The 72,089-nt window shown below is 41.2% G+C and overlaps 1 protein-coding gene across 1 annotated transcript; it reads right to left on the bottom strand.

Moving 5' to 3' along the window:
* Positions 1-32,024: 32,024 nt before the first annotated feature.
* cygb2 (cytoglobin 2) lies at positions 32,025-56,146 on the bottom strand. Its single transcript, XM_056459027.1, has 3 exons — positions 55,677-56,146; positions 42,668-42,899; positions 32,025-33,626 (listed from the first exon to the last, which is right to left on the bottom strand). The coding sequence occupies exons 1-3, from the start codon at positions 55,955-55,957 to the stop codon at positions 33,462-33,464; spliced, it is 678 nt and encodes a 225-aa protein (XP_056315002.1). The 5' UTR covers positions 55,958-56,146; the 3' UTR covers positions 32,025-33,461.
* Positions 56,147-72,089: the final 15,943 nt, after the last annotated feature.

The raw sequence follows: 72,089 nt of genomic DNA, 5'->3' as shown, positions 1-72,089 counted from the left end.
GATCTCCGGGGAGAGCTAGAAAAGGTGAGGTTGGTGGTAGTGAAAAATCAGCCATTCTAGTCGCCAAAATGTACTGTCAAATGATTGCAGAGGCACCAGAGATTTAAAGAACATCAGACTGTTTACTGTCACACTTGTACTTTCTTAACTTCCCTTCTCTAGGCAGGGCTAGATCACAGCACACACTCAAACCTGAGTGTCGATTGATGAACAGTCTATGTGAACAGAACAATGGATTATTTTTTAGTGCAGCATACACAACACATACAGTGAACAAGGATATGACTTCATGTACTTGCAACTATTCTGAACTTTAGATTGTCATGTGCACACATTCTTTTATGCAGAATCCATCAAAATGCACCTCTTTTTGACGTTTCCCTGATCCTTTTAAAAAGGATGAAGCAAAAAAGTGTGACAAAACTGGACAGCCATGAGGGTTCAAACAAAATCACATAAGTGCAAATAAAACATGCTTACTAAGTGCAAGTGAGAAATATTCATGTTAACCCACTGGGTACATGGCTAGCAGCTCATGTATCTTCATGTGGTGGCAAGGAGTGTGAGTATAAACGGGATCTGCGGGACAGCAAAACAAAGGAGTTCAAATAATTTTGACAGAAAATGGTGATGCCCAAGATATCAGGTGTCAAGTGCTGACACATCAGTTGAACCAAAGGGCAGAAATAGTGGACCAGAGAAGAGACGGGAACGTATGATCCCTAACAAGGTCTCAAGCGTTAAAGCATTCATTCATTTTCTTTTCGGCTAAGTCCCTTTATTAATCTATATATGAATAAAATTCACCTATAGCGCATGTCTTTGGACTTGTGGGGGAAACCGGAGCACCCAGAGGAAACCCACGTGAACATAGGGAGAACTCCACAAGGAAATGCCAACTGACCCAAGCGGGGCTCGAACCAGTGACCTTCTTGCTGTAAGGCGATCATGCTACCCACTGTGCCAAGGCACTGTTACACCCCAGTGTTAAAGCAGATGATGTGAAATCATTTTTGAAAATTACCCCTGTCGTCGAGAAAGAGTCATCAAGGAAGGCCTAAGAAACAGGAAAATTTCACTCTTAACAGAAATTTTGAGTATTTACTCTCAAGTTCACTTTTTTCATGATCAATTTGTTATAAGTTCTCTTTTTATGCTATCAGTTAAGAAAAAGCACACTACACAAAAACCCATAGAACTGGATGATGATGGCCAAATGGATGGTATACCCGAACAAAGCATTTCTAATAATGATGCAGATGAAGTGCAGTTAATCAAAGACCTTCAAAGAACAAAAAAAAGAAAATTAAGTTTTTCCTTCAACAGAACAGGTGAGTCACGCTTTTTTATGTTATTAAGACAAACATCCAATGGTTTTAGAGAACACCTATTATGCAAAATTCACATTTATATATATTTGGACATTAATATGTGTTGACAGTATGTGCACACAACGACACAATAATGATTAAAATCCACCTGCGTTTTTAACGATCTCACAAATATTAAGCAGTGTCTCAAATAAGCCACTTGCAGAAACAGAATGATGTGTGTTGTCACATTGTACAACCCTGCCTCCACAAACACTGCCAAAAAACAAAGACTGCATTATTAGGACAGACTTGCCCAGAGAAAGTTGTACACAGCCCACCATTGCTACACTGATGAAAATGTCTCTTAAAGGGCACCTAGGTTATCCCTTTTTCATATTTAATATAAGTCTTTCATGTCCCCAAAATGTGTCTGTAAAGTTTCAGCTCAAAACACTCATCAGATTATTTATTATAGCGTATGTGACAGGATACAGGTTAATATCCACTGCTGTATGAATATCTGTTATGTTAATGTACAAAATAAACCTGATTTAACTTCCACAAACCAGGATTGAAGCGTCTTCCTTTATAATTGTTCTGACACACGGCTGTGCTGATGAAGTACAGCTGAAGTAAATTGCTGTAATTCATTACACACATGCTCTGTTTTAAAACATTTTAAACTTATAAAACTCACTCTTGATCACGTTTGATGATGATTGATGATCCTAGTGAACTGAACAGACCTTCTATTCCCGGTTGCTTTGTGCTCATCCTGTCTTGTTGATATGATTATATGCATTACTACGGAGACATGTTAATGCGTGCAGCTGTCAATCCATATTGGTGGGCGGGGGGACCGCACTCCTACGTCAAGTTGCTGTCGATCTGAAAACCGCTCCAATTGGTCCACCATTTTTATGTTGTTAAATTTGAAAACAAAAAGGACTGGGTGTGTTTCTATCATTTACATTTACATTTAGTCATTTAGCAGACGCTTTTATCCAAAGCGACTTACAAATGAGGACAAGGAAGCAATTTACACATCTATAAGAGCAACAGTGAATAAGTGCTATAGACAAGTTTCAGGTATGTAAAGTCTAAGAAGCAAAGCATTTGTTAAAAATTTTTTTTTTTTTTTTTTTTTTTTTTTGGAGAGAGAGAGAGGGCACCATTAGTGGTATAGCCAGAGAGGCAGTTGAAGATTAGGAAGGAAAGTGGAGACTAAACAGTTGCGTTTTTAGTCGTTTCTTGAAGACAGCAAGTGACTCTGCTGTTCTGATGTAGTTAGGGAGTTCATTCCACCAACTGGGCAGATTGAATGTGAGAGTTCGGGAAAGTGATTTCTTCCCTCTTTGGGATGGAACAACGAGGCGACGTTCATTCACAGAACGCAAGTTTCTGGAGGGCACATATATCTGCAGAAGTGAGAGCAGATATGAAGGAGCCAAGCTAGAGGTCACTTTGTAAGCAAACATCAGAGCTTTGAATTTGATGCGGGCAGCAACTGGCAGCCAGTGCAAACGGGTGAGTAGCGGAGTGACATGTGCTCTTTTGGGTTCATCATAGACCACTCGTGCTGCTGCGTTCTGAAGCAGCTGAAGAGGTTTGATAGAACTAGCTGGTAGCCCGGCTAGCAGAGAGTTGCAATAGTCCAGTTTGGAGAGAACAAGAGCTTGAACAATGAGTTGAGCTGTATGTTCAGATAGGAAGGGTCGGACCTTTCTGATGTTGTAGAGTGCGAATCTGCAAGATCGAGCAGTTCTAGAAATGTGGTCAGAGAAGTTCAGTTGGTCATCAATTGTTACTCCAAGGCTTTTTACCATTTTGGATGCAGTGATGGTTGCTCCGTCCATCTGGATTGAAAAGTTATGGTGAAGAGTCGGGTTGGCAGAAACTTCAAGCATTTCCGTTTTCGTGAGGTTAAGCTGGAGATGATGATCTTTCATCCAGTGTGAAATGTCTGACAGGCAGGCTGAAATGCGAGCTGGAACAGAGGGATCGTCAGGGTGAAAAGAGAGGTATAGCTGGGTGTCATCAGCATAGCAGTGGTAGGAAAAACCATGTTTCTGGATGACTGTTCCTAAAGATGCCGTGTAGATAGAGAAGAGAAGTGGCCCAAGAACAGAGCCCTGAGGTACCCCAGTGTTTAGATCACCCCAATATGACAGTTTATACACTATACTTACACACATTTCTGTCCAAACAGCTTGAAAAGTAGATTTTTCACCACAGCTGCCCTTTAAATTATTCTCTTTGAGGGGAATGCTCCCTGATTTCTCAATTTACATGGACTGTTAAACTCATATCAAGGTATCAGAAGGTGACATGTCAAAACACTATCCTCTTTTGAAAAATTGGTGGTGTGAACTAGCTCTTTTGCATTAAAGCCACACAATCAAAACAGCTCATTTTAATTCTAAACTAAAATCTGGCATTTTAATAAGGTCTGTGCTGGTACTTTACAGACATATTTTGGGGAGACCAGAGATTATGTAATATGAAAAGAAGCATAATAGATGTCCTTTAAAACTTTGAGAAATTGTTTTTTGCTATATTTACATAAACTGTATGCTCACCTTTACCTGTTTATTATGACTTTTCACTCTATTTTCTTTGTATTTATTTATTAGACAAGAAAATGTGCAATATTCAAGGCTGTTGAATGAGGTGAGAGTTTGCCTGATCAAAACACTTTCACCCCAACTAATAACAACTACCTGTCTCTGCAACTGAAAACCTGACAGTTAAAGGGATCTTTGGATCCTGATCAATGGCTCAATGACAATGTAATGTTGGTTTTACAAGGATTTTACTTCTGTATGTAAATGTATTTTTCTTTTTAATAATGAAATGAAAATAACATTTTATTTTTTGTTCTAACGAAACAATCAATGTATACTGATTGTTCTTTAGTAACCATTGACTTTGGTTCTTCTTGCTTAGGTTGTTCAGTTTTTCAGTGTTTCCTTGGGCAATTTTGGAGTAAAAGAGTCTAGACAACATGGATATATGATAGATCAAATTATATTTTTTCTCTCTTTTTCCTCATCTTTTTGGATATACAAATCTTTTAATAGCTAGATCTTGACATTTTCATGGGTGCAATTTCAGGATTTCGAATGGGCTTTACTGCCAGTGTGTAGGTTCAGTCACTGGTTCTCAGTTGCTTTCAACATTCCAGAGTGCAAAGTCTTTGTAATTGATTAACTTAAAAGCCACATGTAGCTCTCCTGCTGTCTCAATTCAAGGTAAACAAGGTAAATTTTCTTTTGCGTCAAAACCAGCTAAATCCTCTGATGCTTTTTTTTTGCAAAAACCTCTAAATTTGGGACAAGACACTGTAATTAGCTGAAAAATCACTAAAAATGCAATTAGAAATAATTTTACCAATCATAAAATACATACACAAACCACCTAAAATTAAAAATAGATAAATCTGTCAAGTAAGTGGTGGTTCATTCTGCTGTGATAAACCAGGGAAACAGCAGAAGGAAAATGAATTAATGAAATCTGTGCATTAAGTGCATTAATCAATAACTTTAAAATTGACATTAATTAAAACTTAACAATCCGTTGTCATTTGTGATTTTTATTTTAGATTTAATGTAAGTAGAACAATTTAAACATTGTAAACTAAGCTTGTTAGATTCAAATAATGTAGTGTCAAACATTATGAAACATCAATATCTGTGCATTGTCCATTAATATATAAGGCTTATCAGACCTATAGGTAATATGAAGTAATATAAATAAGGTATAGTAGTATACATTATATTTATCAAATAAAACACAAGGTAGGCCTACTGGGCAAAAAGGGGACGTCTCTCAGACAATTTTCATTCATTCATTCTCACCATAGCCAAGGTCTTGGCCTCTTGTTTATCCTTATTAGGCATGGGTTGGTATAAGATTCTGACGGTATGATAACCTTGCATAAAAATATCATGGTTACAAGGCATCACGGTATTGTGATCACTGCTCTAAAAAATATTCGTTAATTCTTTTTTACAACCCGCAAAGTACTGCTTAAGTACAGTGAAATAACGGTTTACTTGTCTCTACGAATAGTATAAGTATAATGAACGTATGTGTAGGTATACAGGAACAAACTGTAATGCTTGGGTAATAAGGGGGTAACAACCAGATATGTATTTTAAATCTGCATTTCAATATAAAAATATATTTCCATACATTGTGACATACACCTTTTGGTGCTTTCTTTGGTTACTCTACTATGTACATTTACATTTAGTCATTTAGCAGACGCTTTTATCCAAAGTGACTTACAAATGAGGACAAGGAAGCAATTTACACAACTATAAGAGCAGCAGTGAACAAGCGCTATAGACAAGTTTCAGGCGTGTAAAAGTCTAAGAAGCAAAACATTAGTAGAAATTTTTTTTTTTTTTTTTTTTTTTTAAGAGAGAGAGAGAGAGAGAGAGAGAAAGAGGGCTCAGTTAGTGGTATAGCCAGAGAGGCAATTGCAGATTAGGAGGAAAAGTGGAGACTAAACAGTTGCGTTTTTAGTCGTTTCTTGAAGACAGCAAGTGACTCGGCTGTTCTGATGTAGTTAGGGAGTTCATTCCACCAACTGGGCAGATTGAATGTGAGAGTTCGGGAAAGTGATTTCTTCCCTCTTTGGGATGGAACAACGAGGCGACGTTCATTCACAGAACGCAAGTTTCTGGAGGGCACATATATCTGCAGAAGTGAGAGCAGATACGAAGGAGCACAGCTAGAGGTCACTTTGTAAGCAAACATCAGAGCTTTGAATTTGATGCGGGCAGCAACTTGAAGCCAGTGCAAACGGGTGAGTAGCGGAGTGACATGTGCTCTTTTGGGTTCATCAAAGACCACTCGTGCTGCTGCGTTCTGAAGCAGCTGAAGAGGTTTGATAGAACTAGCTGGTAGCCCGGCTAGCAGAGAGTTGCAATAGTCCAGTTTGGAGAGGACAAGAGCTTGAACAATGAGTTGAGCTGTATGTTCAGATAGGAAGGGTCGGACCTTTCTGATGTTGTAGAGTGCGAATCTGCAAGATCGGGCAGTTCTAGAAATGTGGTCAGAGAAGTTCAGTTGGTCATCAATCGTAACTCCAAGGCTTTTTACCATTTTGGATGCAGTGATGGTTGCTCCATCCATCTGGATTGAAAAGTTATGGTGAAGAGTCGGGTTGGCAGAAACTTCAAGCATTTCCGTTTTCATGAGGTTAAGCTGGAGATGATGATCTTTCATCCAGAGTGAAATGTCTGACAGGCAGGCTGAAATGCGAGCTGGAACCGAGGGATCATCAGGGTGGAAAGAGAGGTATAGCTGGGTGTCATCAGCATAGCAGTGGTAGGAAAAAACATGTTTCTGGATGACTGTTCCTAAAGATGCCGTGTAGATAGAGACTATGTACTATGTAACCATAGCTTTCTGCCACAAGTAGATGTCATCAGGTGGTTCCCAACCTTCCCTGAGTGTTTTGACCCTTACCACAACACTCTCCAGCTGGTGGGCCTCTTCACAACCCTCCTCCCATGGCACAGTCAGCTCTATTAAAATGATTTTACGGTCTTTATCTGACCACAAGACAATATCTGGATGAAGAGCTGTGTGAACCACTTCTGGGAACTGCAGTTTTCTTCCAACATCAACTCTCAATTCCCAAGTGCCTGTGGGTTGCAGCAAGCTTGACTTAGCTACTGCCCTAGTTGCGACAGGCTTTGCCCCCTCCTTGATAAATCTGATGGTTTCCTTATCTGTACTGCCATGCTTCTTCTTGCGCCTCTCCTGCTCAATTGAATCAGCAAGAGTCAAGAGCACCTTGTCGTGACGCCACCTATATCGACCCTGGGTTAAAGATGTTTTACACCCTGACAATATGTGTGCCAATGTTCCCTTTTTGCCACATAGCTTGCAGTATGGGTCGTCTCTCAACCCCCACATGTGCAACTGAGATGGTGACGGAAGGGTGTCATACACAGAGCGCAGCAAGAAGGAGATGTGGTATGGCTCCAGTCTTCATAACTCTGCCCATGTAATCTTCCGCTTGGGCAGATCCCAATTTGTCCATGCTCCCTGAGATGCTTGTTCCACCGCTTTAGACATACGTCTTTGTTCCTCTTGAGCTCTAATTTCTGCCTGCACCATACCTCGTCTGATTGCCAGACTCGCAATTCCAAACTGCTGGAAATGTATGGACCCCAAGCCTTGACGTCCCGTGCTGGTATTACCAACAATGTCACGCAACTTCAAAGAGCTTTCTGCCTGTACGATGGCTGTGTTGGCTGCCCACTTTCACCCTGATCTTGTTGTCATGACAGTTTGATTTATCAGGTGATCTTTGGAATTTCTCAGGCTTAGTGTGACTCTACATTTCGCTACCTTAAACTCCTCCACGACAGATGAAAGAGGTAGCTGCAACTGCCCTGATCGAATGTAGAGGCCAACTGAAGAGAAGCTTGGAGGAATCCCTAACCACCTCCGGAGGTGCTTGTTAATATTCCTCTCAATGCCTTCCACTGCAGTTAGAGGGAACTCATAGACTGTGAGTAGCCAAATTAGCCTGGGGAGAAGGCCATACTGGTACAGCCAAGATTTGAACTTTCCAGGGAGTCTGGATCCATCGATCTTCTTCAACCAATCCTCTGTTTGCGTCACCACCTTTACCACATTGGCAGTATCTTTCAGTGATGCTTTAAACCACTTGCCCAAACACTTTTTAGGGCTCTCTTTAATGGATGGAATTACCTGTTCTTGATTACATCACTTACCTTATGAATGTTTACTCGTCGATCTCACCACGGCCAGCAATGTCTCAACTAGACTGCAGCTCTGCACAAGACGTTTGGCCATAGGAGAAATTGTCGTGCCCAACTGAGCCTGGTTTCTCTCTAGATTTTTTTATAATTTTTACAATGAAAAAGGAGCCTCAGGATGAGTCTCTCCAGGTGGAAATAGAGAATAAATAGAATAATTAGCGTAGCTGATGTTCATAGTGTATATATAAACAAGATGCAAAAACCTGCGTGGAGCACATTCATGCATCATACCGTTATGTGATGCACTGTGTGCATGCTTTACTAAAAAGATCATCTTTATTCTAGTTTTGATCTGCGAGAGTGTGTCCGAGATCGAGTTGTGAGATCTGCTTTGTAAAGGATTTAGACCCAATAAGTAATAATTCTGTTTTGCCTAAGTTTAAGAGAAGGAAATTGTTGGTTATCCAGTCTTTAGCATCTTTAATACACTCAGTTAGCTTAGACAGCTTAGTTAATGTTTCATCAGGTTTAGTTGAAATATATAATTGAGTATCATCTGCATAACAGTGAAAGCTGATCCCATGTCTTCTAATAATGTCTCCCAGGGGTAGCATGTATAATGTAAACAACAAAGGGCCTAAAACTGATCCTTGAGGCACCCCATACTTTACTGGCCTAACTTGTGAAAGCTGTCCATTAATATGCACAAACTGGTAACGGTCAGTTAAGTATGACTTAAACCATTCTAGAGCCTGTCCCTGGACACCTTTAGAATTTAAGCAATCTATGAAGATATTGTGGTCGATGGTGTCAAATGCAGCACTAAGATCGAGTAAAACTAATAGCGAGATGCACCCTTGGTCAGCAGCTAAGAATAAATCGTTGGTTATTTTCACTAATCCGTTTCTGTACTGTGATGAGGCCTGAAACCTGATTGAAACACTTCAAAAACATTGTTCATCTGCAGAAAGAAGCATAATTGGGCAGAAACAACTTTTTTGTAATATTTTAGACATAAATGGAAGATTTTGAAATAGGCCTATAATTAGTTGCTGGGGTCCAGTTGTGGTTTCTTAATAATAGGTTTAATAACAGCTAACTTGTAAGGATTTGGAACATGGCCTAAAGATAAAGAAGAGTTGATAACATTAAGAAGAGGTTCTCCTAGAACAGGTTGCAATTCTTTCAGTAATTTTGTTGGAATTGGGTCTAACGTACACGTAGCTGGTTTAGAACTATTTATAATTTTATCTAGCTCTTCCTGTTCTATGATTTTAAAGCACTGTAAGTTATTTTGATTCAGTGGAATGTTTCCTGGATCTGAAGTATAAGGCAGTGCAGAAAGTTTAACATCTTTTATTTTCTGTCTAAAGCCTTCTATTTTATCACTGAAAAAATTCATAAAGTCAACACTACTAATATGCGGTGTGACATTGTGTTACAAAGATGACAGATTATTTGTAAATTTAGCAATGGTGTTAAATAAAAATCTAGGATTCTGATTATTTTCTATCAGTTTTCGGAGGTGCTCAGCTCTGGCAGATTTTAGAGCCCTCCTATGGCTGGACATACTGTCTTTTTATGCAATTCTAAAGACCTCTAAATGAGTTTTTTCCATTTACATTCTAGGGCACAGGTTGCTGTTTCGAAAGCTTGAGTATGACTATTTTACCATGGTGTCATTTTATTCTCTCTTGCCTTTTTTAATTTGATGGGTGCCACGGTATTTAGTGTGCTAGTAAAAATAGCATCCATACTGCTGGTTACTACATCAAGGTCATTTGCATTTGCGGGTGCTTTTTCGAAAAAGAGAAAGATCAGGTAAGTTATTTGTGAATTCATCTTTAGTGGACGGGATGATAGTTCTACTAGGGCGATATATCGTTGAGGATCTGCTAATTTCAGGTAAACAGCTTATATAGTAAGAGGTAGTGGTCTGTTATATCGTCACTTTGTGGTATAATGTCTACATCAACGACCTAAATTTCATAAGACAAAACTAGATCAAATGTATGCTTTAAGCGATGGGTTGGACCAACAACGTTTTGCTTTATCCCAAGTGAATGTAGTAAATCTATAAACGCGAGCCCTAGTGTATCATTAGCGTCATCTATGTGGATGTTAAAGTCTCCGACAATTAGTATTTTATCAGTTTTAACTACTAAGTCAGAAATAAAAGCAGAAAACTCTTTTAGAAAATGTACATAGGGTCCTGGGGGTCTATATATGGTGATTAAAGCGAGCGATAAAAGGTTTTTTCATAATATCCAGAAGCATAACATTAAGTGCCATTACTTCAAAAAAGTTAAACATAAGTTTTCTCACAGAAGTTAACCCCCGCTTTTGGGCAGCTCTCTTCCGACCTCTTTATGCAGCCCAAAGGACCGAGCCATCCTGGGAGACGCCTGCAAATACCCAGAGTTGGACCATGGGCCATATGGCCATTCAACGCCGGTGCAGACCTGGACAGTCTCGTCCAGCCTGGCACCTCTTTGTGCTGAAAAAGGAATCATTTGTCCCGATGGGCTATCAACCAAGGCTGAGCCTGGACCCGGGCGTCCCACGCGACACTTTTAACACAGGAGACAGGGATCATTTGTCCCAATTGGGACTTAGCCAAGGCTGAACCTGAACCCGGCCGTCCCACGCGACACTTTTACCACAGGAGATTTTTTACCACACAGATAGAGGAATAATAAAGACACTGAACACAGTATGACATTTATTGTTAAATTGTATAATATTTATTCAGGAAGATTCAGAGTCTTCTGTTGCTTCAAGGGGGCGTTTCCCCTTTGAAGGCTGCCATGGCAGCGTCCTCCTGTTAGTTCCCTCCTGGAAAAGAGATACAGAAAGGCCAGTTAGCTAACACCACACGTCCCTCTGTTGAGGTCCATGCCAAAAAGGAACTGGTTTACCAGGGGTGACCCGGGACTCTCTGTCCTCTTGCGCCCCTTCCTTGAGTGGTGTTCTCTGGCCGCTGGCTCCTCCTCCTCCACCAAGGCCCTCTCGAAGAGTCTGCGGCGCTCACGTGCTTGGAGAGGGCCAAGGTGAAGTGCGTAAAACTTATCTGAGGTTGAAGTGTCATGGCACATGAATTGCGCCACCTTCCTGCGATCCTCGGAAGAATGTGAATTCTTTGCCTGCATCAGAGACAGACAGACAGAGACATTTTGGGGTCAAAGCCGCTGGCAGTCATGGGGGTCACTGCATAGATACTCACGTGCGTCGCGATGGCAGTTTGGACGTCAGTGAAGGTGGGCTTGCCGGGAAGCCCCATGCTGGTCCACGCAGATTGAAAATATTTGTTCAGGGTTCGACAGGGACTGGGTCTGGAAGTAAAAAAAGGGGAGGCTAGCCCGCAGCTGCAAGAACCTCCGGAACCAGCTGTATTCTTCCTTGTTGAGAGACAACTGGGTCGACCGAAGGCTCTGTTTGTCTTACGCGTGGTGATCTGGACAAGCAGAGAGAAGATGAGTGAGTGCCTACCACTGGTGGCCCCCACCCACAAAGTTACACTCACGTTAATGTCATAGGCAGACTCGTTCAGGCTTCTGGAGACCTCCTCGACCTCCTGGATGGTCAGGTTCTGGAAGACCCCACAGCGATGGCCTGTGATGGAGGTCAGGTAGCCGGTCAGAAAACCATAGAAGCGCCACTGCTGTCTGGTGTCTGGGCTGGACTCGAGGCCATCTGATGGAAGGCAGTAAGGGATTAGACTTTTCCAACAAACCTTGTTACACCACAAATGGTTTAACTTAGCGATAGCCGCTGGTGCCCCAAGGCAAAAAGATAATCTCTGCTCCGGGGCGCCAGCAGCTCTCGGTCAAACGAGCCACATCAGCATACCCCCCTTAACCCCCGTCCTCTGTTCGGGGGTTAAGGGGGGTACGCTGACGAGGCTCGTTTGACCGAGAGCTGCTGGTGCCCCGGAGCAGAAGAAGGAAGAACGGAAAGATCAGCGTTTCCAAAAGTGGTGGTGGAAACGCCGACCGGCGGACCGAACACTCACCTAAAAGGGCAGGGATTTTTCTTCCAGCGGTCTGGTGACAGCGTAGCAGGGTGGCTTTGGAGATCAGTCAGCCTTCTTTCGCCTGCCTGGTCCTTACCTCGAGTACCATGACGCGGCAGCGTATGCTGCGAATGAGAGCTCGAACCTCCCTGTGAACCAGCACCAGGGTGGTGCTGGAGAGGAGGCAGGAGGCCGGCGGGGTTTCAGAGATAATCTAGGAACTGCGCAACGTTCTTCAGGTAGTGCTGCCTCGTGGGTTTGGCCATGCCCGTTTGGCCCAGCAGAGAAAACCAAGCTCGGATGCGTGCCGGCTGGTTAAGGAAGGACAAGGTTTCTGGGAGTGTGTGGCCTTTCGCCATGTAGCCTAGAAAGGCCTTGACCCTCGCCAGTTTGGAGGCGACGTTGTTCCGCAGACGGCCGGTGGGCTCGCTTCCCAATTGGAAACCCTCGAACGCTTCCAAAAGCAGGTCTGCAGAACGGGGACGAAAGTCAAAAATCAGCCTTAATGACATACCCCCAGCAGCCCAACAGAAAAGTGCCATAACCATACTCAACTCAGGGCACGGGCGTGGACCGGTTCGGGGGATGGTGCTGGCGGTGCAGGAGACGACCTTGCCCGCCTGCTCTTCCTCCCCTCTTCCCCCCTCCTCAACTCTCGATAGCGGCGGGTGAATTCCAGCTGGGTGGACCTCACCTTGTCCACCTGCTTGCAGAGGTCTGAGAGCTGGGCCTGTATGCGCTCCGTAGCGAGCCTGCAGTGGGGGTAGGCGCACGGACGCGCGGCTTCCGGGCCATCTGGTTCCCGTTCCTCTTCTGAGGACGACGCTAGTCGACATACCATGGGTACCGTCGGTTGAGTGGACTGCAACCACCGCAACTCTCGAGTCACTTTCCGACGCTTCGCTCGCCCCATGGCCTCTTTCCTGGCCAAGACGAAGAGCTCGGCGTGCTGCTTCAGGTGTCTGTCTTGGCAGGCTGGCGTAGTTCGACAGCCGGTCACAGGGCACACCTTCTTAGCGCCAGCAAAAGCTTCTTCTTGTCCGCGTTTGACACCTTGTGGACCACGGACAGGTACGGCGAGAGCCGGCGGTAGACGTTGAAGCAGAGTGCACATTCGGCCATGACCGTTTAAAACCAAGGCTGGAGGGAAAGAGACCCACACGCCGCGTAGAGCAGTTTAAAAGATGGCGGACGAGGCATCCACTCCCGCGTCATTGACGCTGGTGACCCCTCCCTCTTTAAGGGGATAACTGATACCTTCGAGATCACTTTGGTCCAACGCACGTATATTTAGAAGCAATTGTTACGACTTTTGGTGGATTTTTCTCCAAGGAACAATGCACCGTTTTAGCTTTACTGTGCCAGCAGCGGGGACTTTTTTGCGCTGCTCTTTATTTCCCTTTTCCCACACAAAGGGATGGCATGAACCCCGTCAAACATGCATCATTTTGGGCAGCTTGAACTGTGTCAGCTGCGGGGGCTTTTTGCAAAGCATTTTATTTCCCTTTTCACACACAAATTGATGGCATGAGTCCCGTCGAACATGCACCGTTTTGGGCAGCTTGAACTGCGCCAGCCGCGGGTGCTTTTTGCATGGCTTTTCCCATTTTCAAAGCAGTTCCGTAGAACCCCATTGAACACGCACTTTTTCGGGGCTCACCGCATCATAAACTGCAACCATCAAAAGGGGGGAGCCAGACCGTAACTCCGGACACCATTGACCCCGGCACAGGGGGTCAGGCGGGCAGGCTGGCTGGCAGAGCGGCGGACATGCTCTAGGTCAAAACCAGACGGGCCATTTGAGTTTTTTCTCCCACAGATAGAAGCGGGAAAGGAGGGGGGTTTGTGTGCTGAGGGACACCCCCCCACGCCTCCCTCAAAGCACGCCCGAGGCAGGGAGGAACCAACCACACCCATAGAGGCCGACCCACCAATGTTGGGGGGGGGTGCCGGGCGGGGGCCTAACCCATGGGGCGTCAAACAAACTCCTATCGGTCAGGGGATTGGTCCAGGCGCGAAACCGTCATAGCCTGTCTACATTTTTTTGTCTTCCCCGAGAACCTGATGGCAGGTCAGAGACAATCCGGATCGGAAACGCCCCTCCAGGGCCGGGACGTCCCAGAAAGGCGGTCTCCCGTTGGGCATGGCTTGGCGGGCTGGGGCCTGGGTCTAATCATCTCCACCGGTAAGAATCGTCCCATCGCCACCGGCCATTCCGGAGACCACCCATCTTCTTGTTGGCCCTTACAAAGACCGATCATCACCCAAATGGACTGGTCTCAAAAGCTTGCTGGAAAGACCGACCATAACCTCAAATGCTGATGCTTCCCCGGGGGGCCACGATTGGCACCCCCTCTCCCCGGGGACCCATGCCCTTCCCCGGGGGGCAAGCGCCCACGTTAGAGGGGCTGGAGGACCTGACCTCCAGAGCCACGACTGCCACCCCCTCTCCCCGGGGACCCACGCCCTTCCCCAGGGCAAGCGCCGGCCCCAAAGGGTCTTCTAGATTGACACCTGTTCTCCAGCAGTGCCCGGGCACCCCACACTTAAGCATTGACTTAGTCAATAGCACTCGCTAGGCAGACGTGCCGTTGGTGACCCCCCTGGCTGTGGGGCACCACCCTCTCCACCACCTTGTCGTACTGTAGTTCAAAGATAGCTCGGGTGCACCAGCCTTTTCCAGTTCCCCCACCCGGGGCAGTGCGTAATTTGTGAGGTGGCTGGAGTGCACCAGCGGCACGTAGTTCTAGCGGCAGTCAATATGGGGGTTTTGTGTTTGCCTTCCTCCAGTGCCGGAGGTTTGAACGCGTTTTCTGTGGCAAGGACGCGCGAGCGGAGGCAAACGGCTTGGCCACTGACCCCCTGGTTCTTTCCCATGACCCAAGACGCACAGCCAGAGGCATGCGGGAAACGGACGCACCAGTTCGGGCAGACGGCTTGGCCACTGACCCCCTGGTTCGTTCAACCGCAAAGCCGTCAAAACCTAAGCACTTTTTCTCGCCTTCTAATCAACTCCACCGGTGAGCGTCGCCATCACCGCCACCGGCCGTCTGGACCTTACAATGACCCACCATCCCCCAAATGGACTTTGGTTTCAAAAGCTGGCTGGAAAGACCTACTATCACCCAAATGAGGGTTTGTTGTTCCAATCAATTTTTTTACTTCCTCTGATCAACACTAAGAATATCACTAAAGATTGATGCAACTCCACCACCACAACCAGATTGACGAGCTTCATGCTTTTGTAAGAATCCTGGAGGAGTTGCTTCATTTAAACTAATATAGTCATTTTGTTTCAGCCAGGTTTCAGTGAGACAGAGAGCATTAAGATTGTTATCTGTTATTATTTCATTTATGATAAGTGCTTTAGGTGCTAGTGACCTGATGTTTAGGAGATGTTTAGGAGCTTTAAGGAAAACTTTTTTTCACTTTTTAGCAGTTCTTCTGGTTTGATTCTTAATAGATTTTTTCTAGAGCACACAGTAAATTTATTTCTTGATCTAATAATACGAGGAACAGACACAGTCTCTATGGGGTTAGCCACATATGCATTACTGAATTTTTACAAAATTTACTAAATTGAACATTACTAAAATGTGAATTTTGTGAATTTTCACTTACTAGTCAGACAGAACGAAGTGTCCTGAAGATGTTGTCTGACAGGAATTCAGCTCCAGCTTAACTGGGGTGCAGTCCGTCAGCACGGAAAAGCCTAGGATGCTCCCAGAAAAGATTCCAGTTATTGGCAAAGAGAGCAACTTCTGTTCTTTACACCATGTTAATAGCCATTCATTCAGAGCAAAAAGTCTACTAAACCTTTCATTTCCTCTGCGGCAAGTAGGAAGCTGTCCAGAAACGATGATCTGCGTGGCGGGCGAGGTGCGTCGAACCATCTCGATCAGGCTCCTGAAGTCCATCTTTAGGATCTCCGGCTGCCGATGCTCCAATGCTCTCGCCAGTGCGTACCTTGTTACCTTTAGTGGAAGCAGCACAGACGAGGCAAACGATGGAATCACCGATGATTGCCACATCGCGACCCGTCTTGTGGAGAGGGGCAAAGCAGTTTTCCGTGGGGATCTTGAACACATTTCCAAACATTTCTTTTCATTAGTTGTAATTAACGTATACTGAGAGATTACTGTCTGACAACAGCAGTGCTCCACACACACACCGAGAGATCTGATCTGATATTTATCCAGTCTGTCTGGAATGACATAAAGAAACTGAGACAAACTAAATCCAGAGGAACTTTGGCAACATCTCTAAGAAAAAAAAAAACTATGTAAATGACAATAAACATTGGTAAATATTCGCTGCTGGCCGTTTAGATTCGGGCATGAACTAACGTTAACGTTATGCTGAAACTAATGGAAAATAAAATAAATATAATCTGGTTAATGCACAATTTCTAATCGTGACAGTGGCCTTTATTTACTAACAACGAGTTACTTACATATGCTACATGATGACGAGACGAAGCAATTCCAAATGTCCCAAAAGTCTGAGCAATCTGAAATCCTTGAGTTTTTTAATATTTGATTTTTTATAAATAACATTTTTTTTTTGTATTATGTATTACCTAATGTTTGCATATAATTACATATGTGAGGTGTTTTAAACAGTGTCTATGAGCAGGACAGTAAATTAGATGTTATTCTCTCTTCATGCTGCCGTTATCAGTTTCACACAATTTTTTTCTTCTTTTTCTAAATGTCGAGATAACACCATCGTGAAGTTTTTGTTTTATTTGAGCAAAGAAGATTAAAATAGCTCGTCCTGATTTTGCCAAGTGCTAGTTGTCCTGAGACCAACATAATTTATGATGACCCAGGGACAACTCTATCAGCCAATCAAACTTTATCACGTCATCATTATGTGCCCCCTGCAGAGTCCGCCAAAAACGCAAATTTAAAAAAGAAGAAAACACACACACGCACAGGCACCTGCCATTTTCACCAGCGAAGAGGACAAGTGAAAAGGTAAGATCACCTGTTTTCTTTTATAAGTTTACAGAAGCAGTAATGATCGTAAAATCAATATTTCTTTATAGATTTGCCATTTTTTTCCAGCGAAGCGAACGAGCAACATTTAACTTGAGTTTGCATTAAGTTCGCCTAATAAGCCATCCCTAGTTACCTAATGTTAGATTGGCGTACTGCTCTACCTTTACTGCGATTTACTTTCTGGCTTCAATTAAAACAAGCTAACAATATTGTTTTGAATATTTTAATCTAGCTATTAAATGTAAATAAATTGGGCCTCTTGCTAATTTAGCGACCATATTTTTTCCTAGTAATTCTGTTTTTAGAATGTATTATGTCAATTTCATTTAAAGACAAACGCCAGAAATGTGGACTAAAACAGCACTAGTTTAAACACAAGACAGTAGGTTATTTGAGTCGTTAACACTGTGAATCGCTGTAAAATTCAACTAGCGATTTAATCTGATCATTTATTCTGTTAAATATGTTAATCTCAGGTCATTATCGCTGATTTATTAATATCATTAATAGGTTAACCTCAGGTCATCATCGCGGATATATTAATATCATTAATATGTTAACCTCAGGTCATCATCGCTGATTTATTATTATCATTAATACGTTAACCTCAGGTCATCATCGCTGATTTATTAATATCATTAAAACGCTAACCTCAGGTCATCATCGCTGATTTATTAATATCATTAATATGTTAACCTCAGGTCATCATCGCTGATTTATTAATATCATTAATACGTTAACCTCAGGTCATCATCGCTGATTTATTAATATCATTAATACGTTAACCTCAGGTCATCATCGCTGATTTATTAATATCATTAAAACGCTAACCTCAGGTCATCATCGCTGATTTATTAATATCATTAATATGTTAACCTCAGGTCATCATCGCTGATTTATTAATATCATTAATACGTTAACCTCAGGTCATCATCGCTGATTTATTAATATCATTAATACGCTAACCTCAGGTCATCATCGCTGATTTATTAATATCATTAATATGTTAACCTCAGGTCATCATCGCTGATTTATTAATATCATTAATACATTAACCTCAGGTCATCATCGCTGATTTATTCATATCATTAATACGTTAACTTCAGATCATCATCACTGATTTGGACGTCACTGTCGCTGTTCGGTTGCCTCGCTGCGTGTGTTTGGAGTTTAGATTCGCAATTTACATTTAATCATAAAATACTTCCTCATTCGCTAAGTATTTGTCTCTCCTACTTAGAGTGAACAAACCCTTAATACACTTATACAAACAAATCTGCTTTAAAACGTTCTGTCCCTCGAGCATCCACCTGTTGTTTGTAGCTTTAGCCTGCTAGCACCGCTTGTCAGCAAAAGCTACCGTCCTCTTCCATTCACTCATTTTCTCACTTACTGGCCTTGCTCTTCACCCTGTACAATGACGCTTGTGTGTCTGTGCTTGAGTGCAGGAGAAGCATCGATGGAGGCACTGGAGCTGGAAGCAGTTGAGTCCCAGATTCGCTCCCTCGAGGTGAAGCGGACGCGGCTGCGGGAACAATGAGCCCTGCTCGTTGTGCCTTATGCTACGGCTGCCTCATCTGAGGTAAGTGAACGATACAACCACAACACTCCCTCTACCTCAACCCAGTCTGTTTCTCTATCCAGGCCCAGCACACCGAGGACGTGGCTCGCCCAGGCGTCGTTCACGCCGACACCCGGCTGCCACGGCCCCTGGGTGCAGCCGCGTAAGGTGCTTGCCAGGTCCCGGGGCAGAACATCTCGTATTCCCGTGTTCGAGATGTCCACTGAGAACCGATTCGCCCCTCTCCGTGAGACGGGTCGCAATATGGCCATCATCAGAGACTCAATAGTTCGCCACGTCCACACTGCCTCCTCCAAAGGTAACACAATGTATGCACTTTATATTTCTACACAGATACCTACTATCCTGAGCACTGCCGAGAGCCCCGGTGCTGTCGTCCTCCACTTGGGGTTGAACGACACTGGGCTCCGGCAGATGGAGATCCTGAAGGACGTCAGGAGCCTGATTGAGACGGTTCGACGCACCTCGCCCGCTACGCAGATCATCGTTTCTGGACTGCTTCCTACCTACGGCTGAGGAAATGAAAGGTTCAGTAGACTGGAACAGAAATTGCTTTTTGCCAATAACTAGAATCTTTTCTGGGAGCGTCCTAGGCTTTTCCATGCTGACGGCCTGCACCCCAGTCGAGCTGGAGCTGAACTCCTGTCAGACAACATCTCCAGAATACTTCATTCTATCTGACTAGTAAGTAAAAATTCACATTATAGCCACATAGACTCTTGTTCGACCCACTTAAATATCAGTAATGCATTTCTGGCTAACCCCATAGAGACTGTGTCTGTTCCTCGTATTATTAGATCAACAAAAAATGTACTGTGTGCTCCAGAAATAATCTATTAAAAATCAAACCAGAAAAAACGGTAAAAAGTGAAAATACAATTTTCGTAAAGCTCGGTCTCCTAAACATCAGGGCACTAGCACATAAAGCACTTATCATAAATAAAATAATAACAGATAACAATCTTAATGCTCTCTGTCTCACTGAAACCTGGCTGAAACAAAATGACTATATTAGTTTAAATGAAGCAACTCCTCCAGGATTCTTATATAAACACGAGGCTCGTCAAACTGGTCGTGGTGGTGGAGTTGCATCAATCTTTAGTAATGTTCTTAATGTTAATCAGAGAAAGGGACTTATGTTTAACTCCTTTGAAGTATTAGCGCTTAATGTTATGCTTCCAGATATTATGCAAAAACCTATGTTATCTCTCGCTGTAATCACCATATATAGACCCCCAGGACCCTATGTAAATTTTCTAAGAGAGTTTTCTGATTTTATTTCTGACTTATTAGTCAAAACTGATAAAATACTAATTGTAGGAGACTTTAACATCCATATAGATGACGCTTACGATACATTAGGGCTCCCGTTTATGGATTTACTACATTCACTTGGAATAAAGCAAAACGTTGTTGGTCCAACCCATCGTAAAGCATACACTAGATCTAATTCTGTCTTATGGAATTGAGGTCATTGATGTAGACATTATATCACAAACGGTGTGACGGTAACAGATTTTTTGTTACTGTGGTGATGAAGCAAGAAATCAACCATCATATAGGTTAATTTTCCCAGCCGACAATCGTCACTCCATAACCATTTGCCGGTCAGATTAATATTGAATTATTTCATTAAAAAACATTTACATGTCTATTTTGTGTCTGACGCATTAAAAGTTGCATTTTAAACTACTGATTTAGTTTAACATGGGAACAACAGCATACAGAACATATTAACAACAGAACATCTTCATGCATCTGTTTGACAGCACATAAAAATAATATCTAAAACTAAATAAAAAGTATAAAATAAAATAGGCCTGCACTAAATATTTTTTTTTACTTAAATGACAAATTTAAATTACAAAACAAAAACACAGTCTATGCCAGTTCTTAAAAAGGATTAAGTCACGTTTTTTTTCCAATGTTTTTTTTCTTCTGTCAAATAAAAATAGCAGGCTACCTCAAATCGATCATGCCACAGAAAATATGCATTTAATTAATGCTCCGCTGAAATTCTTATATTACAAACTTCAACAACGTTTTTAATAAGGCATTATTTTAAAGATTATGTCTTGAGCATTTGAGAGCTTACGGCTTTCAGTTTCTGTCTCACTCCCGGTTCACGCACGTGCTGCACGTGATGAGAGACAAGGCATATGTAGATTTTTTTTTTTAAGTATAGCTATTATAGCATATAATAATTTAGTTTTTTACATATTGCATTAATTTGCTTATATGTTTTATATAGCCATAAAATGAAAGCCTTTTTGAGCAGAGTTATCATTATGCAAAGATCTAAAAAAAATCTTTTAGTGGATTTGTATATATATATATATATATATATATATATATATATATATATATATATATATATATATAGCATACACCCCCTGATTAAATCTGTATAATTCCGAATTGAATGCAGCTCAAGTAAAAATGCAAATATACCTTTTTATTCAGTCATTTTTATTATTATAACAACATATAAACAAATTATATTAACAACAATAACTAAATAAATTTAACTTCTATAAATTGTTGCAGCAGCAGAAAGAACAAGCTAGACAGCAAATTATAATTATTAAACAAACCTATTATTGAAGCTAGATTTATAATAACAACCTTAACTAAATTGCAACAAAAAGCCTTATTTCTTTCCTGGATTTTAGCTTGAAGTCGCAAAACCAAAATAAACATTATGGCATGAACTGTATTCGAAAGTTGTTCGGTTGTTGGTCAAAAACGAACCGCTAAAGTAAATCGGCAGTTCTGCTTTACTTTCCGGTCTTGTTTTGTGCAAGAAAAACCAACATGTTCACTTTGTTTGGTTTTAGCGACGATCTTGACGGAGTAACAATGTTGCCAGCCGCACTGAAAACGAGCTCTGAGGGAGTGCTTGTTGCGCATACAGTCATATATTTTCTTGCAACTTTGGACAGAAGAGGGAATCGGGCCTGATTATCAAGCCACCATGCCAGCGGATCAGAATGCAGATCAAGTGCTTCCTCTTGCAAATATCTGGAGACTTCATTATATGCACGGATTCTTTTGGGGACTGGGTTGGAAAACTGGGCTTTTCTCTTTCCAAGCAGGTCCGCAAGATTTTTTTTTTTGGTTTGCTTTTGTTTTGAGGAGGAGTTGATGGTGCGGATCCTCTTTCTCCCTCTTCAGCCACTGAGGTAGGCCTATAACTGGCACCCTCTCCATCCCCGCCATCACGCAGCTCATTGGACACTGCTAACATCTCCTCAAGGGTTGCATCTTTAACGTAATTTCCGAAGTTAATGTCCCTGTACCTTGGGTCAAGGAATGACGCCTTTGCCAGCAGTTGTTGAGTTGCAGGTGCACTGTATTTTTCCTCCAAGACTCTAACCATGTTCGCTTTTAGGTTGCACGTCAACTGCGTGTCTTCCTCGGTAGGGAGCAAAAGATACTTTGTTTAAAGCTGTAGGATAGGTTTAACAGAGGACGCTGTAACTGTCTTCTCAGAAGACAGTGCATCTGCAAAATCTGAGACCTTCTTCAGCGCTGCATTAATTGACTCGAGGACTTCAACGTCCTGCCACGTCGGAATCAAATGTTGGCTATGCCGCTTGTCCAACACCCTTCAAATGGCTGGGATGTGCTCGAAATCCCGCTCGACCATTTTTTGCTTCGTACCCCACCTGGTCGGGCAATCCTGTGAATAGCACATTAAAACAACTGTATTATTTTTTGGTGTAGGCTAAATATTCAGTAGCCTATTTGTGTTCTTATTTTTATTTGCTATCGAATTATTTTTATTTAGTGTTGTCTATTTTGCCATCTGGGTTTTTATGTCGTATAACAAGCTAACGTTAATTTCTCCAGCTGGGGGTATTTTGTTTCAAATTTCTGTTTTAAGATGTTTTTGAAACTGTCGTAACAAACAAAATTTCTCTAGCTCAGATAAGAACAATAAAAATTATTTATATATACACTGGCGATCAAAATTAGAGAACAATTTATAAATAATTGAACAATTCTGAAATAATGTCATCTTCACTGCTCAACAGTTGAAGGAGTTTTTGTCCCGTCTATACCATGCTACCAGAACACCTTTTCCACAAAAAAACTAAGGCATTTCAACAAAAAACATTATTTTGCAGAAAACACACTGATCAAAATTAGAGAACAACAATGACTGTAGCACGGAAAAAGATTACAGCTAATTTTTCTGAAGGTTACAACAGTCAGCAATTAGTAGGAAGTGTACAGGCCTCTGCTCTGAATGACTTCAGAACATCTGCGGCCACAGGACAGCACTAGTCTCTCACACTGCTCAGGTGTGATTTTGGTCCACTCTTCTTCCAGTCTCCTCCACAGTTCAGTGACTGTAGTGGGTTTCTTGGCCATAACTTTGTCGCCAAGGATTTTCCAGAGGTTTTCTATTGGGTTGAGATCAGGACTCTGGGAAGGCCATGTCATTATTTCAATGTTTTCAGTTTCAAGGAACTGCTTTACCCGTTTTGCTGTGTGACATGGAGCATTGTCCTGCATGAATACTGCGGGCTGATTGGGTGATGAACGCAGGGAAGGAACCATATGTTGTTGAAGAAGGTTCTGATAAACATTTGCATTCACTCTGCCATGTAGCTGTATAAGAGGCCCAACTCCTGCTGCAGAAAACATACCCCAAACCATGACACTTCCTCCTCCACTTTTCACTGACTTCTTTACACACTTTGGGTTCAGTCTTTCTCCAGTTTTTCGCTGAACATAATGTTTCCCATTGGACCCAAATAAATTAAACTTGCTTTCATCACTGAAGTGAACTTTGGACCAGTTCTCCTCTGTCCACACAACATGCTCCTCAGCAAAGCTTAGTCTAGCCTTTTGATTCTTCCTGCTAATGAGAGGTTTGGTCACTGCAGAGTGGGCTTTCAGTCCAAATGCTCTTAAACGTCGAGACACTGTATGACGAGATAGATCTTTACCCTGTTCAGCGCTGAACTGGTGAGCAATTCCAGCGGCAGTGTGGAAACGATTGGCTATTGAGATCCTCCGCAGTATCCTGTCCTCTCTTGTATTTGTCTTTCGTGGACGACCAGTCTTCTTTGGGGACTTGAATGAGTTTGTGATGATGTAAAGATTCAATATTCTTAAAATAACAGATTTGGAACGACCAGCTTGTCTTGCTATGGCTGATAGGGTCATCCCTTTGGCTTTCATCTGGACAACCTGCTGCCGGAGGCTTTCAGTCACTTTAGAACGGCCCACCATCTTGCAGAGTCAGTGAAACTGGAAGTTATGCTGCCAAATAAATAGGGGTTGACAGATAATCTGGGAAATTAGCACCAGGTGCCAGATTAACACCAATAACTGGGAGGTATCTGAAAGTGTTCTCTAGTTTTGATCAGTGTGTTTTCTGCAAAATAATGTTTTTTGTTGAAATGTCTTTGTTATTTTGTGGAAAAGGTGTTCTGGTAGCATGGTATAGACGGGACAAAAACTCCTTCAACTGTTGAGCAGTGAAGATGACGTTATTTCAGAATTGTTCAATTATTTATAAATTGTTCTCTAATTTTGATCGCCAGTGTATATATATATATATATATATATATATATATATATATATATATATATATATATATATATATATATATATATAGTTTAAGTCAAAAGTATTAGCTGACATTTGATTTTTTTCTCTTTTAAATATTTACAAAATGCTGTTTAACAGAGCCAGGAAATTTTCATAGAATTTCCGATAATATTTTTTTCTTCTGGAGAAAGTGTCATTTGTTTTATTTCAGCCAGAATAATAGCAATTAAAAAAAATTTTAAAAGCCATTTTAAGGTCAAAGTTATTAGCCCCTTTAAGCATTTTTTTTTCCCGATAGTCTACAGAACAAATCATCGTTATACAATGACTTGCCTAATTACCCTAGTTAAGCCTTTAAATTGCACTTTAAGCTGAATACCAGTGTCTTGAAAAATATCTGGTAAAATATTATTTACTCTCATCATGGCTAAGATAAAAGAAATCAGTTATTAGAAATTAGTTATTAAAACTATGTTTAAAATGTGTTGAAAAAAAATCATGCATAAACAATCACTTGGAAAATAGCATTATTTCTATCACTTCTATTATTTTCAATAAAATTAATATGAATTATGCTGCAGTTTATTGTTAACACAATTTCTGTAATATAAATCATTTAAAGTTTCAATGTTTTCAACTCACCAGAACTAAAGCATGTTGGGGCATGAGAGCCTCAACTTGTTCTTTTTGTAGTTTTCTCTTCTTTTGCCAGCTCTGCGAGAAAGTTGTCACCAATGTTCTGCACAGACCCATGGCTCGGGCAGTGCGTTCCTTTTCTGTCTTCATTGAATTAGTGACAGCTAAATGCAGATTATGGCCAAAGCTGTCCCACCCAAGTTTTCGCACTGCAGCCACAATATTTGCCCCGTTGTCTGTGGTAATGCAGAAGGTTTCTTTTCATCCAGGGACCACTCTTGAAAGCAGGACCTGAGGGCCTCTGCAAGGTTTTCACTCGTGTGGCTTTCTGGAGTGAACACAGTCTCCAGGCATTTTGATTTTAATTTCCAGTTCCTGTTGAGATAATGCACGGTCAGGCTCATTTATGGCATCATGTTTACGCTTGACCACATATCAGTCATCACTGGGAAATGATCAACAACTTTTAAGTCCTGTATTATGCTGTCCTTCACTGACAGGTACTTTTCTGGCATCGCTGTTTGAGAAAAGTACTTACTGTCACGATCACCAGCGATCATACTCCCAGATCGCTGGATATCACACACATACAAATCCTACGGACTACAAATCCGCCATTTTTGGACTACATATTCATACATGCACTCCGTTCACACAGACACACACTCTTCCCATTTCCTTTGATTAGACTCCCACAGCTGTTGCAGCTTCTGGACTGATTACACACACTATTTAAACATCACACACACTCCCTGCCTTTGCCGAGTCTTGTTTACTGTATAGTGACAATTCAACGCGTTTCCTTTGTCTTGTTTCACCGTGTGTTTACCCTAGCCTTGTTTACTGAATTATCCTTGTCTGCTGCCTGCCTTCCGACCTCTCGCCTGTGACTGTTTACGATTCTGGACTGCCTATATACATCTGTTTGCACCTGTGTTGACCATTGCTTCTCTGACATCGAATAAACCTGCACGTGGATCCTAACCTCAGTTGTCTCTGTCACTCCCCGTGTTACAGAAGACTCGGCCAAACATGGATCCAGCGGTGATTAAAATCATGTGCCTGCGTCAAGGAGCCCGGTCAATTGAAGAATATGTGCAAGACTTTATTAATCTGGCTCATTTAACTACGTTGAACGAGGTATGCTTAATGATTTTCTTCCATGGCGGATTATCTGAGCCACTTTATTCAGCCATGCCACTGTGCAAACCCCAATGGACAATAGAAAAGTATATCGAACTGGCACTACAAATGAGTGGGTCCCCCTTCACCGTGGGCGAGGTGGAGGAGACCCCTACATATTTTTTGGGAGGGGGCAATGTACAGCAGGACCAGAGGACAACAGGGCTTGCTGTACATCCCACTGACACATTAATGCTGGCATCACCATCTCTGCAGTCTACAGTACATCCTCCAGCTCACAAGATGGCCGCTTCCAGTCCGCCAGCACACAAGATGGCCGCTTCCAGTCCGCCAGCTCACAAGATGGCCGCTTCTAGTCCTGCAGCTCACAAGATGGCCGCCTCTAGTCCTCCAGCTCACAAGATGGCTGCTTCCAGTTCTCCGGCTCAAAAGATGGTTTCCTGTTCCGAGTCTGTTCCTGCCTTTGTTCCTGCCATAGTTCCTGAAAGACCATCGCCAGAGCCACTACTGCCAGAGCCACTACCTGAGCCACTGCCGCCAGAGCTGCCAGAACCACTGCCAGAGCCACCACTGCCGCCAGTACTGCCAGAGCTGCCAGATCCTCCAGAGCTGCCAGACCCTCCAGAGCTGCCAGACCCTCCAGAGCTGCCAGACCCTCCAGAGCTGCCAGATCCTCCAGAGCTGCCAGATCCTCAGTCATTTCCAGAGCTGCCAGATCCTCCAGAGCTGCCAGATCCTCAGTCACCACCAGACCTGCCAGAGCCGCTGCCAGAGCCTCTACTGCCGCAGCTTCCTGAATGGCCGCCGCCACCTGAGCTTCCTGAATGGCCGCCGCCTGAGCTTCCTGAATGGCCGCCGCCGCCTGAGTTTCCTGAATGGCCGCCGCCGCCTGAGCTTCCTGAATGGCCGCTGCCGCCTGAGCTTCCTGAATGGCCGCCGCCTGAGCTTCCTGAATGGCCGCCGCCTGAGCTCCCTGAATGGCCGCTACCTGAGCTCCCTGAATGGCCGCCGCCTGCGCTTCCTGAATGGCCACCGTCTGCGCTTCCTGAATGGCCGCCGCCTGCGCTTCCTGAATGGCCGCTGACGCCTGAGTTTCCTGAATGGCTGCCGCCGCCTGAGCTCCCTGAATGGCCACCGCCTGAGCTCCCTGAATGGCCGCTGACGCCTGAGTCTCCTGAATGGCTGCCACCGCCGCCTAAGCTTCCTGAATGGCCTCAGCTCCACGCTCCAGGCCCTCCTCAGCTCCATGCTTCAGGTACGCCTCCTCTACATGGTCCTGGCCCTCCATCCCTCCCCCTCTTCCGCCTCCGCTCCACCTCCCGCCTGATCAGTATTAGGAGTGTCTGGAAGCCACTCTTAGAGGGGGGGCTTTGTCACAATCACCAGCGATCATACTCCCAGATCGCTGGATATCACACACATGGACTACAAATCCGCCATTTTTGGACTACATATTCATACATGCACTCCGTTCACACAGACACACACCCTTCCCCATTTCCTTTGATTGGACTCCCACAGCTGTTGCAGCTTCTGGACTGATTACACACACTATTTAAACATCACACACACTCCCTGCCTTTGCCGAGTCTTGTTTACTGTATAGTGACAATTCAACGCGTTTCCTTTGTCTTGTTTCACCGTGTGTTTACCCTAGCCTTGTTTACTGAATTATCCTTGTCTGCTGCCTGCCTTCCGACCTCTCGCCTGTGACTGTTTACGATTCTGGACTGCCTATATACATCTGTTTGCACCTGTGTTGACCATTGCTTCTCTGACATCGAATAAACCTGCACGTGGATCCTAACCTCAGTTGTCTCTGTCACTCCCCGTGTTACACTTACGATCTGGAAGTACATATTGTTTATCAAAAGCCTGTAACAGTGCTTTAAATGCTGGCTTTTCAACCGTTCGGAACGGCACCATTTCTTCAGTCAAATAGCGAGTAACACAGTCAGTAAGTACTCGCCACTGTTTGCTGTCTTTCTGGTACTTCGCTCCTCTCGCAAAGGCCTCAGAGACTCCCAATTGTCGCTGCTGGCCTGAGGTTGAAGGCTTATCACCTGTGCTGCTCCTAAATTCAGCAAACGCCAGAGGATGGTTCAATCGAAGATGCGATCTTAGATTTGTGGTATTTCCTTTCGAGACGGAAATTTGTTTTAAACAAATATGGCAGATTACTTCGTCTAAATTCTTGGGCTGCCCCTTGTCATCTGGCTCAAACCCAAAATGCCCCTATATTGGCGACACAGTATTTGCCTTAGACACTAAAATTAGACTCGTGGCCATTTTTCGCATAATGTCGTTAACTGTAAATAATAGCCTTTACCACATTAGAGAAGTAGGCTATCACTTTAAACATTTGCATTTTTTTTGCATTTGTCTTTTAATTAAACCCGTGTTCGTGCATGTTTTATTGGACATATGTAGTTTTCAATATAACAAGTACTGAAACCTAACATTTAAATAATAATAATCAGAATCAGTTTTATTGCCAAATGTGCTTCACACACACAAGGAATTCGTTTTGGCTACAGAAGCTTCCAGTGTACATAAAAAGACAAGTGACCAACACAAAATAAATAAATATGAAAGAAGTAATAATAAAAAAGACGATAAACATTAAACAGAGATGCAGCTAGTCAAAAAATCTGGATGTTGAATTGTGTGTACAAATACGAATGGAGAAGGTATTGCATTGTATATTGATATAAGGTGCTGTGTACAAGTGCGTATGAAAGAGTATTGCACATATTTATTGCACAGTAGGGGAATATTTAACTGTTCATAAGGTAGATAGCCTGAGGAAAGAAACTTTTCCTGTGTCTGGCTGTTTTTGAGCTTGGTGCTCTGAAGCGCCGACCAGACGGTAACAGTTCGAACAGGTAGTGTGCTGGGTGTGAGGCGTCCAGAGTGATTATGCGAGCCCTTTTACTCACTCTGGAAGAGCACAGTTCTTGAAGTACAGGAAGGGTAGTGCCAGTGATTCGTTCAGCAGTCCGGACTATTTGCTGTAGTCTACGGAGGTCGGTTTTGCCAGCTGAGCCGAACCAGACGGTGATTGAAGTGCAGAATATGGATTGGATGACAGCTGAGTAGAACTGTACGAGCAGCTCCTGTGGCAGGTTGAACTTCCTCAGCTGACAAAGGAAGTACAGTCTCTGCTGGGCTTTCTTCACAATAGAGTCTATGTGAATGTCCCACTTCACATCCTGAGAGATAGTGGTGCTCATGAACCTGAACGACTCTACTGCAGCCACAGTGCTGTTCATGATGGTGAGTGGGGGGAGTGCAGGGGGGTTTCTCCTAAAGTCCACTATCATCTCCACTGTTTTGAGCGTGTTCAGCTCCAGGTTGTTGTATCTGCACCATAAAGCCAGCCGGTGCACCTCCTGTCTGTATGAAGACTCGTCACAGTTCCGGATGAGGCTGATAACAGTAGTGTCATCTGCAAACTTAGTTTGATGGAGGGGTCTTTTGCGGTGCAGTCGTTGGTGTACAGGGAGAAGAGCAATGGAGAAAGAACACATCCCTGGGGGGCACCAGTGCTGATGGTGCGGCTGTCGGATGTGATTTTGCCCATTCTGACTAGCTGCTGTCTATCTGTCAGAAAGCTGGTGATCCATTGACAGACGGAGCTAGGAACAGAGAGCTGGGTCAGTTTGTACTCGAGCAGTGATGGGACGATGGTGTTAAAGGCAGAACTGAAGTTCACAAACAGAATCCTTGCGTAGTTCCCTGGTTTGTCCAGATGTTGTAGCATTTAATGCAGTCCCATGTTGACTGCATCATCCACATGCCGGTTTGCTCTATAGGCGAACTGCAGGGGGTCCAGTGATGTTCTTCAGATATGCTAGCAGCAGTCTTTCGAACGACTTCATGGCCACAGATGTTAAGGCAACAGGTCTGTAGTCATTGAGTCCTGTGATCTTTGGCTTCTTCAGGATTGGGATAGTAGTGAAGCAGGATGGAACTTTGCGCTGTTCCAGTGATCTGTTGAAGATCTGTGAGAAAATGGGAGCCAGCTGGTCAGCGCAGGTTCTCAGACAGGCTGGTGAAACACCGTCTGGGCCTGGCGCTTTCCTTTTCTTCTGTTTATTGAAGATCTGACGCACATTATCCTCACTGATCAGAAGTGCAGGGGGGGGAGAGGAAGATGGCTGAAGGTGTTGATGGCTGTGTAGGGAGATGGTCCGGGCTGAGTTGATGTGGTGTTGATGGCTGTGTAAGGAGATGGTCCGAGCTGTGTTGATGTGGTGTTGATGGCTGTGTGGGGAGATGGTCCGGGAGGGTGTGAGGTGTCTGGTCAAAGGTGTCAAATCTACAGTAGAACATATTCAGCTCGTTTGCAAGATGTTTATTGCTGTCGATGCTGAGGGGCGGTGTCTTGTAGTTAGTAAAATCCTTCAAGCCTCTCCACACTGATGCAGGGTCGTTGGCAGAAAACTGGTTTTGCAGCTTTTTGGTAAAGTTCTTCTTAGCCACACCAATCTCCTTTGTCAGTGTGTTCCTGGCCTGATTGTTCAAGATTCTGTCCCCAATCCTGTAAGCATCTTCTATGGCCTGACGAAGCTGTTTGAGTTTTGGTGTGAACCATAGTTTATCATTGTTAAATGGTAAGTAGGTCCTGGTAGGGATGCATTACTCCTCACAGAAACTGATGTATGTTGTGCTGTATTTACCCTTTAACTACAGGGAACAAGGGGGGAACAAATACTGTATTTACCCTTTACAGGGAACAAGGAGGGAAGAAGCTGGATTTCAACGCACAAGTGTATATTTGAACAGTAAGAACAGAGAAAACTACAGCAGCAGTTTTAATTGATTGAAGACCAAATTACTACATTTTTTCTATAAAACATCAGCTATACATTCACTGAAATGCAACAGTTGGTCACCCCCCACCCCCTCTAAAAACAGCAGTAAAGATGTTAGCCTGTTTTAATCCACATTGAACCCTGACGGTAGGCCTATATTATGCAAAGTTATTTAATGATAGTGATGTTAAGACATTGCTGGCGGTGAGATCGACGAGTAGACATTCATAAAGTAAGTAGTGTATGGAAATATATTTTTATATTGAATTGCAGATTTAAAGTACATACAGTATACAATAAGGTTTCATAATTTCACAGGTTGTAAACCTTTTAATTATTAAACACCCCATATAAAACACAAGCAATGAATAAGAGTACTTTTTTTAATGTACTTACGCAGGTGTTCGCAGGTTGCATCAGGTTGTCACCACCCTTGCATAATTCTTTATATGTATACAATACTTAAAGAAAAGTAGATCATAAATTCAATATATTTACACGGTACTTTGTGTTGAGCATCTTATTGTTACCCCCTTATTACCCTAACATTACAGTTTGTTCCTTTGCAATTTATAGAAAAGTACACTGTAAATTCAATATACTTGCGCTGTATTTTGTGTGTTGCATATCTGGTTGTGACCCCCTTATTACCCAAGCATTACAGTTTGTTTCCTTATACCTACACATATGTTCAGAAAAGTACAACGTTATTTCACTGTACTTACGCGGTACTTTGAGGGTTGTAAAATAAAGCGTTACCAAAAAAAACTAGAGCATATAATGTAAAACCATAATAAGATTAAAATGGCATAAAAGCACATTTGTCTGCTTAAAGTCCATATTTGACCATGAGACTAATGTTGTCGATTAATAAACCTGAAACACACGTGGTTGTTGTCATGCGGTGAATCCAGCCAATGACGTATTAGCAGTGTCATAATCGCAGCACCTGCGGTCACTCTTCACAAGCTGCACCGGCTGAGTTCACTGGTTGTTCTCGGAGTGCTCTTACTCTACATTGTTGCTACACGCGATAGTGATATGGCATCTGTAGTGTCTCAAGTCAGACAAAAGTTCCAACCAGACTGTACCACTTCAAGACATAATTCAACTGCTCTCCACAGCACTGCATGAAGTTGAACACACCTAAATTAAAAGACACATGCTTGCAACACATGCTTGTAGAGAATATTTATTATAATCACAGTAACATCTTCATTTTAGTTTGTATTAATGTTGTACAACCCCTCCAAATTAAATATTATGAACCAAAAGGAAACAAATCACACAGTCAGTATCGATACATGAGATGCCATACTTTGTACAAAATCAGTAATAATTACAAAAATATAACATTTACCACAGAACATCAATGTTAGGTGATTAATACTGAAATATGTGATTCATCTGCTTAGGCAATTTATACAAACACACATCTATGGGATAAATTAAGGGACAAGTTTAACATTCTTTGTTTGCCCGGATTTACAGGAGTTATTAGGAATTGTATTTTTTTTATTGTATAATTATATATTTTCAAATTAAACTATGCTCTGATACTTCCCTATACAAATCCCTAAGATTTTATCTTTCTGCTAACACAAAGCATCCCTATAGCAAGACTGGCCCACCTCCATTTATGACTTTGGAAATAGTGTTCTTAAGCTTTGCCAAGAGTTTGGATGACTAAAGTTGTTTGTGCAAGCAGCATAGTAGAATCACTTTGTGTGGGTACAGTCCCTTACCATTTTTCCTATCCAATTAAAATTTGGTTACATAAATCTATAAATCATTCTTTCAGAACTTTGTCTTTCCAAACTAACTTTAGCACATGCAAGTTGACATGGTGAAGAGTGGTGTTGTTTTTATGTGTGCTTATCTTCAATAATTTTGTGGTTGAAAAATTGTCCCTTCGCAGGTGATCTGGCCAATCATAATGCCGATATTAAACAATTATTTTCTGTTATAGGACTGGGACAGCCTGCAAAATTTTAGTTTATGAATATGTTATACTCTACTCTTTGTATTAATATTATATGTTAGGCACCTAGAGTCTGAGAATAACGTAATTTCGATTCTCTATATGTCCTGTACATGTGGTTGAGTTGACAATAAAGCTGACTTTGACTTTGATGTGACATGACAATAACCAGTGAACTACCTGAGGACGTGGAAGCTGACAGGTGAGATGAGCCAACTTAACCTGCATAAAGACCCAGATAAACAATGAATCATCTTTACTGTCTACTATATATTCATAGATGCATTATTGTCTTCTTTGAGATGCTACCCTTTACGTGTGTTTGTGATTTATGTTAGTGAATCAATCTTCAACATTTTATTTGTATTCAAATAATCCCAACTTATACTTGTAGGCTATAGAGTTAAGATTAAGTACACAATACTAACCTTAAAAGACACAATGGCACATTATACATGGCACAGACAACATCTTAAAAGTTAGTACATACTTTATACTGAATTATTATGTATAAAACAGGGTACAAGAGAATGACACATTTTATAATGAACAGATTTCAGCCTCACTTCTTTCTGAATTATTTTCTTTTACCTTTTCATCTTACATCAATTGTTTAGCTAGCCAAATATTTTGATCACATTGATCACATGTGCCAGGCCTTCTCAGACTGCTGAGCTGGATAGTTTCACCCACCCCACCTCAGTATAGGCCCCCGTGATATGCCAGTACAATGCTGCCATCAGTTTGGACCAGGAAGTCTGTACCTCTGGTGTAAAGCACTCTCCAAACTCCTCTCCAAGTATCTCCAGAATAACCCCACTTAAGATCTGTTGTCAAAAGAAAAAAGTTAAATGTTAAAAGAGAGCCTAAACAGATTGATATTGGTTTAGTAAATAAGCAGCAACTTTCTCCTGGTTTACAGTGCCTATTGGTAAATAAATACAAAGGTGTTCACTAATTAGCAAAATTTATCTTAATGTTTTAATTTATTTTTATTGGTGAGATTTTATCTTTATTCTGAATGAAGAAAATTTTGACAAAATCTGTCACTGAGGTTGCACCCTTGCAAATATATATATATATATATATATATATATATATATATATATATATATATATTTTTTTTTTTTTTTTTTTTTTTTTAATGAACTGAAACAACACTATTGAGTATTTTTTGGGACAACTTAACTGTTTTATATTCAGTCCACTTCAGTCCTTACTTAATCGATTCGTGTTGGGGCAACATGAAGGAATTGTGTATTCATGTGCGAGGTGCTGCAAAAGACATGAGTGTATAATGATCACGTACGTCTATCATCCATGTTTACATAGAAAATTGAAATTTAAGATTCTGTTTCATCTCGTGCACACACATTTCAGTTTGAGTCTCTTCTCTATGCATACACATAAGATTGAACAGTTGTCCACTGCACCCACTGTTATGGATGGACACAATGCTAAGATTTCCAGTAAAATAGAATGCAGTGTTGAAGTTTACTGAATCTATGCACGATTACAGTTTTTTTTTTTTTAGGAGATGTTTGGGCTTACCCTTTGAAAGTTTAATACACCGTTTACAATTAGTGTCCTAATTAAGTTTTATTTTTCATTATTCTATTTATTTCATACTTTTGCATCAAAAGAAGCTTTTCCGTTCTGTAGCTGATCATGACAAAATACTACCTGTTGAAAATAAAGAGGAAGAAAAACATGTACTGGAGAGAAAGATGCAGTAGGTATCCATTCTGTGGGATTACATATTTCGGTCAGGTACCTGGTGGCAAAACTTCATTGATTGTGCATTCCACCGTAAGAACAGAATTTGAAGTTTAATTATCAAAGTAATGACACAGTTTTGCTTTAAAAATAGCAATGAACACAACATTGTGGTTGACATAAAGTTAAAAAGAGGACAGATTATTGGTGTGGGTCTAGCTGGCACATCTGTGACAGACAGAAAGTCATTGTGTTACGTCAAGAGTCACATTATCCAGGGTAATGTCAGCATACAACCAAGAAGGACGAATCACATTCAACAGGAGTAACTGGATGAAAGAGAAAGCTGTCTAAAAGGGATGTCCGGGTGCTTATTTCCGGGACCCGGGAAATAAGTATTGAACACATCACCAATTTTTTTAAGAAAACATATTTCCAAAGATGCTGTTGACTTGAGGTTTTCACTGGATGTTGGTAACAAAGAAATCCACATTTGCAAAGAAAAACAAAACTAATTAGTTTACAAATTATGTTTAATAAAATTAAATGACACAGGGAAAAACTATTGAAGACGAAAAGAAAGGGAGGTGTAGAAAGGCAGTGAAAGTTCAGACAGAAGCTGAAATCTCTTAGAAAGCAAATCTCTGCCCTTTGTCCATTGTAAATTAATATTAACTACTTTACCAGGATGATGAAGATCAGACAGCAAGACAAAACAGCCAAGGAAACTCTCAAATGGTTTCGGAGAATGAAAATCCAGCTGTAGAATGGCCCAGCCAATCACCTGACTTGAATCCAATAGAAAATACAAAATAAAGATCAGATTTAATAGATGAGATCCAAAGAACCATCATGAGTTTTACACTCTGTTGAAGTCTGTGTCAAGGCTGGACAGAAAACACTGAACAGATAATGCCAAAAATGCTTGTTTATTAAGTTCAAAGATTACAAAAGCAGCTGCCTTTCATTGACCATCACTGGGGAACGCAGACTGGTTTTAAGGCCCTCATTGGTGCTTTTCGACAAGAGTTAAATGCCAACCTCAGGTCTACTATGGTGATATAAGATGATACTATCAGATTAGAAAATATCCTCCAACACACCACCCGAGTAGCTCAATGACTAGCCACCTGTTACAGTCCCAAAACCACTCACCAGTTTGCTCCCAGTGCTGCATGACCAGTGGAGTAAGGAATGTCTTGAGAACTTTATGATTCCAGTGAAACTCCCCATTTCTTCAGCGATACCAAAGTCTCCATTGCCCAGAAGGTCCCACCTCAGCTACGTTCCAGGATGTGTTCAGTAGCAGTCAGCCACAAGGTACCACAACATCGGACATAGGACTGTGCCATCAACCGGCTGCATGGTGCTAAACTACCAAAAGGAAAGATCTACCCGTTGTCCATCCTGGAGCGCAAGGCGTTGGAGGATTATGTGTCTGAGATGCTCCATTATGGATTTATCCAACCACCCACCTCACTGGCAGCTTTGAGCTTCTTCTTCGTGGGTAAGAAGGATGGAGGTCTCCGGCCCTGCACTTAGTACTGAGCAGTGAATTCTCAACTCATTCCTCAGTCCTATCCACTCCCCCTGGTCCCAGTAGCCCTTGAAGAACTGCACGGAGCCCACTTTTTCAGTAAGTTGGATTTGAGGAGTGCATACAATCTCGTGGGTATTCGAGCTGGAGATGAATGGAAGACAGCCTTCATTACACCTGCTGGCCACTACGTGTACCGGGTAATGCCCTATGACCTTTCCATCTCACCTGCCATCTTCCAAACCTTTGTGAATGAAGTATTCAGAGTTTTCCTCCTCAAGTTTGTGATTGTATACGTTAACAGCATCCTCATCTGCTACCAGAGTTATTGGGCTATATCATCTCTGCTGATAGCATCCAGATGGACCAGGGTAAGGTAAAGGTCATCAGAGAATGGCAACAACCCCACTCACTGAAGGATCTCCAACGTTTCCTGGGCTTCGCAAACTTTTGACGATTTATCCATAACTACAGCGCTCTTTTTGTTCCTTTGACCTCCCTCCTTCACGGTAAACCCAAGTCCCTAGTATGGAATCAGTCTTCCCATAAAGCCTTAGAGAAGTTAAAGGATACTTTTGGTTCAGCCCCTTTCCTGCAACATTCAGATCCACAGCGCCCCTTTATCGTAGAGGTGAATGCCTCTGCCACAGGAGTAGGGGCCGTTTCAACTACTCCATTATGTACAGACCTGGTTCTAAGAATGGCAAGGCTGAACATGTTCAGAACTTCAACATAGTATCCCTCCAGCCCTAAACGTCAGTCCTATCAGATGGACCTTGGAGGAGGAGATCCGTGTCGCCACTCTACAGGAACCCGCTCCACCGGAGTGCCCAAAAGGTAAAACTGATGCCCTTTCCTGTTCCCCGGAGGCCCTGGTCCCACATAGGGGAGAATTTTGTCACTGAGCTTCCTAACTCTGATGGTAATACATGTGTCCTGGTGGTGGTAGATCGCTTCTCAAAGGCGTGTCATTTAATTCCTCTCAAGAGTCTACCCACCGCCTTGGACACAGATGAAAGACTGTTCCAGCATGTGTTTAGAAACTTTGGGATTCTCGAGGAGATACTCTCGCACTGGGGTCCTCAATTCATCTCCCATATCTGGAAGGCATTCTTTAAACTTCTTGATGTGTCTGTCAACCATTGCTCAAGTTACCAACCCTAGACGAATGGCCAGGCTGAGCGTAAGATCCAGGAATTCGCAACTACCTCCAGTCGTACTGCCAAGAGGACCAGTTCAACTGGAGTCATTTTCTTCCCTGTGCCGAGTATGCACAGAACTCCCTCCGTCAAGAGTCAACCAGATTCACACCATTTCAGTGCATACTCGGTTATCAACCACAGAAGTTCCAGCTGTGGACTACTGGTTCCGGGTGAGCGAGAGAGTGTGGGACTCAGTTCATATCCAACTCCAAGAGCGGTAAGACACAACAAAAGGTTTGCAGATGCCTGAAGATCCGACGTCCATGCGAGATCTTCGACTCTGTCTCCTCTGCTAAAAGCTGAGTCCCCACTATATGGGTCCCTTTAAGATCCTGAGGCAGATCAACGACGTCACGTATCAGCTCCAACTTTCACCCAGGTACAGAATTCACCCCACGTTCCATGTCTCACTTCTAAAGCCTTGTTTTTCTCCCACTACAGAGCCCCCTGGAACCAGTCAGGGAGACAGTAGATTCAAGACGCTGGGCCAACCAGGGCCACACACACACACACACTTTATAACGCACCTCCGCTCACTCCACCTCTGTCGGTCCTGATCATTACATCCATAAGAGTCACCCTATCCATTCCCAGCGTTTCTCTTACTCCAGCGTCTCGATTCCCTCCTGTGTTTCCTCAGTCTATGTGTTCTAGTGCATTCAGTGTTTATCGTCTCCACGGATAAGTTTAGTGTGTCTGTAATGAACTCCATGCTGCTTAAGCACTTCCTTGTTTACAACGAACTCTCTCTGAACTCCATCTTAACTTCATTTAATGACTTTGTGAATAAATACTGGTTTATATATAACCCTCATGTGTCCAGTCGTGACACCCACACTAGTCACATCTACTTATAGGATAAATTTACTGATCGAGAATAACAAGAATATGGCCGGTGGTAAATAATTCCTCTAAACGATCAAAAGCCACCTGGGCAGTCTGGGACCATGAAAAACGAATCTTTGTAGACATTAAGACATTGAGCGGACCCTGAGTAACATTATGAATAAAATGGCCATAAAAATGAGCAAATCCCAGGAATTTTGAAGTGCCAGATGAGAATCAGGAACTAGCCATTCAATTACTGTGCGACCCATACTGATACCCTTTGCTGAAATAACTGAACCCAAAAACGTCCAGCAGGTGATGGAGAACGCGGCATACATGGTGGACGTGGATCGGCAGAGATGGGGAAAAAAATAAGGATATCATCAAGGTAAACAAAAATATTAAGCATGTGCCCTAGGACATTGTTTACCAGCGCTTGGAAGACCAGACCGGAGCATTGACCAGTCCAAAGGGAAGAACCTGATATTCAAAGTGGCTGAGTGGGGTGTTAAACACATTTTTCACTCGTTACCTTCCCTTATGCACAACAAGTGATAAGCACTGCGCAGTTCTAGTTTAGGAAAAACTTTGGCTCCCTGCAGTATCTCGAAAGTGGAAGACATGAGTGGTAAAGGATAATTGTTCTTTATAGTAATGCTGTTAAGCCCTCAATAATTGATGCAGGGACATAAAGACCTGTCCTTCTTTTTAACAAAAAAAAAAAAAAACAGCACCGTCAGTGGAGATTGACTAAACAATAGTGTCCGTAGCAGGTGATTCGGCAAGATATTTCTAAAGCGCCTTCAGGAGCAGATAAGGAAAAGAGCTTACCACAGGGAGGAGTGCTCACCAGAATAAGGCAAATACAACAATCATATGTCAATGGTGAGGAAGAGAAGCAGCCTGGGAACAACAGTGCAGACACAAGACATTTAACATGACAAGATAAGCTCCATAACATTATAGTCCCTTTGGACCAGTCTATATGTGAGTTATGCAGACCCAAGACTGTGGGGACTGAGGGAAAATTAAACAAATAAAAATTTATGGTTTCTTTGTGTTTGCCTAAGATGGTGAGACACACAGGGGACATGCTTTGTACAATCCTGGTGAGAGGCCCCCAAGATCAAGTGTACATAAGGTGACAGGGTGGTCGAGAGTCTTATGGTTAAGTTCCCAGGCTTCCTCCATAAAATTACCCTCAGGACCAGAGTCAATAAACACAGTACAAGAGATGATTTCCTGCAGTGCAGAGTGACAGGCAGTGATGAACAGGGCTTGGAGCACCAGCTTGTTCCAATCACATGTGGCTCTAAGCTTTGAGCTTCAAGCTTCTTGGTTGTGATGATTCATCCCTCGAATGGCTGCACCTACGCTTGATGACACTCATCAGACACTCATTGCGACATTGGAGGATCATCAATCATGGTGCAATCCATGGTCACAGTTCTCGAGTTGGATATTATGGCTGTGCTTCCCAAGCTGCTTCAGTGGTGGGGCTGGAGGTGGCATGTTTTCAGTCTCACCACTGAACCGACTAGAGGGGTGTGATGTGTGGGCTGATATAAAAATAATCGTCCCCTTCTTCTTGTGAGCACACACAGGCATAGAGGGCATTTTTCTCTGCCTGGTACTTGTGCACTTCCACCTTCATCTCCCTTGATGTCTTGGCAGCCAGTGGGAACAAAGCTGTTCCTCAGGCGGTGGGCGCGCCACCTGGAGAGGTAAGCTGAGGTCCTCGTCTAAGGCAGGTGGGTTATCTGTGTCTCTCACGGCCAGAACACACATCGCTACAGGCCATGTAATTCTGCCCTGCACCACGATATCACCAGAAGTGCTGGTCATAAGCTCTGCACAGTGGCTGACTATGTCCTCATGACCTTGAAGCCAGCTGCCTGTGCCCTGGGGACACATTGGTCTGGAAACACCACCCTTGGCTTACCCTGGTAGATGTTTTCACTTTGTTAGCACTTTCTTGACCCATATCCCAGGCAGACCTATTTGATGACCAGTGTTGGGCAGTAGCGTCGCTACAAGTAGTGATGCTACTAGCTGAACTACATTTCTCAGTAGCGTAGCGGTAGCGTTGTTACTTTCTAAATCAAATCAGTAGCGAAGCTATTTTATTAGTCAAGTAGCGCAGTAGCATCCACAAAGCTACATTTACCAATCACAGATTAATAAGTGACGGCACTGACATTCACAGGGCTGTGAGGCCGGTGTCTAGCCGATGAAAGTAAATCCATCTAATGGCGAGCATGATGATTTCTTCTTTTTCCTGTTTTATGGTGGTTGACAACAAACTTTTTGGTGCGTTACTGCCACCTCTGGTCGGTGACGTCGCCAACCTAATTAGCCAATCAGATGACTGAGGGAGAGGAGTTATTTCTGAAGCAGGATTTTTTTTGTGACCATACCTCGGGAAGTACATGTTAAGATGTAATAACTTAATTTCTGATGCTGTGCTCAAAATTACTTTAGTAATTTATAGTAAGTACTACTATAAATGAATGCAATATGTAGTGTAATTTATCAATGAAGAGTTGTAAATATAGTTACAATATGCATAATGCTTATGTCAAAATATTTCCCTTTACTATAAATTACTATAGTATTTTAAATGTGTAACACCTGCTTTTATTGGATTTTTTTGTTTTAGCTGTTATATACTATAATTTGTTTGTTTAGTACAGCATATTATTTACAGTAAATAATTGAGCTGAATTATGCCTTATATGTTTCAATGACAGTTTTATTGATCATTAAGATATGATTGACTTGGCTCAATTTAAAAATAAAAATTGCAAAAATAGCTTAGATGTAGCTAAGCTACTTTTGCCATGTAGCTTTTAGCTTAGCTTGCTACATTTCCCAGGGGGTAGCTTTTAGTGTAGTTAAGCTACATTTTAAGTAGAGTAGCTAATAGCTTAGCTCACTATATTTTTCAAGTAGCTTGCCCAACACTGTTGACGACACTGTCAGGGACTTTACCCAGGAGTCCTCGTTGGTGAGCGATCAGCCATGCGCAATGGAGCAGGTCATCTCTTAGTGGGCTCGGAAGAACTGCTCCCCAGCCGGGTCGCTGGCTGTTCCTTGCTGAGAAAGTTTTTCCCACAGCTCCAAGATTGCTCCCCCTCGGAAATAGACGTTCTTATCCCTGGTTGCCAGCTACATGCCCAAGGTTCCTACCACCCCCTTTAGAACAAGCAATAAACCTGTAAGTGGTGGCCTCCGCAGCGTCCATCCCCTTAGAACTGGCACGCTTTCCCAATGGCCTGCTGTTTTTCTAAAATCCCTAGACTTCAGTTAGCTTGGTAAAAGATATTATACAACCCCGAATTCTAATTATTCCCATTATCTGGTAATTAAAAGAGCTTGGGGACGTTGTATGGTTGAGCGCTTGGTGACATTGTGCGCTCACACAAACTTCTCACCAAAGCACGTGATGGGCTCAGCTGCTGTGGCGCTTTCCATTAACTTTCCCAATAGTGTCTCTCCTATATCCATCCCTTCTCAGGGGCATATGATTTGGTATTCATTGCTCAATGGATAATGAATGGAGAAAAATAGTACAAAAAAAGAATTGATTTCCTTCCTGTTGCCTGAGGTTTTTAACTTCCAACCTCTATTTCCAGAATGTGAAATGGAGGCAAACCCTCATAAATTTTTCATATTACTTTTTTTGTTCACAAATATATAGCAAAATAATCATGAAGGTCTCTAGATTCATCCAAACAAAATGGTTCTTTAAAGAGATTTATAGTTTTTGTATACTTTGTCAAAGCCCTACTATAATTGCAACTATAATTGCAGCAAAATTGCAACCTTTTCTATACACGGTTTGGCTGTTTGTTCACACAAATCAGGTCGCTGAAACTTAGATTTTTGAAAACTCCTGTCAAGGTGAAGATTTTCAAAAGCTCCGTGTCTGTGTTCTTTAGAAAATGGAGGAAAAACTTTTTTGTTTACAAAAATACTTGAGTATGTGTGGACAAGGCCTAATTTGAACTCTTTAAATCTCTCATAATCTCAGCTCATCAGGATCATTATACAACTCCACAAACAGCATCAGCAGCTTCACTTATTGCAAACCTGTTTGACTATTTGTGTACAAAAGTAGTGAAATTACTGATAATAATGTGGAGAGCAGTATTTACTTTTGACTGACTCTTTGACTTATTTATTTCTTTGACTGCTGTAACTGTGTAGTGAGGGGCCAAATACTCTACTCTGGGGATTTTACTGTGCAGAGAAATTGAAGTTGTTTTATTATTTTTGATATAATTCATTTTAATATTTGTAGTAAATTTATATATATATATATATATATATATATATATATATATATATATATATATATATATATATACATTGTCTTACACACACACACACATTTAAATTTTACATTAATTTTTACAAGGCTGCTTTTCTACAGCTCACCGGCACATATTCAAATACAATTTTCCTTTAAACAAATGTAAAATAAATGCAAAACATTTATACAGGACACTATAAACAGGGCTACATTAATGAAACTATTGAGAAAAGTTTGGGCTCAAATGGGCTTTAAAATTATCATGCTTACTTTGAAGTATATTGGTTCCACTTTGTATTTGAAGGCATGTGCTTTTCCCACCAGTACCAGCACAGATGATACTTTCTCTGGGTCATGTAGGTTCTCCACAACTGTGTTAATGGCGTTCATGACACGTCGGGCATGTTTTCTCAGCTGAGAGCTTTTCTCCATCTCCTCCGGATCCTCCATATCCTGGAACTGACTGAAATACTGCTTTGCTGAGGGGAAGTTAACAAAGAATCTGTAAAAGACAGAAACAACATAACTGAAAAAAAGCTAATATGTAGTATTGAAAGAAATGTTTAGTGAGATTCCATGTGAGCATTTCAATAAAAATGTATGAGTATTCTTATCTAACAGCAGCACAACTTACTCCTCATCAAAAAAAATAAATAAATAAATAAAATTGAATTTTCATGATGTTTCATTTACAGTTTATAATAATGTTGTAATAATTTGTTTGAACAACCTTGAGTAAGTACTCCATCTGTCCTTGAAGAGCATCATCAATTTGATTGCCGGTATCAATTAAAAGCATTTTAGCAAGGATGCCTGGACATTTGTCTGTCTTGTCTTTTTTCAATGTTTCATGGTAAAGCGATAGTTGTGGATAGGATAAAATTTCTATAGACAGGGGTGCAGATAAGTGGTCTGCAGGTCTGCATGTGTGATTTAAATAAAATATACAGACAATATATGGCACTAGAAAAGCACTTTTACTGTCCAGCACTAGCCCTCCCATCCCCACAACTAATAATCTAATAGTATAATATTTAGTATAACTGTTCACTTTCGCTTTCTTCTGCGACTCCCCAACCCTCTTCACTGTCATCCGCGACACCTCCGCCCCACTCACTTTCGTCACTTCTCTTCCTGCATTAAAGCTTCAAACACGCATATGCAAATATTATTGTTTTTATTTAATTCTTTTTATGGCAGTGAAAACCATCAAATATTGTAACATTTTGGTCAAAAAAGAGAAAGACTTCAAAACAGTAGCCGTTTTTGTATTAGATTTGTTTTTATTAATTGTTATCTATCTTCATGTTCTCTGATCTTTATCTTCAAAAAAATAATGAATGAATCTAAGTACAAAGTCTATAAACATGTCCTGATAATTTCTTATATTTTTGCTAACAGATCATTTAGAATATTGATGCATCATGGTTGTATGATAGGCTGTTATTCTAAGGACATTTCCATGCCCCTAAACATGACATGGTATAAAATGAAACGTGATCGGTTGGTTAACCTTTCAGTCATATAACATAGTGGGTTATACAAAATAATTGTATAAAATGATAAAACATGAAATGATAAAAACATATGATAATAATTGTACCCAGCTTAAATGTAAAATAAAGTTACCTGAGAGAGAGAGAGAGAGAGAGAGAGAGAGAGCAAAGTTTACCAAGAGTTTATTTTGTATCTTTCTTGACCATACAACCAAAGCCCAAATACTGAGACATACAAACTGACCAATCAACATGTGACCACATTATAAAGCCCCCAAAGTCCACACATTAACCAGGCCCTGATCTAATCAGTATCTGCCTTTGGAATCTGTATGAACCTTCTTGGTGAAAAAGACATGTTTTGCTATATAAACAAATGCATATAATAATTTTCACTCTTACAAGAGTGTGCCATGTGAATTTACTGAAACCCTTCTATGATTCCAAAAACTTTGTAAACACTAAAGTAAAATCAAGAGCACCAGGTTGATGCTTGTGTTAAACCTGTTTTACTTGCAGATTCGTCCATCACTATAGAGTTGTTACCAACTTCAGTGTTGTTGAGTGGGGATTTAGGATGACAAACATGACATGGCACAAAATGAAACGTGATTGGTTGGTTAACCTTTCAGTCATATAACATAGTGGGCTGGTCCTTGACTATTTAAAGCGCCTATAGTTCCTAGATCTTCAGCCATCAGTCAGAGGTCTGGCTGCACAAGACTAATTGCAATGCAAGTATACAAATGGCATAAGGCTTATGATTCTAAAAAACCATGACTCTTTGTGAACATTTTGCTCATGGGTACACTTGGCATCTGAGTGCCTTTATGCCTTTAAAATCCAGAGAGCACAGGCTGCATAAATTAGATAGGCACAAGCCAATAAATGCAAATTATGGAACATGATAGATTGAAAGACAGATTAGAATGAATGAAGAGAATTGAAAAGAGAAATTTGGGGAATGAATGCCAGTGTGGTGTATGAATGCAGTGCAGAGCTGAAGTGGCTCTGGTGAGAAGTATGTCATTAAGTCACAGCAGGGAAAATGAGAGGCAGGTGCAGAGAGAAAAGAGAGAGATTTGTTATTTTTAAATCAAACTAACGTAAAATAAAATAAAATTTGTGAAATAGTTTGCCAACAGTAACAGAACATAAAACACCTTCAGTATTCCAAATATCCTTGAACATTTCTAAACAACATGCACTTTAATAAAACTTAAAATAAATCAACAACCTTGACTTAACTAAAGAGACCATATTAAAATATTGATTCTGTCTTCTTTCTAGTAAAGTAAATAGCCATCTTGCTTTCCCTAAGAATGAAATTCAATAATTCACACTTCCTCTGATGTCTTTTGGAGTATTTAACACCAAGAATAAAAATTTGTGAATTGAAATCTTCACAAAATAAATAAAAAATCTTTAAAAACATCAAATAGTAACTGCATAAAGTGCAGTGCAGTCTGGAACAGTGCATAAAAAACATGGACTGTTTCTCTATTAGAACAGAAAGAGCATTGCTCATGTACATCTGATTCAGTACAGAAATAAAAGCATTAACAATGATACCATGTAAAAGTTTCCCCTGCAGGCCACCAATTTGTTTATTCAATGGTGGTTTTGTATAGCAAAATCCAATTGGGCTTAACATCTACATCCAATTTAAAATTTCTTCAGTTATATTGTTGTTTAAGTCATTTGATATGAAGCGACGCAATCAAATATTTCACCGAACAGATCAGCCACTTTTGACACTCATAAACAAACAAAGTCTTCATGCTGCAGGAATTAGGAGGTTTGCTGTAGGTGCAGAGCTTTCATGCAGTGAGAGGTTTGCGTCTTTAATAAACGACGACATTTTGCATTCATTGAACAGTAAGAATGATTAATAAACGCATATGAAACAGTCCCTTAAATGTCATGTCTCGATTTTAGTTTCGGGCGGATTTTGCACTCACACACAAGCGTACCGCGCCAAAGCCCAAGTGAACCGCGCTCTGGCACACCTCTTCCAACTGGGGCAGGGCTGGGCAACTGAACCGCGCCTGAGCCCGATTCAGAGCACTCACACATGTCAAACGATTCGGAAAACATGCCTGGGCACGATTCGGATAGCATAGTGTGAGTGCACCCTTAGAGTTACCAAGCAAACCATCTTGATAGGCAAGCCTCAAAGCCTTTCACACTTACATGTGAAAAAGAACTGGACCTTTCTAAACTAGCAATTACAATATCCTAGAATGTATGTAATGTTGTTGTGAGTGTGTTCATGTCTTTGTGACCTAGGTAGACTGCTACGTCTGTGCTAAACAGAGTTTATTGATGATTTACTGGTGGTATGTCAATCTTCTTTGTATTAAAGCCCTTAGAAGTATTGCTTTACATCTTACATTCAAACAACATCACAGAAGTGTTTGGCATGTATGCACAGCTAATGTGGTTTAGATATCAACTGTATGCATTGTATTTTGGTAATTGTAACACATGTTGATTATAAAATCTTTAACATTTCTCTCTGACCACTACTCACCAAGCATATGTAAATCACAAGTCTTGAACAATGGGCTGTAAAACTGGCGAAAAGGCAATCTTATTTGAGAAGGCATAACCAGTTCACTCGCCCTTATAGCTTTTTGCTCTTTTTACACTTACCCTTACTCCTCTTGAACCCTCTCTCCTGTACTGGCTCCTCTAGCCCACACGGATGCTTGTTTTTACACACAGAACAAGTTTTTGAATTTTTGAAGACACAGCAACAGGTTGTACTAATCCGTTAATGTAGTAAGATTATTTATTTTTCCAGAAAAAATTTATTGAATTTATATTTATTTATTGAATTGAATTTATAGACAAATAAATTGTAAGCTCCAACAGACGAGCAGTTCAATTTAATTTTAGTTTAGCTACCAATAACAATAAATGAAACCCAAATATTCATAATTAAATAAAAACTTGTTATTATTAATTATTAATATTCTTTATTTTATGAGCTTAATTTACTACAATTCTCAATGGATATAAGCAAAACAACAGCTGAAACATCTGATAAGAGGGTCCTGCTGATTCTCATAAACGCAGAATAGTTTGTTTGTTGCTAGTATAAGTCCTTTCTCACAGACAGTACCGTGGGTTAGGTTACTTGAAGATGACAGGTTAACATCGATGCTGAGGAACTGTACTATTCATTGTCTTTAATAAAGTCTTCATACCGTAAGAACTTTGGAATCAGCTTCCAAAAATGATAATTGTGAATATTAGACACATTCAAACCAAGACTTAAAACACATCTGATTAGCTGTGCCATTACCAAATGAGCACTCTGCTATGTCCAACAATATTGTTTTGAAATTACTAATTAAATAAGATTATTATAAAAATGTTCATATATTAACATAAATAATTTTGTACTGATATTAATATTGATATTTTAGCCTTATGTAGGGCACCAAATAATGTAGTGATAATTTGTTTGGTTTGTCTCGGATATTAAAAATAACATTAATATTAAGAATTTCGTCACTCCTCGCTTAAGGTCTGTGTAAATAACAGATAAAAACCTCCTTTTAAATAGGACATCAGTAACTAACTATTAATTAACTATTAAATATTGTTAATTGGATTATATCCAATTACAAATGTATAGGTGTTGAATATCTGGCCAAATCTTAAGGATAGTTGGATCGTCTGACTTGTAGAGCCTTTTACTGTATTATTAACACAAGGAAGACACAATTGAAATAAATGAGTTTTTAATGACAAAAGAATAAACAAGAGTAACTAAAATGACTACATATACAATAAATGGATGTGTTGAGGCATGAATCATGAAGGTGATTAAGCTGATGAGTTGTGATTAATAACTCTGGTATGCAATCCTGTTATCCTACTCTGTCTAAAGACAAGCTAGAGTCTGATATGGTAAAACTTTACTAAAATAATAAACAACCGAGGAAGTTATTATTAAATGTTATTAATGAATATCAGTTATAAACATCTAATTAATTAGAATATATTATACTGAAACACACAATGCCAAGATCTCTGATAGATGTTTGGAAAGTGATATATTTACGCTTCTGCTGTTGATGCAGCGGTTGGTAGTTGTTGGATCTTCTTGCAGGCCTTGATGCATGGACCAAGCAGACATGGGTCTCTTGGGATGCTTTCGCACTTGGTTTGATTGCCTGGTCCAAACCAAAGTTCAACTGTCCCCCCTTGCTACCTTCTCGGCGGGTTAGTGTTTTGGGTTGGATGTGGTGTGAAGCAGACTGCTAATTTGAGTGTTTCTTGTGTGAAAAAGGAGCTCAAATCAGCTGATAAGGGGGTGGTGGATGAGGGCAGAACAGGGTAGTAAATGTCCTGAATAGTTTGTGGCTGTGAAGAGTGCTGTTAATTTTGTAATATAGGGTTTTGGGTGCATGGAGTCGAGAGGCAAATGATGCAAGCTGGGCTTAATACTGTACCTGCCAAGGCCAGCGGTGGTTTTTGTGCCATGTGCTATCTGTTGTTCTGAGGAATTTAGAGACGTGGTTGATTTGATTTTGTTTTTATTAACATGTACATGAGCATAGAAAAGGATTGAGACTAGTATTTGAGAGTAAAAATGCCAACAGTAAAATGTATATTGTACAGTAAACAGGCCTGTGTGTGTATCATTTTGGCGCCAGTGCCAATTTGAAAGTATAGATTTGCCACCCAACCCTACGCACTGACCACATTTTCATTCTACACTAGTAATGAAGTACGTAAGTAGGGTTGGGTACCAAAACCCGGTGCCATTGGAGCACCGGTATCTTTGTAACCGGTATGTACCGGATCAAATCAGCATATGAATTTCGGTGCCACTGGTGCTGCGACAAGAACCTAAGAAGCATAAAGGGGTGCATCAAAGGCACATACAGGTACGCGTTGTCACACCATCTCTAAACCTTTAATTCTAAACAACTTTGAGGAATACAGACAGGCGATGTCAGGCGTTTGTTCTTGTTGCGTAGGGAACAGATGCACGCAGTACAGCGCATTCGGGGAGCGAGAGCGGCTCTCTTCAGATCTACACGCATGATCGCGTTCATCAAATTTGCTTAAACTAAGCGTTCTCAAGCGTATTTTACAAGCAAGGGTCCTGACACAGCAACATGAAGCAGATGCTTTACAATAGTTGCGTGTAAGGGGGAAACACGTCAAACTTAATGACACATTTGAGGGCTCAAAGGCAGAGGATTGCACTGTCTCTGATATAATCGGGCACTTTCAATGAGTACGTACATGGACACCAATGGTCCAATTTTAATTTTAATACAATTTAGACAATACTCTGATTTAGAGGCTAGACTACCATGTAAACAGTGTTTTTTTAAAACCTTAAAAGAACCGCAGACACCTGTGTCGCGAAATGCAGAGTTTTTTTTCTTTCCATTTAACCCCATGAAGAAGCGAGATCACGTATAGGTGGCAGACTGCGAAGAGACTGAGGCCTCTCTCTGCGCGCTCTAGGTGTCATGTGCACTAACTCTCTCGGGCACTAGCTCCCTCTGCTTTCTCGCGCACTTGCTCTCTCTGTCATGACGGTGCTGCGCGCATTAGCCTAGTTCCCCGCATTCGTCAAAGGTTGACGCCCAAATTGACACAGGTAATTACTAATAACAGGTAAAATTTTAACACTTTTAATATAGGAAGTCCTAGGCTATGCAGAGACCATTATTAATCATTAATCTAGTGTACATAGTTTTACGTTAGGAAATGCAGTATTTAATTTACAAACAGTCGGCAAGTACCAAAGAACAGATGTAACGCATTGATCAAATGTAGTTTTCAGTCACGCTCTTGTAAAAGTCATATTCAGCTTAGTTTTGCCTTCATTCATTTTTGATTTCCGTCTCCAACACATGATTTATTTACGACACATTTTTAAACATAATAGCTTGACTAACTAATTTACTAATAATCTACCACTGACTATAACATGTAATAAAGGATTTCAGGATCATGTAAGGAACATTCAAAAAGCAACTCATGCAAACACCTTGATCATATTATTGTCTTATTCAGATTAACCAACAGATTAACTAACCCTAGAAAAGAGGAGTTCAGTATTTTGCTGACAGCCTTTCCACAAATTAGTAGTAAGCTAATGTAATTTCATAATGCAAATCTTAAATTCATGCTAACCAACAAATGATCAAAGGAAATATATTACTGCAATTCAAATATATAAAATATGAATTGATGTTTACTTTAAACTTAAATTATAATGTTGTACTAAAATTATTTTTTAAAAAGTTTTTGTCAAATAAAGATTTTTCTAGAGTCATCCACCATAATATTGTGGCTCAAAAGTATTGGTTCAGGCACCATTTTGGCACCGGTATCGTTTTAAATGTATCGATTCAGCACCGGTATTGACATAACCCCAATCGATACCCAACCCTATACGCAAGTAAATAACATGCATTTATATAGTGCATTTATTGTGTATGACTGTACACTCAAAGCATTGTACAGTCATTAGGGGTCTCTCCACACCAACACCAGTGTGCATCATTCACTTAGATGATGCGATGGCAGCCACAGGACAATGGTTCCAGTGCGCTCACCACAAACCCGCTATAGGTGGAATGTAGATAGTGATAAAACCATTTCAGTGAATGGGGATGATTAGGAGGCCATGATGGTAAGGGCTTGGTTAATGATCTCCCTTGGTGAGTACATTTGGTTGAGATGTACAGTCACCGTAAATCTGATAAAAACTTGTCAGTGCAACAACTGAGCAGCCATTCAAAAGGGTGTATATTTGCATCTAAAAACAATATTGTTCAATATTGCATTCTGATCAAGAATGTTCATGTGAACAGGGCATGTTAATCAGTTAACAACAATAGCTAGCGGAAGAAAAAAAGTACTGAAAAAGCCTCCCTCATCATTCAATTCTCATGTATGGGAGCATTTTGTCTTCACTTTCAAATATAATTATGATGGTAAAAGGATGATAGATGAAACTGTTACAGTGTTTATGTACTGTGGCATAAGAAAGCCATGTGAAAGTGGCAATACACCTAAAGCACACAACTAGTGTGCCGACAGGATGCAAACTGCAACAACCACAGCAACAGCTGCTCACTACTGCATTTATATGTAAGCAGCCATTTCCACCAGAATCAGAGCAGGCTAAATGTCATGATTCCGAGAGATTGCCAACTCTATCAGGATGTTTATCGTGGCATATATAAGGGCCATATTTTGTTTTGGAAAACAAAGATTTTAAAAACCTGCTAAAACTGCTTGAGCCATGCTATGAAATACCCCTACGTACATACTTCAACATTAAGATTCAGCATGAAAAACTAAATCATTGCAGACTTATTAGATGCATCCTCTATAGCAAACACCACAGATGGGCGGACAAAAGCTACAGAAAGCAATTTAACTGTGACTGCTCACTACATCAGTGTGGGATGGGAGATGCGAAGTCCGGTGCTACAGACACGCCCCCTCAATAATATTCACACAAGCACAAAATAAGAGCAAATACTGACAGAAACAGTAGCTGAGTGGAAATTAATGAGGCGCAATGCATGTAGCAATATACCAGTCACCACAGATAACGCCAAAAACCAAGTAAATGCAGTGACAGAGTCTGGACTGGGGCCACAGATATCTTGCTTTGCCCATGTTATAAATGTAGCATGCCAAAGGGGAATCTCAGTGAAACAGATTGATCGTCTTCTTGAAAGAATCAGGAAGGTACAACAGCAGCTCATGTGCTTAAGACCAACAAAGAAATGCTACAGATTTCAACCCACAGGCTCATACACGATGTCACAACAAGATGTAACTCCACATGTGACATGTTGGAGCACTATCTAGAGCATCAGGCAGCAGTATACTCTGCACTGACAGAAAAAAAACACTGAAAAAAACATCAAAGTCATTGCTACTTTGTCTGATGTGGATAGTAGTAAAGTAGGTCTTCCAGGGGCTCGAACCTCATAGTAGAGGAGGTCCTCCAGGGGCTCAAACCTCTCAAAACAGTCACAACCCTATTGAGCACTGAAAATTCACTACCTGTGTCCATGTTCTAAAAACCAGAATTCTACAACTGCAAATCAGAAAAAGTTAGGACACTATGGAATAAAAGGAAGTTTTACTTTTACTTTGACTTTTATTTTATTGCATTTCATTGTATTCTTCATGATTTTCATAGTTTTTTCAAAATAAACACGTATTCCAATTTTGGTTCTTCTTGCAAAACATTTTTTAAAAGTTGGAACAGTAAAGCATTTACCACTTTGTAATGTTGCCATTCCTTTTCACAACACTTAAATAACCTTTAGGGACTGAAGACACCAAGTGATGAAGTGTTTTATTTGTATTGTGTAATTTCGTCCCATTCTTCCTGCAAACAAGTCTTAAGGTGGGCAACAGTATGAGATCTTTTTATTTTTCTCTTCAAATTGCTTCAAAACCCATTCTCTGTTGGAGAGAGATCGGGACTGCAGGCAGGTCAATCAAGTACCTGTATCCTCTTGCTCTACAGTCAGGACTTTGTAATGTGTCTTGTTGAAGTATGCATAGGCGTCCCTGGAAAAGAAGGCAGCATATTGTGCTCCTAAATCTCTATGTACTTTTTGAACATTAATGGTGCCATCACAGTGCAAGTTACCAAGGGCACTAACACAACCCCATACCATGACCCTGGCTTTTGGACTTGTTGCTGGTAACAGTCTGGATTATTCTTTTTGTCTTTGGTCCAGAGTACACGTGCATTTCTCTCCAAAAATACCTGAATTACTGATTTATCTGACCACAGAACACGTTTCCACTGTGTGATGGTCCATCCCAGATGCCTCCGAGCCCAGAGAAGTTGACACTGGACACTGTAAACATAGGACGTCCTCTTGGTACAGTACAGTTTTCACTGACATTTGTGCATGTAACTACATATTGTGGTACTTGAAGAAGGTTTGCCAACATAGTCCATGTCCATGTGGCAATATTGCATAAAAATGAATGAAGATTCTTGATGCAGTGCCACCTGAGGGATTGGAGATCACAGTTGTTCAGCTAAGGCTTGTGCCCTTATCCTTTATACACGGAAATTGCTCCAGATTCCTTGAATGTTTTAATTATGTTAAGCACTGTTGAAAGTGAAATATCTAAATATCTTCCTATCTTTCTTTGAGGAACATTGTTTTAAAAAATTTCAACCATTTTCTGACATATTTGTTGGCAAACTGGTGATCCTCTGTCTAGGTCTCAAGGACTAGATATTTCTTGGATGCTGCTTTTGAACCAAATCATAGTTACAATCACCTGTTGACATCACCTGTTTCAAATCACATCATTATTTAACCATTTTACCTGATTGCTTGGCCTAAATTGCTCCTTTGCCAACTTGTTTTGAAATGTGTTGCAAGAACCAAAATTGGACTACGTGTTTATTTATTATTACACCAGCATTACTAAAGGTATCCAACCCTGCCCTACGTGAGAAGACATACAGTGATCACACCACTGTGATTGTGGCTGTTGAAGAGGTAAAATAGCAATAATATTTTTATGTGAACAATTGTTCTTTCTTTTAAATAATATTTTCATATTAATATTTGTAATTATAATATGTTATTTTATTCTGCAGGCTCAGGCCACAGAGCCAACACCCACCGGAGCAGACACAGAGCCAAAGAAAAGAACTCAGCAATGGAAAAGCTTTTAGGTGATACATTTGTACAGAAGTCATACACAGACAAGACACGATACAGGACAGCAAGCAGTATGTCAATGGATGGTGGTAATCTAGTGGCATGGTGGAAACACAATAGTATTTATGTGTATGAGTAAATAGTATTTATGTTTATGAGTATATATTCCCTCACATTGCAAAAATGGCTAGACATTTGCCGGCTGTGCCTGCCACTTCAGTTCCTAGTGAGAGGTTGTTCTCCACTGCAGGTGACATAGTGAGTGCTAAGAGGTCTACTCTCTCCCAAGAGAATATAGACATCCCCATTCATTCATTTTCCCTTGGCTTAGTCTGTTATTAATCAGGGCTCACCACAACGGAATGAACCACCAACTATTTCAGCATATGTTTTACGCAGCAGATGCCCATACACTCTCGCCAATTACACATGCACACATACACCAAGGCCAATTTTGTTTACCCAATTCATCCTATACCACATGTCTTTGGACTGTGGGGAAACAGGAGCACCCGGAGGAAACCCACACGAGCACGAGAACATGCAAACTCCACACAGAAATACGCAATGAGCCACTATGCCGCCCCTAGACATCCTCCTCAATAAAAATGTCATTGTAAGGTTTGGTCTATTTTCAAGTGTCTGTTTTTCTCTGCCAATAATAACTCGTTCATTAACTTTGTAAAAGCCTTTGACATCATGCATCACTCTGGAAGATTCTACCACATATTGCATTCTAAACAAAATGGTCTGTGTCATCCAGTTACTATAAAAGAGCTTTGAATGATGTGTCATCCACAATAGTGAGCTGACAGAACCTTTTCTAATGGACACTGGAGAGAGCAAGGCTGCCTTCAGTCCTATACTTCCTAGCCATTGACTGGCTGATTCTCTTATGGCTGAACAACATCTCCAATAACGACATGACTACCAAAAGAAACATGGCAAAAAACAGTTGAAACAGTTGACAAAGGGTTGAAAAGCAAAGGGCTTACTTTCTAGAGTGTCCTGTGGATATCGGTAGACCGAACAAAATGGAGGACCCTTGCTGATGCCTCATGCAGCAGATAGTGCAGAGAGGATTAACATTACATATCGAAATCCATTATAAATAAATGATTTGTTTTTGTCTAATGAAAGGTTTTGTCTAACTCTTGACAAATAGTAAAAAAATATAATAATTTATATATTTTAATTATGCAGGTACACGGTGACATTTGTGTAAATGTTTACTTAGACATTGAGATTCACATTTGAAAGTTAATCAAAGTCTTTAAGAGAGGAAATAATTGTGCAAATGGTAACTCAAAGCAAAAGGCACAGCCTGTTACAATTAAATTAAAGACAGCCTATTTTAGTTTCTTTGTTTGTTTAATTTTGTAAGCTTAAGTTAATGTATAACAGACTGACTATAATGATACATAATGACGGTGCAAGAAAGCAATCAAAAATAAATAAATAATATGTGGCCATCAGGAGTGTGAGAGACATCAGAGAGTGCCAACACTGGGTGCTGAAATCCACAGATAACACACACACACACACACGTAACCTGAAATTACAAAATGATCCCTGACAGTTGTCCTGGCAACCCTAAAGGATTCTATTTTAATGAGTCCTGTAGATTTAGCCTGTTTAAAAGTGATGCATTTTTGCTTATGTGTATGAACAAAATACAGCCAGAAAATATATTTATATAAAGCAGGATATAACGATGCACATGTTATTGTAAACATTAACATTGCATTGCATAAACTTTATATATATATATATATATATATATATATATATATATATATATATATATATATATATATAAAATGCAATATTAACGTTTACATTATCGTGCCTCATTATATCCTGCTACAGAATCAACAGAACTATCAGAAACTCTACAGTTATTTCTAGGCTTATAAAATACTGTTGGAGTTTTGATTTATACCTGCTAAATCAAATTAGGCAGTTGTTAATAATAAATTATAGATAAATTTAAATATTGTCTATACATCAAAGATTAGCTAAGTGCAAGATGTGCAAAGATAAAATCAAAACCCATAATGATTCTTTAGTAAATTACTGCACCTGATTAGTATAGTGACGCCTACATCCTCACAACTCGCATAAACACGTGCCCAGGTATCCTTAATGATGCCCCGCTCCACATCCGTCAGAGGCTCTGGTCTCTCCCTCCCCTCCGTCTCTTCATCCTCCCTCTCTTTCTGCATGCCACAGACACACCACGGGGTACTTGCGCCTGATGCAGGAACAGACGGTGAAATGAGAGGCTGTGGTGGTGGGGAAGACTGACGAAGTTGGCGGAGGGGGCAACAGAAATCCAGGGCAAGAGAGTAGAGAGTGTGCATCCGCCCCCCTCTCACTCTATGCCCCTCACTCCCTGATGCAGGCAGGATGAATTCACTTCTGGCAATTTTCCGATGAATGTATCTGTTGTCTCTGTCTCTGTTGTCAATCTCATCGACACCTTTTTTGTTCCTTGTCTTACAAGCTGCTTTGGTCTCTATCTACCCTCGAACACAGATGTTGCCTGTGCTTGGAACTGCTGGATTTGTAATGACTTCAGATATGGAACGTTTGGAGGAGAGGGAGGGAGCTGGAGAGAAGAGTGACAGGGAGGGGGTATTTGGTTGAGAGGGGGAGGGAGAGCATGAAAATTCTTGCTCCCAATCAGCCCTTTCCAAGCTTTGCTTTGCCACAGATTGCAGAAACACACAAATATTCAACAATTATTTAAACCCTATGTGTATGTGTGTGTCGAGGCATGGCTTACTATTAACATGGTTATTAGAAATTAAAATAAAATAATAATTATGTGAATTTCATTATTAAAATTTATCTCAGAACAGTTGAAGGACTATATTGTTTCAAATTCCAATTGTTCATGTGTGTTTGTTTGGTGTTTTGCTCTAAGGCAGTGAAGAGAGCAAGCAAGGAAATTGAGATGAGCACAAAGAAAAAAATAAAATGCAGATACATAATCATAACATCTAACATTGTTCATTTAGTGAAGATTATTCAAATGGTTCTGTAAGTACACCTTCAGTTATATTTTGTATTTTCTTAAAATGCTCAATTTTCTGGGATAACCCACAAGAACGAATTCTACAGTTCCTTTTTGTTAGTACTCAATGCTGTGTTTGAGTGCCATTGTCTGAAACATGTGCAATCACAACAATTCTAGGCAAAGGAAAGAATTGCAAGGTAATGCAGCATGATCAAGACCATCATAGGGATCACATTTATATATTAAATAATCTATTGACAATAATTTAAGAAATTGCATCAATGAGATGCATTTTGGGATAATCACATCAAAATAATGCATTTAATTTATAAAAAATGAGTAAATAAAAAAGTTACATTTCAGTTTTAATGTAAAAGGGCAAGTTTCCTTAAAGAGCCCATATTATACATGAAATAGGGTCATATTTAGGTTGTAAGGGTCTCCAACAACAGTCTAATATGCATGCAAGGTCAAAAAACACTTTGATGGTCTTATAATCTGCATTTATTTTTACCTAATTATCCCAGCGACTCCCATATGAATCGTTCAGCGATTCATTTGTTCCCAAACCCCTCCTCAGCGCGAAGCTAATCTTCGCTGATTGGACCGATGACAGCCTGCTGCGATTGGTCGACACGGACAAGGCTTCAGCGCCAGACAGAGTGAAATGCCCAGCTGCTAATCTACAATATAAAAGTAGTCACAGTGCATACACGCTTCATAGTGGATTTTGGCTGCCAGTGGGTGAATGTAAACACAGACGATGGACTAGAAAATACTGACGACTAACTATTTTATCAAGCAAAAAGTCCAAGAACTGGCGAGGAGGTCACAGTCTTCTTGCTCTTTTCACACACACACACACGCACACACACACACACACAGGGCCTGCGCGTCCATAGTGGACCGGCTGAATAGAGAGGGCGCGGTGCTCAGTTATATCCGCGAAAACCCGTGCGTTACACACACGAGGAGACACACACACACACACACGGAGGGCCGGCGCGTCCATAAAGGAGCGGCTGAATAGAGAGGGCGCGGCGCGGCGCTCAGTTATATCCGCGAAAACCCGTGCGTTACACACACGAGGAGACACACACACACACACACAGAGGGCCGGCGCGTCCATAAAGGAGCGGCTGAATAGAGAGGGCGCGGCGCTCAGTTATATCCGCGAAAACCCGTGCGTTACACACACGAGGAGACACAGACACACACACACACAGGGCCGGCGCGTCCATAGAGGAGCGGCGCTGTTATATCCGCGAATACCCGTGCGTTACACACACGAGGAGACAATAATATTGAGCTGAAATATTTTGAAACTTGTCCGTTGCATGTGTGTAAACAGCTGACGATCCGTAATCAAAGCGGCACGCGTTGCGTTTTCAACGTGGCTTTACACGCGATATGAGAATATAAAGAGTTAACCTGATACAGCACACGCGGTTACAAGTAACAAAACACAACTAAATACATCATGTGCAAGCTAGAGTAAACGAGGCAACAGTTTTAATCGCACGTACTTACACTGGTGAAATGGGGGTAGAAACTGATCCATGATGCACTGATCCATGTTCTGACAGTCTATACTGATCCTTCCTTTAACAAACTGATGAAGTCTTCTTTGAAAGCAGATAGTTTTCAGAAGCACTCAGAACTGCTCAAGGCTGGGCTATATTGCTGATGTTTCATCTTTGATTAGACTGTCCATAATATCCATCTGCACAGCGTGACTTCATTCGACCGGTGTCTGTGTGTGTCTCTGTGTGTGTGTGTGACTTTTTTTCTGTTAGTGGGCGGGGCCGCAGGTTTCAAATCTCCCGGGTTTGTGCGCCCAACTACTTGTGTTTCGTAGCTGCGTCATCGCGAAACACCTAATGACTCGTTATCAAGACGACTCGTTTGAAGCACTATGAGTCGACTCTTTTATAGATGAATCAATAGTTTTAAACACTGTACACTTACAGATTTAAGCCTTAGCTGGATATTTCACTTCACTTAGAGCTGTGTGACACACTACATGGAAGGGCATTTTCAAAAACCCATAATATGGGCTCTTTAAAAACACTTCATTTTCAGTGGAAAATAACTAGCATCTTTTGCAAGCAAAATTGAAGTTTCAGCAAAACATCAGTAAATTAAGTATTGTTTACTTTTATTTTTTCATGATAGAACTTGACAAATGATGGTAGTTCATTCTGCTAAGACGCCAATTGAATGCATATGAAGCTGCTGAGCACAGCTCTCACAGGTGTAGCCACTTTGCAATTAAAAGTATAAAAGGCTGTCTTGAGAAAAACTCATTAGACTCAGTGGTATTATCCTTTTGCTTCAGAGCCTCACTCAACTTTTACAGTGCATTCAGATGGATTTCAATGATGTATGGATTTCAGCATCACTGGTGCTTCACTGCACCAAACCAAGCAGTCTATCAGAGCAGTTTCCTTTAAAAAGCAAAATAATCATCAAACACATCTTTTAAAAGATGTCACCCCAGCTGTGCATAGCTGGGTGTAGTGGTTTTCTGCCACTGAAGGAGTTACTGTGTTTTTAAATTGTTGTGTGGCATGTCTAAATATCATGCATGTTAACGCAGTGCTTGTGAGCGGTTCATGCTCACTGGGTATGTCCATGCCAAGGTGCTGAGGTTCCTGACAATCGAGTGGAACACTATGGTTGCATCCGAAACCGCCTACTACCCATTAGGTACTGCGTTTGAATTTAAATGTACTACTCGGCTGTTAGAAAAGTACGTTCTATACAGTATGAATGTGAGCAGTATGAATGGAATTCGGATGTACTACATCCGACTTTTTGTCATTATCACATGACCTAGCTGCGTCAGTTGCGTTGCTTCACTCCCATTTATGAATTCGCTCACGGGGCATCATGGGATTGTGCAGCATGCATGGGATGCGGACTTCAGAATCTCTCCGGTGGTAGTGAGTCATCCGGGTACTTTTTAGCATACTGATTTTCGAATTCTATGATTTTGGACATACTACTCTGCTCGCAAACTGATTTTAGCGTACTGTATAGTATGGAAGTATGCGGTTTCGGACACAACCTATAACTACATGCAACAAGAGAAATCTTTTTCATGTTAAAAGCCTTTTAGTCTAAACCATCACCTGAAATTTCTATTTTAGAAATGGTTTCTATTTCTAGCTATGACAATAATCAACTAAGGTACTGATTGTTTTTTCAGTGATAAATGTGAGTTTTAATACAACTACTATTATGTTTAATTGTATCCAAAAAAACATAAAACCACAGCTGGCCAATACTTGTGCTAGATTGGCAAAGAACCATTCAATCCAACAGCCATTTTCATTAGCCCTTCACCTCGGGAATTTTTCGCGAGTTTTTTCCTATCTGTTCTACCCAGAGGAATCGCATTATTTGTTTCCTCACTGTCATTTGACTACAGTGTAATTTTTTAAATCTTACGGTACTCCGTAAAGTTTACCACACACTAAAATGGCTCTGTCATGGGTAATAAAGATACTGAGAAGGATCCAAAAATGCAAGTAAAAGTTTATTTGACACAGACAGACGAATCGGGTCCAGCAGCCACTCCTCACAATCCTGAGCACAGACAGACACACATGAGCAAACACAACGAACTGACAAGGAAACATAAAAACGTTGCCCAGATATAGACACGATAATGAACCTCAGCTGGCGAGCTAATCAAAACAGCTGAGTACCGTCATGACACGTGACCATAACAAATTCACGTGGACAACCAAAACAAAACAAACCCACGTGACAAAACAGACACACCGGAAGGCGCACAAACCTGCAACCGTGATAGTACCCCTCCTCTTAAGAGCACCTCCTGGTGCTCCCAGAAGAGCTTACCTGGCGATTGTAACCATCGATAAGAGAGTGATCCAATATGTCCTTAGCAGGAACCCAACTTCTCTCCTCTGGACTGTAACCTTCCCAGTCCACCAAGTACTGAAATCCTCGCCCCCTCCATCTCGAATTTAGAATGCGCTTAACCAAATAAACAGTCTCCCCATTTACGAGACGAGGCGGGGGAGGGACCGGCGTGGGCGGATTAATGGGCGCATGAAAAACGGGCTTTAATTTGGAAACATGAAACACGGGATGTATTCTCCTGTACGCTGGAGGAAGTTTGAGGCAGACTGCCACCGGACTAATGATCTTGATGACAGTGAATGGGCCAATAAATTTAGGTGCAAGCTTATTATATACGGAACGCAAGGGAATATTCTTGGTTGAAATCCTGGACCAACTTTTTGACCAACGACGTAAACGGGAGGCTTAGACCAGTGGCGATCGGCTTTAGCCTTGGTGCGCGCACCCACTTGGAGGAGGGTCTGTCTGGCCATGTTCCAAGTGCGTCGGCACCTCTGGACAATGGCGTGGGCGGAGGGGACCGCGACTTCGGATTCCAGACTGGGAAAAGCTAGTGGCTGGTAACCTAAACTACACTGAAACGGAGAGAGGCCCGTGGCTGACACTGGTAAAGAGTTGTGTGCGTACTCCACCCATGGGAGCTGCTCTGGGAAACCAAACAACGTAACATGCGCTCGAGATCTTAGTTGGCCTTCTCTGTTTGTCCGTTACTCTGAGGATGGAAACCAGAAGAAAGTCATACAGTCGCCCCAATTAACGACAGAATTCTCTCCAAAATTTAGAGACAAACTGAGGCCCCCTGTCAGAAACCACGTCCGTCGGAAGGCCATGAATGCGAAAGACGTGATTAATGACAGCATCTGCTGTCTCTTTGGCTGAGGGTAATTTGGGCAGAAGAATAAAATGAGTAGCCTTCGAGAACCGGTCCACAACGGTCAAAACAGCCATATTGCCACCAGATGGCGGGAGACCTCTGACAAAATCTTGCGAAATGTGCGATCAGGGTCTCGAAGGCACTGACAGAGGATGAAGGAGTCCATCGGGAGGTCGATTAGAAGTCTTAGAAACAGCACAAACAGAACAGGCAAAATAGCAAAATAATGGCCATAGCTGGCCACCAGAATCGCTGTTTAACCAAAAAAAAGTATGACTCACTCCAGGATGACAAGCCACTTTGGAGGAATGTCCCCATCGAATGACGTCAGACCGAATCTCCTCTGGCACAAACAAGCGACTGGGTGGGCATCCGGCCGGGGGCATTACCCCATCCAAGGCTGTGCGAACCCTGCTCTCGATCTCCCATGTCACCGCAGAAATACAAATCCTCTAAGGAATGATGGGCTCAAGAGACGTATTGAGCTCGGAAAAATCCAAAAGACGGGATAAAGCATCGGGTTTGATGTTTTTAGAACCCGGTCGATAAGAGATGGTAAAGTCGAATTGTTCGAAAAAATAAAGCCACCGAGCCTGCCTGGAACTAGGTGTAAACAGGACTCAAATTAAAATTAGTAGTATAAAGAAAAAAAGTTTATAACATGTCTATGATGTAAATTTCATACATGTAAGAAAAAAAGACAGACACTTAAATTGAGAGAGAAATGCCTTTAATTCTTTAAGCATGTAAGTGATATGCAAATAACTGCACCAAAATGTATCCAATTGAAGAAAGAATCAGCACTGCAGGTAAAAATTGCCCAATGAGTAGAGTTTTCAGAACGACGCTGGCTCTGCCCACCGGAGTTGTGAGAGAAACCGAAAGGGGAGAAGAATAAAAAGCGAACACAGACGAGTATGAAAAGCAAAGAGATTTAGAGGAAAAGATTTGTTAATTTTAAATAGAAAAATAACTGAGCATACACAGATGATTTATTAGTTATTCACAACTAAACCGCTAGTCAAAAGTTTGAGCTAAGAGATTAAACTTACCTGGTAAAAGACCTAGACGATCTGAAGTTTCGAGTTGAAGATGGAGTTGGAGTTCATGGTGTATTAACCTAATAATAAATCAGAGGAATCGGCCAGATTTGTTGTGTTCATTTAAACTTGGATGTTCTGCTGAACATTTCGCGCTGACAGAAGAGGATGATGGCGAGCCACCCATAGACTTTGAACCCTCAACATTTCGTTTTCTGGATTCTCATCTTCTTTTTGGCTGATGGTGATTATTTTCATTTGAAACTCTTAAGGATTGGAGGTATTTTCTGAACTCAAAATCCAGGACTGAGGTCAATTCACATCAAAAGTTGTGGTATGAATTTCAGTTTCAAGTTGTCTTACTTTTCATTTCCAAAAAAATTGTTATTTGGACTGTATAATAATTTTATAGGACTGTGAATGATTATGTTGTTTTGATATACAATTGAGTGAAGTTTAAACTGGAGTTTGAATTACAAAAAGACTAATAAGAAAAGAGGAAAATAACCCGAGCTCAATCTAAACTAAATTTAAACCTAAACTAAATCAAACTAAATAGGGTTTTAATCTAAAATAACAAATAATTATCTAAGATACATTAATATAAAATTTGAGGTGAAAAGTTTGGTGATAAAAGGACAAATTGTTTATTTATTTTGAAGTTGAATTTGATTTAGTTTTTCTTTCTGAGAGAAAGATACATTTACCTGATTCATTTGTTTCTTGCAAAAAATACGTTTTGTTGGTTATTGTTTTTGTTTATTTTTCTCCTCGTACAAATTGTATTTTATTTGATCAGTTTTCTCTTATTCACCACAGTAAACGGAAAATTATAACACTTTAAGCTTTGCATTGAGTGCGTGTGTTTGTATACTTTGCCTCCGAACATTGAGTTTTCTGATTTGGCCCATTGACCTGACTGACAACAAGATATTAGTTGTGTAGCCTTTAGTTAGCATCTGCAAAAAGGAAAAATATACTCTTACGAGCGTTACACAAGTCGTTTGGCGGACTTGATGTATTCAAGGTTCTTATGGTCAGTCCAAACGATAAAGGGAAGCCCCGAACCCTCCAACCAATGACGCCACTATTCCAAAGCGAGTTTGACAGCCAACAACTCCCTATTACCAATGTCGTGATTACGTTCTGCGGGAGATAATCATGAGAAAAAATTGCGCAAGGATGCATTCTGTCGTCCGAGGACTGCACGTGTTGGACAGGATAGCCGCCCACTCCCACCTCTGACGCGTCAACCTCCACCACAAACTGCCGGGAGGGATCAGGAGTCACTAGAATGGGGACTAAAACAAATCAGCCCTTTAATTTTGTGAATGCAGCCTGTGCTGCACTCGACCACCTGAAGGGAGTTTTGGAGGAGGTTAAGGATGTCAAAGGGGCGGCGAGCTGGCTGAAATTGTAAATAAAAAGCCCAGAAATCTCTGCAGGGCCTTACGAGACTCAGGAATTGGCCAATTCACACAGCCGAATCTTCTCTGGATCCATGCACCCCCCCTCGACCGACACAATGTGTCCTAGAAAGGAAACAGGACTGTGCATAGAACACGCATTTCTCCGCCTTGACAAAAAGCCCATTCTCTAGCAGCCTCTGAAGCACTCGCCTGCACATGTTCCTGGAGAGAACGGGAAAAAATCAGAATGTCATCCAGGTAGAAATAAATAAACTGATCTATCATGTCTCGCAACACATCATTTACAAGTGCTTGGAAAACTGCAGGAGCATTAGAAAGCCCAAAAGGAAGAACCCAATATTCAAATGCTCCCTGTGGGTATTAAACGCAGTCTTCCATTCATGACCCTCCTTAATGCGAACCAAATGATGTGCGTTGCGGAGGTCTAATTTTGTGAAAAAAGAAGCCCCTTGCAGATGCTCGAATGCTGAAGACATCTGCGGCAAAGGATATGTATTCTTCACCGTGATGTTGTTCAGCCCTCAATAATCTATGCAAGGTCGAAGAGACCCGTCTTTCTTTTTCAAGAAAAAGAACTCCACTCCCGCCGGTGAAGAAGGGCGAATGATCTTAGCCGCTAGAGAATCAGAAATGTATTTCTCCATGGCCTCCCTCTAAGGAATGGAAAGAGAATATAACTTGCCTTTAGGCGGAGACTTACCTGGCAATAAGTCTATAGCACTGTCATAGAGACGATGAGGAGGCAGAGAAGCAGCTCGAGACTTACTGAACACTCTCTTTAGGTCAAGGTACTCACTGGGCACGTTTTGACAGGTCCATGCGCTCCTCCTGAAACACAGAACAAGACACCGCAGAGAGAGCAGACGAAAGACAAGACTCATGACAGTTCTCACTCCACGAAAATATCGTATTCATACCCCAGTTGTTATGAGGTTTATGGAGAACCAACCAAGGATGCCCTAAAACCACCGGTGTGTTAGAATAGTCTGTTAAAAAAATGATATGTGTTCAACATGATTTCCAGATGTAATAAGCTTTATGGGTTTAGTGGAGTGAGTGACTGTGGGAGTGACCGAAAGTTTAAAACTGAAAGCAAAACTAGAGTCAATGAAATTCCCCTCTGCCCCGGAATCAATAAGGGCATGGGTGTTCTGGGTTCCGGAAAGGCCATGATAAGGTAACGGGAAGTAATGTAGCCGCTGCAGAGGGTTTATCCAAACTGATTTCACCCATCAATAACCTCTTACCTACTGATGGGTGTTGACTTTTACTGGACAAGAGACCACGCAGTGTCCCACGCCATAACAGTAAAGACAGAGTCCCTTGTTTCTTCGTCGGCGCTTCTCCTGCACAGGCGGGATCTGCCCACCTGCATAGGTTCCAGGTCAACACTCCGCACTTCCGCCGCCGCAGCCAAAGCCGGAAGGTCAGAGACTGGATTCGAAAACCTCCCTTGCTCCATGCGGTTCTCTCGGCAAAGTAGTCTGGTGTCCACTCAGATAGCCAGATCTACTAGTTCATCCAGAGTCTTAGGAAGATCCAGTGTGTAGATCTTGTCCTGAAGACGGTCTGACAAACCTCTGTGTTCCAGCCGCATTCAGCAGCCAAGGTTCGGAACTCGATCAAGTAATCTACCACGCTCCGATTCCCCTGACGGAGCTCGGCGAGGATTTGGGCGGCGTTCCTACCCGGAAGTGGCCCGATCAAAAACCTTTTTGAGTTCTTTGGAGAACAGTTCAAAAGTAGCACAACATGGCAGCTTTGAAAGTGATAACGAAGGCAACCTTAGACTGCTCTGTGGAGAACAATGATGGTTGCAACGTTATACATAAGGAACACTGGAATAGAAAGGACCGGCATAAGTGAGGCTCTCCAGAATAACAGGTCGGGGGAGGAAGGTGAGGTTCAACAGAGCGGTTAGCAACCACCGGTGCTGGCAACACTTCTGGAGCTGGTGCGGCTTCAGCTTGTGCCGCTCCAGTAACCAGCTGTTGGACCTGAGTGGTGAGCAGGGAAACCTGGCCGACCAAAGTCTGAATAGCCTGAGCGGTGGTAGCCAAAGCCTCATCCTGCCGATCAATCCTGGCATTGCTGAGTGAGACGAACTCTGAGATCTGTGACATACTCGCTGGATCCATAGTAAGGTCAGTTCGTTTTGTCACAGGTAATAAAGATACTGAGAAGGATCCAAAAATGCAAGTAAAAGTTTATTTGACACAGTCAGAATAAACTAGACAGGACAGGGTAAATGACTGAGTACACGAGGGATATAGGGCTGTAGCAAACGGGAAACAGACAGACGAATTGGGTCCAGCAGCCACTCCTCACAGTCCTGAGCACAGACAGACACACATGAGCAAACACAACGAACTGACAAGGAAACATAGAAGTGTTTCCCAGATATAGACACAATAAGGAACCTCAGCTGGCAAGCTAATCAAAACAGCTGAGTACCGTCATGACACGTGACCATAACAAATACACGGGACAACCAAAACAAAACAAACCCACGTGACAAAACAGACACTCCAGAAAGTGCACAAACCTGCAACCGTGACAGGCTCACAGCTCAATCACCACTAGTTTCCCACTGACATGCAAGCCGTGTCCTAATAATCTTCTGACAGAAGATGGTCATGATATTTGTCCATTGTGTTTGGGTATTCAACATTTGAGAGACACACTCACGGACCCATGTTTACAATACAGTCTCTTGCCGTTGTTGGAGCGATAGCTCCGTCTCGCCGAGTTGGACCCTAATTCGACTATAAGATTGGGACATATGGATCTCACTGCACATCGAGCTCAGAAATGCAGAGCCTCTGCGACAGACAGTGCCCCCATCCAACAAAAAAAGAGCCACGTCACAGAGTGCAGAAAGCCCACATCCTGAGGAGACTTCGCTTTCTAGTACTGTAGCTTTTCTTTCTTCAGAGATGGAAGAAAATAAACATTTAATCCATTCTCTCTGACCCATAACGACAACACTAGAGGATGAGAATTATCAGAAGGAAAGAAATGTGGAGTCCCTTGATTCACATTGTCTTTCTCATCCTGAATTAAATGTGCTTTCTACATGAGCTTCAGAAGTTTTTTTTCGTGATCATGAGAAAGACGTGGTTGCTACTGTGCATCTTTCACCCCAAAATACTATGACCAGGAGTCTTCAGCAGGGTCGAGCAGGGGATCAGTTCAGTCATCTGAGAAAGCCCAAACACCTTCTGATGACTCACTGGCCTTGATCGGAATGGCAATTGCGCATTTGGGGCTTGATAAGGCACATACTCTGTCTGCTCAGACTAATGTATTTTTCAGATGCCCCTCAACTACAGCATCCTTTGCTATACCAGCATGTAAAGATTTTGTGACTGAATTTTCAAATGCATTCACCGGAGCTGGCCCACCTAAACGCTGCTCAAGGACTGCTCATACATTAGCATCTATGGCTGGAGCAGATGTCATAGGGGTGAGCCATGCCCCAGAAATAGAATAGTCTGTTGCAGCCTTGGTGGTATCACCCGATGAAGCTGTACAGGGTAATGTGCAATGTCCAAGTGTGCAATGCTGTCTCACAGACACACTGCTGAAAAAGGCATACCAGTCTGTTGCAAACATACCACGCACTGAAAACACAATTTGCCAGCTGCTATTTGCTACTACTAAGACACTGGAACCAGCAAATGCTGACCCCTCTGTTTCAAAGTTCCTTGAAACAGCTCTTTTAACAATGGGTCACATGACACGTGAATTGGATAACCTTACAGCCACGTTCTTAGCAGCCCACTGCCAGGTATGTCTCACCCAGGCACGACTTCCTGAGGAGTGTAAAAAAAAAACCTTTAAAGACCTTCCCTTCATTGCATGTCTTTACACCTGCAGTTCTGAACTGCTGGAAAAAAGGGTAAAGCTGTCAGAGACCACACGCCAGCTGACACAGACTCAGCGCAACCCTACTTTCAAGACAACTGCAGACCATACCGTGCCAGAGCAGCGTTTCTGCCAGCATGCACCATCTCAGTAACCGCATCCCCAAAGACCTTGCGTTTTGAAGGATGTTCGAGCTTTTCGTCCCTCTCACCGACAGCATCCAGGAGGGTCACGTCAGTGTCGCCCGTGACCACTAAAAACCACACACACAAAGTCTGAAGCATTTGTGCCGGCAGTCAAAATTTTTTCAACAGAGCAGCTGGCCTACTGGAGGGACCCCTGGGTTTTAAAGACACTGAGCAGTGGGTACTAGGGTTGGGTATCATTTGGGATTTTTTCGATACCAGTGCTAAATCAATACTTTTATCAGTAATCTAATGATTTGCCTTAATCTGAATAAGACAATAATATGATCATGGTGTTTACATAAGTTGCTTTTTTGCCCTCTCATTCATTTAAAATAATGTTTTGAACAATTTCAGTGTTTCCTAAAAAGATTATTATTCTAGAGTCATTATAAGTCATGTTTATTTCTTGAATAAAAGCAGTTTTTTATTTAATAAAATTAAGGTCAGTATTAATAGCCTCCTTAAGAAATATTTACTGAATATTTTTTGATATACACAACAAATCAGTTACAAAATAATTTGACTAATTATTTCAACTTTCGTAGTTAAAAGTCTTTAAATTACACTGTAATCTGAATAAAAGACTATAAAACACTTAAAGGGACTTTGTCTGAATACAACTGTCTTGCAAAATAACTAGTAAAATGTTATGCACTGACTGTCACCATGGGGAAGATAAAAAAAAGTAGATATTAGAAATTAGCTAGTTAAACTATTATGTTTAAAAATGTGTTGTAAATAAATCATGTGTTGAAAAAGAAAATCAAAAATGAATGAAAGCAAAACTGAACGAATTGAAAATGACTTACATGAGCGTGACTGAAAACTACATTTGATCAATGTGTTACATCTGTTCTTTAGTACTTGCTGACTGTTTGTAAATTCAATACTGCATTTCCTAACGTAATATTATGTGCACTAGATTTCTGATTAATAATGGTCTCTGCATAGCCGAGCACTTCCTATATTAAAAGTGTTAATTCGCTATTACCTGTGTCATTTGGGCGTCAACCTCTGACGAATGCGGGGAACTAGGCTAATGCGCTCAGCACCGTAATGACAGAGAGAGCGAGTGCAAGTGTCACCTAGAGCGCGCAGAGAGAGGTGTTAGTCATTTCTCCGCCTTTTGCCACCGATGGCTGATCTCGCTTCTCTGTGGCGTTTTGACACAAAAATACACGTTCAAATTTAGGGGGGCCAGAGGGGGGGCCAAGCTTGTTGACACGGGGACTGGTGGAAGAATGCTCTTTTAATGGAATTTGATACCGCACGTTAAATGGAAAGAAAAAACCTCCGCATTTCGCGACGCAGGTGTCTGTGGTCCTTTTAAGGTTATCAAAAATCCCTGTTTACATGGTAGTCTAGTCTCTAAATCAGAGTATTGTCTAAGTCATATCAAAATCGGAGCATTAGTGTCAATGTACGTACTCATTGAAAGTGCCATATGATGTCAGAGACAGTGCATTCCTCTGCCTTTGAACCCTCAAATGTGTCATTATGCTTGACATGTTTCCCCCTTATATGCAACTTTTGTAAATCATGTGCTTCACGTTGTTGTGTCAGAATCCTTTCTTGTAAAATGCGCTTTAGAACGCTTAAAAGCAAATTTGATGAACATTTTTTAGATTAGATTAGATTCAACTTTATTGTCATTACACATGTACAAGTACAAGGCAACGAAATGCAGTTTCGGTCTAACCAGCTGTGCAATAGCAGCAAGTGCAGAATATAGGTATAAGTTATAAAGTGCAGTTATAGAAAAACTATGGTAATATTTACAGATGGATGTACTATGAACATTATATACAGGTTGTATTAGCTATGAACAGAGATTAACAATAAATGAATATATGTACAGGTAGCTATTAATAATCTGAAGTGTGCAGATAGATAAACATAAATACAAATGTATATGTACAGTGGGTGTGTACATAATTACAAATGTCCATGTGCAGTGGGTATGTACAGTTCAAATAAATGAATCAGTGCAATGAATATGTGCAAATGTTAAATAGTGCAGTGATTGTGAGTATAAGTTAGAGGAGTGTGGGGTGTGTATTGGGGGGGCAAAAGAGTCAGTGAGGGGCAGAGTTCAAAAGGGTTTTTGAATTTTGCTATTTTGCCACTTGGTGTTCGTTGCATAGCAACGACCAACCGGGAAGTCCCGAGGACTCGCCCGAAACTTCAGTCATTCACGCATGCGCAGCTCGCTAGAGTCGACTTGAACTGAAAGTAAACAAGTAAACAAGCACGAGGCTAAGCTAACCGACGCTAACGCGTCGCATTGAAGTATATGTGTGTTTAGTGATATCGAAGGCTAGCACAAAGCATTGTATGGCTGATGTTAAAGTGAACTTTGATTCACGCTAGCGGATTTTCAATCTTTGATGTTTTCTCTTCATGCTTACCTTATGTCTCATCTCCTTTTCTCGTTTGGAAAATAAGTTGACAAGCGCTGAAGTTAATAAAGGGTGTACGATCTCATTGTTGACATTTACATTTAGTCATTTAGCAGACGCTTTTATCCAAAGCGACTTACAAATGGTGATGTTAATCACATTTGTCCAAACGGCTTTTGCCGCTGTATTGGGCCCATGTCACCAGTCGGAACTCCCAAAAGCTGTTGGCCTCTTGCAAAACATACTATTGCTTAATCCCCTTGTTAGAATGTTTCACGAGTGACATAAATGCTTTTATCGAAACTACTCAAACTGTAAGAACGACCATTTCTTACCACGGTTGACTGGGAAGTCAATTTATAAGCATAGTGTTAAGTTTAATCATAACATTAATTGTCCTTTAGACTTTAATGACTATTTCTCTTGGTTGAGTTATGACCATCGTCATTGCTGTTGTGAAATTTCAATTTCATTTATAGTTAATGACGCTTGGCTGCCCTATCACAATAACAGTTATTGATTAATGCAATCAAATACATCCTGACCAATTAATCAACATCTAGGAACAACTATTTTCTATGATCATTGATGTACTGGCAATGTTTAATGATTAAAATAATCATATTGTTATATGTCTGGGAAGTTCAATTGCAAACCTCACTGAGTGATCTTGACAGCATCAATACTGCATATGTCTTATTTCAACCTTTGGTTGTTTTGTTTAATTTAGTTATAATAATAATAATCATTATTATTATTATTATTATTATTATTATTATTATTATTATTATTCCTTTTCACCTCTTTCCATCTCTGTTCATGAATAGTCCATTAGTCTCAGAGCTCAATAACAGTTTGTGATTAACTTAAATAATTTGATCCAGTTTAATGAAGTCTGGAAACCCTATTGATGTGAGTTTAATTGAGACGTCAAATTTACTCTGTATTGTTTAATGATTGATTTGAATCGTAATTGTTCTCCTTATACTTTTTATTACTCCATTGAGTATTAATGTCACTCAGCATTGCTGTCTGGAAATTTTTATTTCATTAGCAGCTCCATGATGGATGGCTTCCTCTTTCAATAACAATTACTGATTAAATGTTAATCATAAAACACTTTGATAAATAATAACGCATAGGGGTTACCACTCTTGTTCCTTTTACTAATTTGGAATTTAAAATGTTTTATCTATTAGTTTACTTATTCCAGGTATATATTGGAACCCATGGTAATTATCTCTTTTGGCTTTAGTCGAATTTACCCAATTGACTTAAATTAACTACAGCTTTGAGTTCCCATTGCTTTCCCAAGCCAGCTCAAGGACACCGTTTCCTTCCCTTTCTGGGTTCCAGGGTGATGCAATTGGACAGAGTAGTCTGTTGCACCCTGTTGAGTTTATAAGGGTAGTATCCCTCGGTTAGCTAAACCCAAATTAAACTTACAAGCTTGTCATTACTTTGGCTAACTACCTAACGTGATAACCCAATAAACCAACAATTTGGAATTATCCATTCGACAGCGCCACCACTTGGTCAATCTTAGTTTGTCCAACAGACAAAACTATCTTTTTGTCTTCTCTTTCTCTACTATCTTCTTTCGACTTGACTGCTGCTGCTATTTGAAGTATTGCACCTGTGAGAATCATAGAGCAGAGAATTTTAGGAACATTTGACAAATGTTTGGGAAACTTGAACACTGCATTGCTGAAGTTGAACTTGCCTGATTCTCACTCTCATTCCCTCCTCATTGTGAAATCCTACCCATCAGAGCTAAAAGCAGG

Source organism: Danio aesculapii, chromosome 6 (assembly GCF_903798145.1).
Source record: "Danio aesculapii chromosome 6, fDanAes4.1, whole genome shotgun sequence".
Lineage (NCBI taxonomy): Eukaryota > Metazoa > Chordata > Actinopteri > Cypriniformes > Danionidae > Danio > Danio aesculapii.
The sequence above is the reverse complement of the archived record's forward strand: the minus strand, read 5'-3'. Positions and strand labels throughout refer to the sequence as shown.

Excerpts from the sequence above, each read along its gene's own strand:
- cygb2 (XM_056459027.1), bottom strand. The coding sequence starts at position 55,957 with ATGCACACTCTCTACTCTCTTGCCCTGGATTTCTGTTGCCCCCTCCGC. Across the intron at positions 42,900-55,676 it reads GGCGTCACTATACTAATCAG|ATTCTTTGTTAACTTCCCCT; the intron begins GTGCAGTAATTT and ends TGTCTTTTACAG. Across the intron at positions 33,627-42,667 it reads TGGAACCAATATACTTCAAA|ATCTTAAGTGGGGTTATTCT; the intron begins GTAAGCATGATA and ends TTTTGACAACAG.